Below are 72089 nucleotides of genomic sequence, written 5' to 3'. Positions count from 1 at the left end.
AACAAGTCAAATCTTGGTCAAACTTTTCAAATTTTAAGTTTCAAATTGGGAACTGTTCTTCCAAATTCATTCTGATTACCCTGAAAACCAAAACCAAAAATTTACATAAATCATAATACATCAGGCGGGGCTTTTCATTCCCGAGAACTGGCGAGCAAAGTGAAAAAGCTCAAAACGACTGGTCGGGTCGTTACATGATATTTGCTCTCACCGACTTGAGATAATTATTAACTAATGGATTATGAATCCGGAGACTTGAATAAAAAGGAACTTTTACATGTTCGTGGCTTATTTGAAATTACTGCCATTCTTAATAAATCCATGATTACTCGCATTAAAAATATATTATTATTGGACCACTAGTAAGTGTCGAAGTCGACCTCTCGTCTCTACTTCTTCGAGATTAGACGAGATACTCATGGATACACGTCGTTTTTGCACTCATACTACACTTGATGTGCATTTTTGTTGCACAAGTTCATACACTTTTATAGTACGAGACGTACTATGAGTATGATAGAACTTACAATTACTTGTCAACGAAGGGGGGAATCAGTTATCGACTTTATCAATTGTTGGAGGAATGCAAGCCTCAACTACAAAGACATGCTTAATGAAGCTTCAGGCATAGAGATGTGCATCCAAGGCATGCATTAGGTATTGCTCTACATCTTTCAAGGTATCAAGCCTGACACATTTGAAGAACTTTCAACTCGTGCCCATTACATGGAATTGAGCATGGCCTCCGCTGGAAATGAAAGGCTGCCCATCTATGAACCCCGCAAAGGGAATGACAAGCAAGAAATTAGTAAGTGGGGCAAGTTCGTACCCATGTCTGAAAGTAAAGAAGCTATGAATGTCGACACGTCACCTGTGAAGTTCACGATGAAGGTGAGCAAGAAGCAGAGTATGAAATCCACCTCTTTTCAAAATATTCCAAGTGGAAAGTTGACTCTAAAAAAATGAAAAAGAAGGAGTACCCATTTCTAGATTCTGATGTGCCAGCGATTTTTGAAGAACTCCTCGAGTTAAATCTTATTAAGCTTCCGGAGATGAAGCAACCAAATGAAGCTGGGAAAACAAATGACCCAAATTACTGCAAATATCACCGACTTGTAAGCCACCCTCTGGAGAAGTGCTTTGTCTTTAAGGATAAAGTCATGGACTTGGCTCGCGAAAAAAAAAATCGTGCTTGAAGATAAGAAAGCAAGCGCAAACCAAGTCTCTATAGACTTTGGCTCATTCAGTCCGGATGAATTATGTGGTTTTAAAGAAAGTAAAGATGAAAATTTACTGGAGAGCGAAAAAGCTGAAGTCAGTCAACCTGATGATGATGAAGGTTGGACATTGGTGACTCGTCGTAGGCACCACAAAAGGAGCCCACGAAAAGAATTAATAGAACAACCAACAAAGAAAATGATGGTGAAAAGACCAAGGAGATGGAATCTAGCTAAATATGTGAAGAAAGCAAAAGTGGAGGTGCACCATCCTCAAAAGCCACGACATCCAGTGACCTTGGAAGAGTTCTTACCAGGTTGGTTCCGCACGAAGATTTCCCATGAGGGCATTGATGCCTCTTGTTGCCATGCTGACAAAGGGGAAGACAAGAGTGATGACCTACCTTTGGCACCATCTTCGGAAAAGCCCATTGAGTCCATTCCTCAAGAAGTTAATGCTTGTGAGAAAAAGGTCACGTTCACAAATGACGATCTTTTGCATTGTACCTGGTTGGCTATATGCGCGATGAAAGGGTAAATCGAATTTTGGTTGATGGAGGATCCTTAGTGAACATTTTGCCAATCCACACTATGAAAGAATTTGGTATTACCATGAACGAACTCTCAGAAAGTCGTGTGATGATCCAAGGATTCAACCAAGGGGGCAAAGAGCCATAGGCGCGATCAGGCTGGGAATCACTATTGAAGATATGCAATCAAATGCATGGCTGCATATGATCGATGCGAAGACTTCATACAATGTCTTGCTTGGAAGGCCTTGGATACATGAGAATAAAGTAGTTCCATCTACCTACCATCAATGTTTAAAATACTACGAGGGTGAAGTCGAAAAGAAGATAGTTGCTGATGATGAATCATTCACTGAGGCAGAGTCACACTTCGTCGATGCAAAGTTCTACTTGAAGAACCGTATTGTGAAGGAGCTAAAAGTTGATGATGGCGTGAAAAGCAAGAATGACGAGCCCATAACTAAAGGAACTGAGGTGACTATTGGTAAAGCCAAAGTTGTTACTGAGGAGGTACAACCCGACGTGAATAAATCTCACAGAGGGGATATTGCAGCTTATAGCAAGAAAGTAAGTCCTAAGCTCCAATATGTCCCTAAAAGGAAGAAAGACGAGGGCAAATCATCTAATCTCCAAACCAACACGCTAAAGGAGTTAACTATTCCAGTAAAACGAATTGAGGCAGTAAAGTTGTCCTCGAAGTAGCTTGTAAGGTTTATAGCCCAAAATAGTTTGCAGAATGTGGCACTCCCTACAAAACGAACAGATGAAGGTTTTGATCCCAACACTTACAAGCTATTTGCGAAAGCTGGATACAATCCCGATGAGCCGTCAAAGTTAGGGAAGCTCCCATCAAAAGTTGCAACGAGGCAACCACGTGAAGGTTTGGGATACAAGCAACCATCACTAGTGCGCATCTCAATAAGGAGGGCGTTACATCTCGCGTTTTCGTACGTTAAAAGTTTCGTCTTCGGTTAATTGACGTAGACTCAGGGATGATATCATCTTAATGTTAACGCATTTATACTATTTATAGCAAGCAATAAAGAAGTGTCATGAAAGATAAAAGGATACATGAATTAAAGAAAATGAGTTTCGTTGAAAGTGGCCAATTTGAGATAAAATACGGGTCGAGCGATAATACTCGATGATTATGAACTAGTACCATGAAAGGTACCATATGACCACGGTAGTATAATGTATAAAGTATATTAAAAATAAGTAGAATTTTAAGTAATTTATGGCAATTTTTAAATTATGTGGGTAATTGATTAATTATCGGGTAACAAGACATTACCCAGCTAACCAATAAGTGGATTGAAAAAATTATAAATTATAACCCCCTCCCCTCCTCCCCAAACATGGCATAAAGCCATAATGGCTAAAAAATGACTCTTGGTCATTATTGCCATGTGGCTACTTGTGGAATATAACTAAAACAAGACTTAAATTTAATTCTTATCAAAATAAAACTTATAAGCATTATCCATGAGCCTTTGTAATCAATTCCTTAAAGATCAACAACATTCTATCTTTGGTTCAAACCAAAAATGTTAGAAGCAGAAACAATATCGTCCAAAATTTCAAGGAATCCATAGCCAAATTTCGTTTGTAAATTTCAAAGAAGCAAGAACAATTTCGTTTAAGGATTCAGAAAGCAGAAGCTTAATCCAATTTTTCTAAGTTCTAAGTTCAATCAATGAATGTTCTCCAACGGAATATTATACGGAGTTTTCCCTACTCCAGGTATGTTAAGGTTATCCCTTTTTCTCTTTTGGCGTGGTCCAAATTATGCCGAAGAAACGAGCAAACACACAGTTTTCATAAATTACTCCATTCATAGAAATATTAGGGGTGTCTATATTCTTGATTCCCCATGTGAATTATTACTATCTTCTGTTCATGGGTCTCAGAATAATACACAGTTGAAAAAGATTATCCGGAAGGAATATTGAGATTTCTTACGTATTTTTTATGCATTTCACCCATTTATATATGTGCATTGACCCATAACCAAATGGCGTTATACACGCGTATATATGTAAATATATGTATATGGGATATGGGAAAAGGTTACGGCGCTATAAACGCACCACCACCTGATCAACTGGTATATGTTGATGATGTTGCCCACATTGGCCGAGACTATATGATGGGATGACCTCAGTGGCTTGATGATATTATGTACACCCATACCTATGCATGGCACGACATTTATAAGCATGTGCATGACATTATAAATTTTTCAGAATTTACAAAGTTATTCATATTTAAAGATGTGTTTCTTTATTCCATGTTTCATCTATGTCTTTTAAGTACAAATTTTCATGTCTTACATACTCATTACATTTTTCGTACTGACGCCCTATTTCACGGGGCCTGCGTTTCATGCCCGCAGGTGCAGGTAGGCAAACTGACGGTCCCCCTTCTTAGGATTCTTGATCAGCGAGAGTTGGCGTGCTCCACTTGATCCGGAGCTGCTTTTGATTTTGGTACGATATATATATGGGTATGACGTGGCTCGGTCCCGTCTTTATACAGTTATATTTCTATCAGAGGTCTGTAGACAGTATGTCTAGTTGTGCTGTATGTGACCTTGTCGGCTTTCAGTTTTTGATGTATAGTTGTCTACAATAGCCTTGTCGGCTCGCCAACTGTATTCTGCATGTATACGTACATACGCCTTGTTGGCAAATTTCCTTCATGTATGTTACTTTCGTAATTCAGCAAATGTTATTCAGGTTCATATCTTAGACGCATGCTTAGGGGTGTTTGACCGGTATGACTTAGGCACCCGTCGTAGCCCATCGGTTTGGGTCGTGACAAAAGTGGTATCAGAGCAATTCTGTCCTAGGGTTGTCTACAGACCGTGTCTAGTAGAGTCTTGTTTATGGGTGTGTCATGCACTACATTATAGACAGGTGGCTACATGACATATAGGATGTTATCCTCTCTTTTTATCTCAGATCTTGCGATACAAGAATTCATGTTCCTAACAATATGCTATATTTTTAGCGATTCCTCCAAAGAGTACGGCCGCCCAGAAGGTAAAGTCCATGGCTGGTGAGACTACTAGTCGAGCGCCACGATTTACCAGGACTCGGGGAGAGTCTCATGGTGAGGTTCCATATAAGACTTCACATACCCCGCCATTTCCAGAAGAACTCTGAGGGGCACCAGCTCCAGCGCCCGCCCCTGTACATTCAGCACCTCAGCCGGATGCACCGGGTCAAAAGATGAGAGATGATATTCAGCTATTAACTCGATTAGTAGTCGCGCAGGCTCGGCATTAGGAAATAGGTATTGGTCATGCAGATAGGTCCGTCAGTGCGAGGGTTCGTGACTTCATTAATTTAGACCCTCCGGTGTTCACTGGGGCAGATCCGAATGAGGACCCTCAGGTATTTATTGATAGAGTGCAGAGGATGTTATGGGTAATGAAGGCCACTGCAATTGAGTCAGTTGAGATAGCTTCCTATAGACTCCGAGATGTTGCAGTTAATTGGTACGAGTCTTGGGAATTGTCCAGAGGTGAGGATTCCCCTTCAACGGTATGGCAGGAGTTTACAGAGGCTTTCTTCATTATTATCTGCCACTAGAGCTTAGACGGGCCAGAGTTGATAGGTTCTTGACCCTTCGGCAGGGTAACATGAGTGTTTGGGAGTACAGTCTTCAGTTTGATTCATTGGCTAGGTATGCTCGCACTATTGTATCTAAGATGGAGGACCAGCTTCACCGGTTCATGATGGGATTAGAGCCTAACTTGCTTAACAATTGTATGTCGGTCTCACTTCAGCCAAACATGGATATTTCTCGTATTCAAGCATACGCTCAGGGTATAGAAGAGCGTAAATAGAAACAGAGGGCCGATCGTGAGTATGATAGGGCCCAAAATTAGAGAGCGAGGTCTTCAGATCCTTATGGTGAGTTTCGAGGTGGTCAGAGGCAGTAGTACCCGAGGTATCCAGCCCAGCCATCGGCTAGCGCGCCCCCTCAGTTTGGAGGTAAGAGATTTGATCGTTCCTCATATTCAAGGTCTGGTCAGAACTTCAGGGCCTCAGGTTCTCAGTATAGGGGCGAGTCAAATCAGATGAGGCTACCCTTACCACGATGTGCTCAATGTGGTAAGCAGCATACCGGGCAGTGACGTATGGGGTTAGGTGTTTGTTACACTTGTAGTTATCTGGGCCACGTTATGAGGGATTGTCCGATGAGAGGTAATGCAAGCATAGCTCAGCCATCAGGATTTGTAGCGGGTTCGTCATCATCAGTACGCCCCCCGGGCAAGGTCCCCAAGCACCAATAAGTTGTGGTAGAGGCAGAGGCCTCATCTAGCTCGAGAAACCCTCAGAACCGCATTTTTGCATTGGCAGGACGACAGGACCACGAGTCATCACCTGATGGTGTTACACGTGTATTATCAAGCTCCTCATATGATGTTTATGCACTGATTGACCTAGGTTCCACCTTATCGTACGTTACTCTATTGGTTGCTAGTAAATTTGAAATAAAACCTGAATTGGTTAAACCTTTTGAGGCATCTACACCTGTTAGTGACTCAGTGATAGCTAAGCAGGTATATAAGGGTTGTATAATAGTAGTTCATGGTCGACCTACCGTAGCAGACTTAATCAAGTTAGATATGGTAGAATTTGATGTTATAATGGGTACGGATTAGTTTGCTTCTTGTCATGCCAACGTTGATTGTAGACCAAAGATAGTCCGATTTCAATTTCCAGGGGAGCCTGTTTTGGAGTGGAAAGGTAATACGGCTTCGCCGAGAGGAAGATTCATTTCCTATCTTAAGGCAAGGAAGATGATCAGAAAGGACTGTATTTATCACATAGTTCGGGTTCAGGATGTGGAAGTGGAGTCACCAACCATTCAGTCCATCCCGGTGGTGAATGAGTTTCCCGATATTTTTCCCGATGAGCTTCCAGGTCTTCCACCAGAGCGAGAAATTGAGTTTGCCATTGACCTACTACCAGATACTCATCCAATATCTATCCCCCCTATAGAATGGCCCCCGCAAAGCTGAAAGAGTTAAAGGAACAACTAAGGGACTTGCTTGAAAAAGGTTTTATCAGACCTAGTACGTCACCGTGGGGAGCACCTGTGTTGTTTGTGAGAAAGAAAGATGGTTCCTTACGAATGTGTATTAATTATAGGCAGCTGAATAAGGTGACGATCAAGAATAAGTACTCGCTCCCGAGAATTGATGATTTATTTTATCAGCTACAAGGTGCCAAGTCTTTTTCAAAAATAGACTTGAGGTCCGGGTACCATCAAGTAAGGTTTAAAGGAGAAAGATATTCCGAAGACAACATTTAGAACCAGATACGGGCACTTCAAGTTTCGTGTCATGTCGTTCGGTTTGACCAATGCCCCAGTAGTATTCATGGATTTGATGAACCGTGTGTTTAGGCCCATATTAGATCTGTTCGTAAGTGTATTTATCGACGATATATTGGTGTATTCTCATTCAGAGGCTGAGCATGTTGATCATCTCCATATTGTGCTCAGAGTTCTACAAGAAGGGAAGTTGTATGCAAAATTTTCTAAATGTGAATTCTGGTTGAACTCTGTAGCTTTCCTTGGGCATATCATTTCAGGTGAAGGCATACGGGTGGATACACAAAAGATTGAGGCAGTGAAGACTTGGTCTAGACCCACAACACCGCTAGAGGTTCGTAGCTTCCTTGGTTTGGTAGGTTATTACAGGAGATTTTTAAAGGGATTTTCTTCCCTTTCAGCACCTTTGATAAAGTTGACTCAGAAGGGAGCAAATTTTCAATGGACTGATGCTTGCAAACGGAGTTTCCAAACATTAAAGGACAGATTAACTTCAGCACCTATTCTAACTCTCCCAGAAGGGACCGATGGTTATGTTATCTATTGCGACGCTTCAGGCATTGGATTGGGTTGTGTGCTGATGCAGTATGGTAAGGTTGTGGCTTATGCTTCTAGACAACTAAGGAAGCTAGAGAAGAACTACCCGGCCCACGATTTAGAGTTAGTTGCGGTGATTCATGCACTAAAGATGTGGAGGAACTACTTGTATGGCATTCATGTTGATATCTGTACGAATCATAGGAGCCTCCAGTACATTTTCAAGCAAAAGGAATTGAATCTTCGTCAAAGGAGATGGTTGGAGCTACTTAAAGACTATGACGTTGATATTTTATACCATCCGGGGAAGGCGAACGTAGTAGCCGACGCCCTTAGCCATAGATCTTTGGGTAGTCTGTCATATTTACAGCCAGAAAAGAGAGGAATAGCCCATGAGGTTCATCAGCTAGCTAGTCTTGGAGTTCGGTTACTCGACTCAGGTGATATTGGAATTACTATTCAAGATACGACAACGTCCTATTTAGTAACTAAAGTAAAGGAATGCCAGTACGAAGATCCTGTGTTAGTTCATTATCAGGATACCACCCTTCAGAAGGAGAAGACACCATTTGAAATTACAGAAGATGGGGTCCTCAGATATCAAGGGCGAATATGTGTGCCTAATGTTGTAGGGCTGCATCGGCAGGTTTTGGGAGAAACTCACTATTCTCGTTATTCTATCTATCCAGGAGCGACAAAGATGTATCATGATATCAGGAAAATATATTGGTGGGACGGAATAAGAAAGGATATAGCAAAATTTGTTGCTCAGTGTCCTAACTGTCAGCAGGTTAAGATTGAGCATCAAAAACCCGATGGATTATTGCAGGCTATGGAGATTCCGACTTGGAAATGGGAAATAATCAATATGGATTTCATCGTAGGCTTACCTTGTACCCAGCATAAGTTTGATTCGATATGGGTGATTGTTGATAGGCTTAGAAAGTCAGTCCATTTTCTGCCCGTTAGAACTACATATTCCTCAGAGGATTATGCAAGGCTTTATATTAAGGAGATAGTATGAATGTATGGTGTCCCTGTATCTACTATCGCGGATAGAGGAGCTCAATTTATAGCTAACTTCTGGAGGTCCTTCCAAAAAGGATTGGGGACTCAAGTAAGTCATAGTACAACATTTCATCCCTAGACAGGCGGACAAGATGAGTGTACTATTCAGACACTGGAGGATATGCTACAAGCTTGTGTAATGGACTTCAAAGGTAGCTGGGATGATCATCTCCCACTTATTGAGTTCGCATATAATAATAGCTACCATTCCAGTATTCAAATGGCTTCATACGAAGCTTTTTACAGATGGAAGTGTAGGTCGCCTATAGGGTGGTTTGATATTGGAGAATCTGGATTTCATGGGCCAGACCTGGTTCAGTAAGCCATAGAAAAAGTAAAGCTTATTCGGGATCGACTAATGACAGCTCAGAGTCGTCAGAAGTCAAATTCTGACGTGCGGCGATGAGATTTAGAGTTCGAGGTTGATGACTGGGTATTCTTAAAGGTGTCACCTATGAAGGGTGTGATGAGGTTTGGCAAGAAAGGAAAACTTAGCCCACGGTATATTAGGCCTTATAGGATCACTCAGAGAGTGGTCCAAGTAGCTTATGAGTTAGAATTGCCCTCGGAATTAGAGTCTGTCCATCCGGTTTTTCACGTATCTATGCTACAAAAGTGCATTGGTGATCCTACCCGAGTGGTGCCCACGAATGATGTACAGATTACAGAAGACTTATCATACGAGGAAATTCCGATTGCAATCCTAGACCGACAAATCTGCAAGCTACGGAATAAGGAGGTAGTCTCCGTGAAAGTACTTTGGAGGAACAACAATATGGAAGAAATGACTTGGGAGGACGAGGAAACATGAAGTCTAGATATCGCTACTTATTTCCTCCTCCAGAGAAGGTTCCGATGGGGACATCATAACCATAAGGTACGTGTACAAATTCTTTTATTGGTTATTGTCGTTGGTCGTGTGAGGCCATTGTCGTTATTGATAATTGTGGTCCGGTGTGGCGTTGGATTATTAAGCTTCTACAGGAAGAGTTGGTAGTAGTGTTGATACAAAGGCGACCCTGCCAAAGTTATATAGATCACGGGGAGTTGAACATTCAAGGACGAATGTTTCTAAGGGGGGAAGGATATTACATCTCGCGTTTCGTACGTTAAAAGTTTCGTCTTCGGTTAATTGACGTAGACTCGGGGATGAGATCATCTTGACGTTAACGTATTTATGCTATTTATAGCAAACAATAAAGAAGTGTCATGAAGGATAAAGGGGTACACGAATTAAAGAAAACGAGTTTCATTGAAAGTGGCCAATTTGAGATAAAATACGGATCGCGATAATACCCAATGATTATGAACTAGTACCATGCAAGGTACCACATGACCATGGTAGTATAATGTATAAAGTATATATAAAGTATATTAAAAATAAATAGAATTTTAAGTAATTTATGATAATTTTTAAATTATGCGGGTAATTAATTAATTACCGAGTAACAGGACATTACCCAGTTAACTAACAAGTGAATTAAAAAAATTTATAAATTATACCCTCCCCCAATGTGGCATAAAGCCACAATGGCTAAAAATGACTCTTGGTCATTATTTCCATGTGACTACTTATGGAATATAACTAAAACAAGACTTAAATTTAAGTCTTATCAAAATAAGACTTATAAGCATTATCCATGAGCCTTTGTAATCAATTCCTTAAAGATCAACAACATTGTGTCTTTGGTTCAAACCAAAAATGTTAGAAGCACAAACAATATCGTCCAAAATTTCAAGGAATTCATAGCCAAATTTCGTTTGTAAATTTCAAAGAAGCAAGAACAATTTCGTTAAAGGATTCAGAAAGCAGAAGCTTAATCCGATTTTTTTGAGTTCTAAGTTCAATCAATGAAGGTTCTCCAACGAAATATTATATGGAGTTTTCCCTACTCCAGGTATGTTAAGGTTATCCCTTCTTTTTCTTTTGGCATGGTCCAAATTATACCGAAGAAACAAGCAAACGCACAGTTTCCATAAATTACTCCATTTATAAAAATATTAGGGGTGTCTATATTCTTAATTCCCCATGTGAATTATTACTATCTTCTGTTCATGGGTCTCAGAATAATACATAGTTGAAAATGTTTATCTGGAAGGAATATTGAGATTTATTACGTATTTTTCATGCATTTCACCCATTTATACATGTGCATTGACCCGTGACCAAATGGCATTATATACGCGTATATATGTAAATATATGTATATAGGATATGGGAAAAGGTTACGGCGTTATATATGCACCACCACCTAATTAGCTGGTATATGTTGATGATGTTGCCCACAGTGACCGAGACGATATGATAGGATGCTCTCAGTGGCTTGATGATATTATGTACACCCATACCTATGCATGGCACGACATTTATATGCATGTGCGTGACATTATAAATATTTCAGAATTTACAAAGTTATTCAGATTTAAAGATGTATTTCTTTATTCCATGTTTCATCTATGTCTTTTACATACAAATTTTCACGCCTTACATACTCAGTACATTTTTCGTACTGATGCCCTATTTCACGGGGCCTGCATTTCATGCCCGCAGGTGCAGTAGGCAAGCTGAGGGTCCCCCTTCTTTGGATCCTTGATCAGCGAGAGTTGGCGTGCTCCACTTGATCCGGAGCTGCTTTTGATTTTGGTACGATATATTTGTATGTGTGTGTGTGTATATATATATGGGTATGACATTGCTCAATCCCGTCTTTGTACAATTATATTTCTATTAGAGGTCTGTAGACAGTATGTCTAGTTGGGTTGTATGTGGCTTTGTCGGCTTTCAGTTTTGGATGTATAGTTGTCTACAACAGCCTTGCCGGCTCGCCCACTATATTCTGCATGTATACGTACATACGCCTTGTTAGTAGATTTCCTTCATGTATGTTACTTTCGTAATTCAGCAAATGTTATTCAGGTTCATATCTTAGATGAATGCTTAGGGGTGTTTGATGGGTAGGACTCAGGCACCCATCGCGGCCCATCGGTTTGGGTCGTGACAGAGGGCGAGTAGCGATTATATCACTGTAGAAGATGAATCTGCCGCTTCTAACAGGACTTCTGTCTTTGACAGACTTGGAAAATCAACTGTGAGAACTTCCGTACTTAAGAGATTGGGTCCATTAAAAAGGGGAATAAGTTCCAGAGAAATTATCGAAATACAAGAACACCCGCTTTGCCCAAAATTCAGAAGGTCTCTAAAGATTTCCATAGCTTGGTTTCTTCTAGAACGAGGCGACAAACAAAAGTCATGGTTTCTTATGATGAAGTACTGAAAGTGAAACCATACACTGTGATCTACACTAAAGAACATGATGACGACGAAGAAAGTATAGGTTCTTCGTATCATGTCTCTGTGCAAGGCAAGAACGGTGTTCCATCTTCAATGGAGGATAATGCAGAGTTGGAGGATGTTTCACTATGTTATCACATATCCTTCAATGATGGGGACCCTCGAGAAGACGAAGATGCAAAAGATGCTCCACCAGAACTTGAAGAAGGGGTGAATGCAACGATTGATGCCTTAAAAGAAGTTAACCTTGGCACTGATGAAGAACCAAGGACCACCTACCTAAGTGCTTTATTAGAAGTTGATGAATAGAGCACTTATATTGAGTTACTCAAGGAGTATAGGGATGTCTTTTCTTGGAGCTACAAAGAGATGCCTGGCTTGGACCCTAAAGTGGCAGTCCATCACCTCGTGGTCAAGAATGGCGTTCGTCCTGTTAAGCAAGCTCAAAGGTGTTTTAGGACGGACTTGGTTCCCTTGATTGAAATCGAAGTTAACATACTCATTGAAGCTGGCTTTATTCGTGATGTTAAATACCCAACATGGGTTTCAAGTATTGTCCCTGAAGGAAGAAGAATGGCCAAATTCGAGTGTGTATTGACTTTAGGGATCTCAACAATGCTTGTCCGAAAGATAAATTTTCGCTTCCTATTCCAGAGCTGATGATCGATGCTACTACTCGTTACGACGCAATGTCTTTCATGGATGGTTTGTCGGGCTATAACCAAATACGCATGGCACCAAAAGATGAAGAGCTTACTACATTCCGTACCCCAAGGGTATTTATTGCTACAAGGTAATGCCTTTTGGCTTGAAGAACGTTGGTGCTACTTACCAAAGGGCTATGCAAAATATTTTCGACAATCTTCTCCACAACAATGTTGAATGCTATGTTGACGACTTGGTGGTAAAATCAAAAGAGAAGGGAGACCATTTAAAAGACTTGAGGATGGTATTTGAATTGCTCCAGAGGTACCAACTTAGGATGAATCCATTGAAATCTGCCTTTAGAGTTACTTCTGGAAAGTTCCTTGGTTTCATTGTCCGACATCGAGGGATCGAAATTGATCAAGTCAAAGTAGATGCCACTTTGAAAATGCCTTAGCCTCGGGATATCCATGAATTGAAAAGTCTGCAAGAAAAGCTAGTATACCTTAGAAGATTCATATCAAACCTAGCTGGGAGGTACCAACCATTTAGTCGCCTCATGAAGAAAGGCGTTCCTTTCAAGTGGGACCAAGCTTGTAGCAATGCCTTCGAAAGTATCAAAACCTACTTGATGAAGCCTCCAGTTTTAGCAGCTCCTATACCTGGAAAGCCATTGATACTATACATTGCGACGCAAGAAAGGTCTGTTGGAGCACTGTCGGCCCAAGAAAATAGTGAGGGGAAAGAAAACCCTCTTCTCTACTTGAGCAGGATGATGACACCAAACAAGCTGAATTATTCTCCAATTGAAAAGTTGTGTTTGGCGCTAGTCTTCTCAATTCAAAAGTTGAAGAACTACTTTCAAGCTCATGTTGTTCGTCTTGTTTCTAAAGCAAATCCCATCAAGTTCGTGATGTCAAAACCTGTTCTTAGTATCGACTAGTGAGATGGTACCTCCAATTTCAACAATTCGAGATTTTGTACATCCCTCAAAAGGCTGTAAAGGACAAGCATTAGCAGACTTCTTGGCATATCATCCGATACTTGATGATTGGGAGCTAACTGATGAACTACCTGAAGAGGACGCAATGGTCGTTGAAGTTCAACCCCCATGGAAGATATACTTTGATGGTGGTGTGCACCGTAGGGGAGTTGGGGCTGGCGTAGTATTTGTCACTCCCCAAGGTGAAGTCTTGCCCTACTCTTTCACCTTGACACAACTCTGTTCCAACAATGTTGCTGAGTATCAAGCATTAATACTTGGACTTGAAATGGCCGTTGATATGAGGCAATTGCAATTGCAAGTCTTTGGTGACTCTTAGTTAGTGATCAATCAGCTTTTGGCTAGCTACAAGTTTAAGAAGCCTGAACTACGCCCATATCATGATTATGCTAAAAAATTAATGGGGTGGCTCGATGATGTGACTATTCAACATGTTCCAAGGAAAGAAAATAAGAAGGCTGATGTTTTAGCTGCCTTAGCTTCGTCATTAGCCCTGCCTGATCAAGCGCACGTTACTGTCTACCAAAAATGGGTAGTACCGCTGCCAAATGAGGCTGAAGGTGAAGAAAATGAACTCAAGCATCTTGTCACTGTTTCTGAAGTTGAGAAAGAAGAATGGCGACAACCCATTATCAACTACTTGTGCTATGGGATACTTCCAGAAAATCCGCGGAGAAGAACTGAAATTCGTCGTCGTGCACCTCGCTTCCTTTGCTACAAAGATACCTTATACAGAAGACCATTCGAGGGAGTACTCTTGCGATGCTTAGGGGAAGAGGAAGAACTCCAAGCTTTGCAAGAAGCGCATTCTGGGGTATGTAGGTCACACCAGTCTGGACCAAATCTCCACTTCCATATAAAAAGGATGGGATATTATTGGCCAACGATGGTAAAAGATTGTTTGGACTACGCTCGAAGATGCAAGGCTTGTCAATTCTATACGAATTTTATTCATCAACCTCCTGAAGTGTTGCACTCGATTGTTGCATCCTGGCCGTTTGACGCTTGGGGATTGGATGTTGTTGGACCACTGCCAAAGTCCTCTGGTGGGCACCTATACATCTTGGCTGCAACTGACTACTTCTCAAAATGGGCTAAAGTTGTTGCTCTCAAGGAAGTAAAGAAGGAAAATGTTGCAAGTTTCATCTGAGTAAACATTATTTATCGCTTTGGCATTCCTCGTTACATAATAATGGATAATGGAAAGCCATTCGATAATAGGTTGATGAACAAGATTTGTGATCTCTTTGGCTTCAAGCAACATAACTCTTCGATGTACAATGATGTCGCCAATGGTCTAGTTGAGGCATTCAACAAAACTCTATGCAACTTGTTAAAGAAAGTCGTCTCCAAATCCAAACGAGATTGGAATGACCGTATGGAAGAAGCTCTATGGGCATATAGGACAACTCACCGCACGCCAGCACAGGCAACTCCTTATTCATTCGTTTATGGACTCGAAGCCATCTTGCCACTTGAGCGTCAAATACCTTCGTTACGACTGGCTATTCAAGAAGGGATCACTAATGAAGAAAATGCTTGACTTTGATTAGCCGAGTTGGAGGCTCTTGATGAGAAGAGGTTGGAAGCTCAATAGAGTCTTGAATGTTATCAAGCTCGATTGTCTCGCGCCTTCAATAAAAAAGTTCGCCCGAGATCCTTTCAAGTAGGAGATCAAGTCCTTGTCGTACGAAGACCCATAATTACTTCCCATAAACCTATAGGGAGGTTCACTTCAAAATAGGATGGGCCATATGTCATACAAGAAGCTTGGGGCTTACAAGTTGGTTGATGCAGATGGCACGAGAATCGGCCCTATCAATGGCAAGTTTTTAAAGAAGTATTATCCTTGAAGCTATAATGCTCCTCGACGTACGAGCCTAAACTGCAAGTTATGATGCTCCTTGACGCATGAGCCTAAATTGCATGTTGCTACACTCCTGGCCCGCATTAGTCTAAACTGTGTACGGCCCCTACAAAAAAAAAGAGTCCTCTAGGTTGAAAACTTCGAAAGAGGCGGCCTAGGCAAAATTTAGGACATAAAAAAAATCACCCAGTCTGAACTACGGAATAACTTGATCCTCTTCACCGAGGTACGTAGGCAGCTTAGAGTTTCATTCTAAGTTCAATTGCATAAGTTCAAAAGATACATATTTCCCCAATTGTTGTTCGAATGAAGTATGAAGGAATGTAAGATCAAGCTGAAATGCCATCCTCCTATTGAACTTTGATCTCATTTGATTTAAAGGGGGCAATCCTCCATGGTAAATTGATATCTTCAATATGCCGATTTTAAGAGGATGTCAATTATTTGCGTTGAAGTCCAGGGATTCTCTATGTCTTCAAGTTCGCCAAACCTTCAAGTTTGTTGGTCTCCAAGTTCGTCCTTTGCCTTAAAAGAAAGGGAAGAGAAGAGAGGCGTCAAAAGGAAACACAAGTATAAGAAAAATATTGCTTGGCACAACGTTTCAAATTCAGTGAGACTTGAACCCAAGATATTTGTGAGAATATAGCTCTTAAATTTCGATTGATGGCAAGTAATACATCTTCCGATTTTAGGAGGATGTCAAATATTTGCGTTGAAGTCTAGGGATTCTCTGTGTCTTCAGGTTCGCCAAACCTTCAAGTTTGTTAGTCTCCCAGTCTGCCTTCTGCCTTAAAAAAAAAGGGAAGAGAAGAGAGGCGTCAAAAGGAAACACAAGTACAAGGAAAAGATTGCTTGGCATAACGTTTCAAATTCAGTAAGACTTTGTCACGACCCTAAACCCAACCCGGTCGTGATGGCGCCTCTCATGAAGACAAGGGCAGCTGACTCACTTCCAATTCACTTTAAGCAATTAAAATAATAACTACGAAGTTTTTAATCAGAAATAAAATTCCAAAATAAGCATTTAACAGTATAATTTGCAGAGATAAAAGCCAACACAGCCCGACATCATGGTGTCATCAGTCATGAGCATCTAAAACAATACTACCAGTCTGAAATTCTACTCCACTACTAAATAACTGAATCAGAAAAGAAATAAGATAGAGGGAGGTTGCACTGGGCTGCGAATCGCCAAGCAGCTACCTAGTAAACCTCTGAAGATCTGCTGGAACTGTCAACCCTCAGTAGCAGGACTTGTAGCACCCGAATCTGCACACAGAGGTGCAGGGAGTAAAGTGAGTACTTCCAACTCACTGAGTAATAAGAATAAATGAAGACTGAACGATATAAAATCACGTTAAACACAACATTTAGCTATCAGAGGCATAACAAAATCAGTAACACAATTTAACAATGAAATCTCATAAAAACACCTTTTTAAGCAGTCAACAATAGATAGGAAAAACAACTAGGAATGGTAAACACATAAGAACTGCCCCTCGGGCACAATAACATCAAATCAGCCTCTCAGCTAAAGCCGCAACTTGTGCAATCCGCACACCAATAAGCAAAAATCTGAACATACTCAAATTATGAAAATGACTCAAATGAAAGAGTCGTACCGCTAGCTCACCAGTACCACCACACCATGCTGAGAACCCGTCACACCTCGTAGAAACAGAACATACGAATTCAACCCAAAGGATCATACCTCCACATAACTTCGCTGCAATGCGCGACCCTATCCGAACACTGGTCCATATGAAACACTTCAAGTCACTATGCTCAAATTTGACCGCCACACAATTTGATGTCTAGAACCAAAGCAAATCATCATAACCACGGTGAAACAATTGACATAACATTACACAACTCGAAAGGACACAACCGATGCGCCATCCGCCAAGAAATATTCAATACTCCTCCCGCTCAAATTCCACTGAGAGACCCCCAATAACACCGCACCACATATGCCTATAACCAACGAATCCCAATGCCTCGCGACACGGAAAGGTAACTCATAGATTTTCCCAGATTACTAATAAGCTCAATAACAATCGAATCAACCCATCCTTCAACAAACAACTCGGAACCAACCAGGCCGACTCAAGTTAGAACACACATCCACATTTGCTTACCAACGAACCCCTATATCAAGGAACCCTGGATCTGCTCATTCAACTCCTTTAACCCTGCCAGTGTCATACGATACGGTGCCCAACACCAAATCAATACCGAAATCAACAACTCATAACATCATTCGAACTTAGTCGAGCCTTCGAAACACCAAAAACAACATCAAAACACCAAAATCACATCAAATTCAAGCCTATGAACTTTGAAATTCCTAAATTAGAAGTTATCGCTACAAGCGTTGAGTTATGTGGTATATCACGTAATTGCATCTGAGGTTGCAGGCATGGGTTATTATAGCTTGTTCGGGCTTATTCAGAGTATAAGTATGAGATTCTGATCTTATGGATGATTTCGGAAGTGGAAATGTGGTTCTAAGGTTTATGGGCTAGGTTGGATTGTGAAATTTTAGTTGCATTGTGTTATCGGACCTATATGAGATAGGGTGACGTGGGATCACCCCCGGGTATGTTCAAGTAAGGTTATTCAGCGATTGGTTGGCTTTTGGAACAACTCTGGGCACGTTCGAGGACGAACGTTTGTTTAAGTTGGGGAGGATATGATGACCCGGCCAGTCGTCCCATGAGTTACCACTCCATTTTTCCCCATTTTTGCTTCTTTATGCTTTGTTTATACGTGTTATATGGTATCAGGGTGGTCGAATCGAATCCGGAATGGTTTTGGTAAGGTTTGAGACACTTAGTCTCTAAAAGTAGCTTTAGAGTTAGAAAAGTCAACCGAGAGTTGACTTATTGGTAAATGACCTCAGAATACGGATTTTATGGATCAAATAGCTTCGTTAGGTGATTTGGGACTTAGGAGTGTATCCAAAATATTTTTGTGATTTCCGGTGTAGAATTAAGCTTCAATTGGCGAAACTTAGTTTTTGGCGATTTTCGGTCGGCATTGGAAAATAGGCTATCGGGGTCAGAATAGAATTCTGACAGTTTGAACAGGTTCGTAATGTCATCTTGGATATGTCTGAAAAATTTCAGGTCAATCGGAGTTGTTTTGGATAGTTTCGGCGTCGTTGGTGGAATTTAGGAATTTCAAAGTTCATAGGCTTGAATTTGATGTGATTTTGGTGTTTTGATGTTGTTTTTGGTGTTTCGAAGGCTCGACTAAGTTTGAGTGATGTTATGGGACGTGTTGGTATATTTGTTGAGATTTTCAAGGGTCTCGGGTGTATTTCGAAAGGTTAACGGATCAGTTTAGACTAGAAGAAAACTGTTGCATTTTTCACAGCAGCATGAACAGTAACTCGGGAGAAAAGTAACGCGGGTGAACAGTACTCAGGTGAACAGTAACTCGGGTGAACAGTACTCGGGTAAACAGTAAAATGCGTGAGCAGTATTTAAATAAACCCTCCGCGACCATTAAACCCTTTTACACCATTTTTGAATGGGAAAAGAGCTTTGAGGCGATTTTGAAGAGACGAAATCATTGTTCTTCATTGAGGTAAGGATTTTGGACCCTAAAACTCGATTATTTGTGATTAAGGAACAAAATATTAGTGTTTAATTCATGAAAATCAGTAGAAAAAGGTGGAGTTAGGGCTTGAGATTATGAGACCTTCTAGGGATGATTTGAGGGGCCAAACGAACTCCAATTTTCGAGTTCTTTATCGGACTCGTGAGATGGTGAAGAACATTTTGGTATAAAGTTTGTCTAGTTCCGGGATATGGGCCCGGGAGTCGGGTTTTGACTGATTTCAGGTTTTGTGCTTAAAATCGATATTTTTCAATTGGAATTCATTCGTTTAGCATAATTTGATGATAAAAATCTGAACTTGGTAGATTTGGAGCACTCGGAAGTTGGTTCGAGAGGCAAGCGTGTTGCAGAGTAGCTTTTCGGGCTAGTTCGAGGTGAGTAATGATTTTAAATGCTATTCTAAGGGTATGAAACCCCGGATTACACAACGTGCGGCTGTGTTGAGGTGACGCACACGCTAGATGACGAGCGTGGGGTCATGCACCGTTGGGGATTGTGACTTAGTCCATCCCGAATGACTATTTTTCTGTATATTTGGTAGCTAATTGTTTGATATATTACACTTTAGGCTAAATGCCATATTTGGGCTTTGTGCCAACTGTTTAAACCCTTAGGGTATCGTTAATGATATTTTCCTCACTGTTTGATTTCATACTTGTGCTCAGTCACGCCAGATCTTTCAATGTTTTCAAAACTCAGCTATGTTAATCTGTTTTAGAAACCTTAAATGATGTTTTAAATATATTTTGAGCTGAGCTGCATATTTTTACTATTGCCCGAAGGGCTTATGAGATTCTGACTGAGTAAGGCCGAGGGCCTATATTGTGAGGATACTTTTGGGTCGGGTTGCACGCCGCAGCAGTGATACACTAATTATGATAATGAGGCCGAGGGCCTGAGATTGTACGCTACGAGGTGGCTTGATATTGATATGAGGCCAAGAGCCTGTTTATGATGCCACGAGATGGCTTGATATTACGCTTGGGCCGTAAGGGGCCCCTCTAGGAGTCTGCATACCCCCAGTGAGCGCGGGTACCCATTGTGACATGAGATATAGCCCAAGGGGATGGTATTGTTCTGTGATATTGCCCGAGGGGCTAATGTGATGTTATTGTGCCCGAGGGGTAGTTCTTATGTGTTTACCATTCCTAGTTGTTTTTCTTATCCATTGTTGATGGCTTAAAAAGGTGTTTTATGAGATTTCATTGTTAAATTGTGTTAAGTTGTGTTTAACGTGATTTTATATCATTCAGTCTTCATTTATTCTTATTACTCACTGAGTTGGAAGTACTCACTTTACTCCTTGCACCTCTGTGTGCAGATTTGGGCGCTACAGGTCCTGGTACTGAGGGTTGACAGTTCCAGCAGATCTTCGAAGGTTTACTAGGTAGCTGCTTGGCGATTCGCAGCCCAGTGCAACCTCCCTCTATCTTATTTCTTTTCTGATTCAGTTATTTAGTAGTGGTGTAGACTTTCAGATTGGTAGTATTGTTTTAGCTGCTCATGACTGGTGATACCCCGATGTCGGGCTGTGTTGGCTTTTATCTCGACAAATTATACTTATTTTGGGATTTTAGTTCTGATTAAAGACTTAGTAGTTATTATTTTAATTGCTTAAAGTGAAGTAGAAGTGAGTTGGTTGGCCTTGTCTTCACGAGAGACGCCATCACGACCGGGTTGAGTTTAGGGTCGTGACAGACTTGAACCCAAGATATTTGTGAGAATATAGCTCTTAAATTTCGATTGATGGCAAGTAAGACATCTTCCGATCTCGAGGCTTCCATACCAAGATACAAAAGTTTTGGTGAAATCGCGCAATCTGAAATCGTCACCGTGTCAGAATTTTATGTTGATTTTGGAATATTATCTGAAACTATCCTTATGGTATTAAATTTTGCATTTTGGATATGATTTAAATTTCGAAGTTTGGTTTCCGAAAAATTAAACTGTTCATAATTTCGACTTTTCTACACCAAGATATGAATTTTTTGGTGAGGCTGCGCAAATCTGGAATTGATAGCATGGTGCAATATAAGGTTAATTTCAAAATATTATCTGGGGTGATTCTGAAGTTGTTTGATTTAAATTTTTGGATATGTTCTATATCTTGAAGTCTAGTTTTTAAAAAATCAAACGGTTTGTAATTTCGACGTTCCTACACTAAGATATGAATTTTTGTTGAGACTGCGCAAATTTGGAATTGGTAGCGTGGTGCAATATAAAGTTGATTTCAAAATATTATCTGGGACGATTCTGAAGTTGTTTGATTGAGAATTTTGGATATGTTCTAGATCTTGAAGTCTAGTTTTCAAGAAATCAAACAGTTTGTAATTTTGACGTTCCCACACCAAGATATGTATTTTTTGGTGAGACTTCACAAATCTAAAATTTTCAACGTGGTGGAATCTAAAGTTGGTTTCAAAATATCATCTGGGGCGATTCTGAAGGTGTTTGATTCTAAATTTTGGATATATTTTAATATTGAAGTCTAATTTTCGAGAAATCAAATGGTTCATTATTTCGACTCTCCCACGACAAAATATGAATCTTTTATTTCAAGCGTTTAAAGCTAAAAATTATGCGACTAATATAAAAGTCGGACAATGTAAAGCAAAAGAGAAGATGAAACATTTAAGCCCTTGAAGTGTCCAAGTTGAAATCTTCAAGTTCGTCGGTCTTCAAGTTGAAGTCTCCACATTCGCCACCCTTCAAGTTGAGATATCTAAGCCCTCCAGGTCTCCAAGTTGAAGTCTTCAAGTTGAGGTCCTCAAACTCGTCGGTCTTCAAGTGAAAGTATTTGAGCCCTCAAATTTTTTAGATTGAAATGTCAAAGTCCGTCAAATCTTCAAGTTTGCCGGTCTTCAAGTTGAAGTCTGCAAAGTCCGTCGAATCTTCAAAGTTTTCCAAATGTTCAAGTCGACGTCATCGAGTTCATGAAGTCTTCGAGTTGAAGCTTTATAACTTTCCAATCTTAAGGTGGACATATGAGTCCCTTTGCACCTTAAGTTGGCCTCTTCATGGGTTTGTCCTTAAAAGGAACTATAACTTTCCAATCTTAAGGTGGACATATGAGTCCCTTTGCACCTTAAGTTGGCATCTCCGATAGTCGGGTCATTCTGAGAGTAATCTCTCCAGTAGTCGAGCCACATTGAGAGTAACATCTCCGGTAGTCGGGCCGTTTTCGGGCCACATTGAGAGTAATCTCTCCGGTAATCGGGCCATTTTGAGAGTAATCTCTCCTGTAGTCGGGCCACATTGAGAGCAATCTCTCCGGTAGTCGGGCCACATTGAGAGTAATCTCTCCGATAATCGGACCGAGATAAGTACTCATCTCTTCACACCTTAAAACACTCTTTTTCATGCATGGATCATCTCATTAAACAAAAACACATCCTTCTTGTTTGACCTACAAAAAAATGACAAAAGAAGAAAAGTACGACAAAAAGAAAAAAAAAATTATTTTCGCGTCAATACTTCCAAGTCGTTAAAAGTAGACTCAAAGTGGTTTGCAAACGCTGAAAGTGACGGTAATAGAATGAAAAGTATACCGTATTTATAGATGTCAAAACGCGATAGTTGAAAAAGAAGTGCCGATGTGGGAACTACGACAATTCGTATCCGAAACGAATTCGGACTCGCTAAAAAGCCAATTCGAAACAGATTTGGAGCCCTTATCCAATTAGTGCGACGGTAAAGGCGGTAATTTAATGCTTTCTTTGATCAAGTAAAGGACGGCTTTGATCAGAATATCTTTGATCACCACTTTATAGATAAAGGACTCCTTATCTAAGTTTTAAGCTCTACTTAATTCTTTGGCAAGATTATTAAGACTAGGTGCATTTGTTTCTAGTCATACGTGGAGGGAATCTTTGGCAATATTGATTCAAGTGCCAAGAATTATATGCTTACATAGTTTTGGTATTCTTTCTATACGAATATGAACTGATGTCAAAAGTCTCAAGGAATAACTTGCACGGACAATTTTAATTTGAATCGAACTCCAAATTCAATGCGTCGTTAATACTTCAAGTCTAGTCTTTAAAAAGTTTTAATACTTCGACAAGTCTTGAAGTAGGGGACATTTGTAGGCAGTGAAAATTTTAATAGATTTAAATCCATAAGAAATTTGGATTTAATCTTAAATTAAATATTATATAGGTCCAAATAAATATTATGGACTAATATATAAATAAATTAATTATATAAGACCAATATATATAGATTAAATAAATAAATCTTAATCCATTGGGCTAGTCCACTTAATTGGGCTAAAGTGATGAGCCCAATTTATTAGGCCCAAGATTTCATCTTCCTAGAGGGCCAAATGGATGCCCACTTGTCAAATGACATGGCGCGCCAAATCAAACGGAAGAGCCAATAGGATCATGCCACGTGTTAAAATGACAAGGCATGCCAAGTCACATTAAAAGGCTAATGAAATTGCGCCACGTATGCAAATGACATGTTCTGGCCAATCAAATGCGATCATGTCACATTTTAATTTGATTGGTCGGAAAGAGTTTGTTCTGATCACAACTCCTCCCTTCCACAACTATAAATAGGGGTCTTCATAACTTAGAAAAAACACCAGAAGTTATAACAAGAAGCAAGAGAGAGCTCGTGGATCAAACGCAGCAAATTTCTCTACAAGTTTCAAGCTTTAAGCAATCAAGTTCAAGTTCAAGAAATCAAGTTCAAGCTCAAGGACGAAGAACGAATCAAGGTCAAGTTCAAGCAATCAAGCTCAAGAACAAGATCATCATTCGTGGAAACAAATATAGATTCAAGATCAAGCTCAAAGGCCCTTGAATTTATTTACTATTGAAAAGAAGAATCAGAGGACTCATAGAGTTTGTAACACTCAAATATTCAAAATAAAATACTACGATTGTTGCAATTTTTTTTGTCTTGATTTTATTTTTTCGACGCAAATTTATTGTCTACAACAATATAAATAAATGATCTTTTTGAAATTTGTTATTAGATGTCATACATTATATCGTATTGGAGCAGGGTGGATAAAATGGAGGCTCGTATCTGTTGTCTTTTGTGATAAAAATACACAGTAAAACTCAAAGGTAAGTTTTAAAAAGTAGTGATTAGACCGACTATGTTGTAAGGGATAAAGTGTTGGTTAGTCAAGATCTCTCATATCTAGAAGATGAAAGTAGCTGAAATGAGGATGTTGGGATGGATGTGCAGCATACCAGGTTAAATAGATTAGGAATAAAGATATTCGGGAAAAGCAAAAGCGGCCTATGTGGAGGATAAGATCCAGAAGGCAAGGTAGAGATGGTTCGGGCATGTGGAGAGGAGAAGCGTAGATGCCCCAATTAGGAGGTGTGAAAGGTTGACCTTAGTGGGTAGGAGATACGGTAGAGGTAGGCCTAAGAAGTATTGGGGAGATGTGATTGGGCAGCACATGACGCAACTTTAGCTTTCCGAGAACATGACCTTTAATAGAAGGGTGTGGAGGTCAAGGATTACGGTAGAAGGTTAGTAGGTAGTCGAGCGATTCTCCTTTTTGTCCCCATATCGGTAGTATTAGTGTTAGTATAATATACTTTGATTCTTAGATTGTTATAATTACTAATTATTGTTTGATTTTTATCTTTTGCTTTGGTCTTTTTAATATCTCGTTGTTGTTGCTTTGATTTTTAATTGCTTTGTTGCTTTGGTCTATTTTTATTAATTATTTTTGTAGTACCTGCATTGAAATATTTAAATTTTTAAAATGGATATTAGAGTTTTGATTGATGTTAATAAAATAATTTTTTCATCTACTCATTCATTTCATTATAGAACTTCACTAGCCTATATACTAACTTACTATTTTTCACATTTTTTCCCTCGGAAATAATATTTATTTTTTTCAGAAGTATATTACATAAATTAAAAAAAGATGTGTAAGGGTACATTTGAAAAAGAGAATTGACATATGAGGGGAGAGTGTCTATTATTTAAAATTTGAATGAGCGTTTAATTTTCTAAAGCAAAATTTGAAGTTGTAAATGATTTTCTCTCTAAACTAATATCATCAGTATCATGTTAGACTTGGGACCACTTTCCTACTCAAAGTCCTCTATGTCTCATCCACCGTAGTTCACGGTCTGGCATTTGGCAAAAACAAAAGAAAAAACTAAAACATCAATTCTAAAGAACTAGGGTTTACACTCCTAGGTATAACGTGATTCCAACTCTAGCCCCCAAAAGCACATGGCCTTCTGTAACCGAAAGCACATGGACTTCTTTCTATAACCAAAATAGGTTCTTAAAACAGCTGTCAAACCACGTGACGTACAATTCTTAAACTATTTTCCAACTCAAACTCCTAACTCTTTCCTCAAATAGTCCACTTCTTCAACACGTTACTAGACGACATTCTCCACCTCTCCCTAATCTCAACTCCGCAACTTCCTACTGCTTTCGATTTTTACAATCTTGTTAAGAAGCTTAATTTGTTAATAATAAGCTTAATTAACACTGTAAAGTTTTTATGGAAATAAATAAATTAATTAAAGAACATAAAGAGATTGCATATAAGAGTAAATCATAGTGCTTCATAAATAAACAAAGAATCCATAATAATAATAGTGGTAGTAACAATAAACAATAACCAGAGTAAAAATCAAATCAATAGCATGTACGCAGTCACCACCGCCCACGGGTAAAAGTAAAACAAAACGAATAAACATCAACGAGTAAGATGAACTAAATAAATCCTAAAATAATAAACATCTCGTGAAAATCCAAAATGCAAACTCTCCTCAGATCTAAAACATCAAAGATGCAGCGAAGATCGCTACAACGGCAGATCCGGCGACGGTGACTCTGTTCAAGGAGGCAACGTTAGGAGACGAGGTTGGAGAACCGGCGGGAGCAGCGCCGATGGATGGAGGAAGAGCAACGCCGCCGGAGGGAGCAAATGCTGGAGTGTCAGCAGTTGGTGGAGCTGGTGGAGATGCCAATGGAGATTCAGAAGGAGATGCGGCAGTAGTAGGAGATTGTGATGGAGCGGATACAGGTGTAACAACAGCAGTTGGAGGTGATGCTACTGGTGCAACTGGTGATGCCTTTGGTGTAGCTGCCGGAGAAGCTCCCGGAGCCTGAGCAAAAGCAGATCCGGCGACCAAAGCGAAAATGAAAGCGAACATCATCCTTGAGTAAGCCATTTCTTTCTCTCTCTAGAAGCTTTTCGAAAACTCTGATTTGAAGTGTTGAGCAGTTTTTAGAGAGCGAAAGTGTAAGTTTCTTCTGTATGTATTTGGTAGAAAGATAAAGACGAGGAACACCGCCACAGGGAACGGAGTATATATAGGAGAGATTGAAAGTTGAATTTAGTCTGATCACGTCTTTGTTTCCGTGTCAAGAGATCTAAAGCATTCACGTGTATAGTTGGATAATCGAACACATAAGGTTTTGCGAAACGGTAGGATTCTAAGGACCGTTGGATCATTTAATTATTACTCCATTAACATAAATTATGGTTACCGTTATGATTGGCACGTTCTAAGGGGAAATTAAAAGGTTTGTTTTTGTGTTGGCCACCTGATTGGTGGGACCACATACAGTGTGATACAGAGTTGGAGTACTAATAATTGTCAATAGTGTAAAGAACTTTAACACTAATCAAATTACTTAAAATTTTTATTAAGTATATTTGTCCCAAATAAGTGTAAATTTGTACCACTATTTTTGGTACTAATATAACAGGTTAAATTGTAGTTAGTGTAATTTTTTTTTGCATAAGTATAGGTTTAATAAAAGACTTAAAAAATGATACTTCCAACGGAAAATTACAGATCACAGATTCATGTGCAGTAGAGATTAGTGTTTGCTGATTAAAAGTTAATTATTAGCATTAGAGGCCGCCCGACGAATTTTGTGGCCTAAAGCCAAATTTTACGAGGGGCCTTAATTTTTTTTAAATATTTATATATTTATTTATTTGAAGTATATTTTTCTGACTTTTCTTAGATAAAAAGTTATTAATAATTTTCTTATAATCAATAACTCCTAACAAGTATTTCTCAATTGACAATATAACTAATTCACTTAACCTTTCTTGAGACATTGTTGATCTTTGGTAAGATTTTATCAATTTTAATTTTGAAAACTTCTTTCCACTGAAGCACCGATAACAGGAGTTATTAACATTATTCCATATGTAATATAGGCATTTGGAAAGGAATCAGATCTTTTTATTTGATTGAGTGTATCAATTAAATTGTTATCTTCTAACTGTACTATTTTTCTTAATACTTTTAATTCAGAAAATAAATCTAAATCATCAATAGCAAATTGATTATTATTCTTTAAGGAACATTTAAGATTAAGGCAATATTTTTTAAATTTTCATCATCTAGTGATCTTAATTTTTACTGCTAAATAGAAAATCAAAAATATTTTCATATGCTTCGAATTGCTCAAATCAATTTTGTAGTAAAAAAAATAGCCTTACCTATTATGTATAAAAGCAATCAATTGGGTAACATAGGAGACATCTCTAATTTTTTCCCGAGAAATCTTTTGAATTTTCATTGCTTAGCTTTTACTCCACTCCATCAAATAAAATGTGAATAACTCGTCCTCTAAAAGGCTCTTCGAAAGATTCTGAGATTTCATTATCAACATTCTCATCAAATTGTTACTTCATATATGTCACACGATTCTTATGAAATTTGGGTTCGATATTCTTTTCAAGTGCAAATTTCCTTGGCAAAAATCTTAGTAGTTGCAAATCCTTCTTCTCTATATTTGTTAAAGAAAGAAATTGATTTTTCAATTCACAGATTTTTTTTTTTAAACTTATACATAATCTATTAGATGTAACAAAAAATAAGCTTCCCACAAATATGGGGCCTAAAGCAGTTGCTTTACTTGCTTTATGGAAGAGCCGCTCCTGATTAGCATAAACTTTACGTGAAAATTAATTAAGCAGTTTAGATTTCGAAGATGGCCAGGGTGGGTAAGACTTTGAGAAAAGCTTTTCTTTTTTTCCGAATTCAAAGTATGCCGAAGAAGTATTGCGATGAGGCGATTAGACAAGATACAGCGATTCTCCAGCTTATCGAGGAAAATGACCTTAGATAGGAAGGTGTGAAGGTTGAGAATTAAGGTAGAAGGCTAGGTAGTCGAGCGTTGTTCTTGCTTGTTCCAGTAGTTTTAATGCGTTTCTCAGTATTAGTCTTTTATTTTCTTATTATTAGATTTATGGTATTACTTATTGTTTCTTTCACTAAGATTTTTTGTTTGATTTACTAGTGTTATTGCTTGTTGTTATTCCTCTCTATTTTTCTTGAGCCGGAGGTCTTTCGAAAATAACTTTTCTACCTTCTTAAAATAGGGTAAAATGTGTACAATCTATTCTCTTCAAACAACATAAATGGAATTATACTGAATTTGTTATTATTTTTGTTAATTAAGACTATCAGATAAAATTTGTGAAGTGTCAGAGAAGTAGATTAGAGCGTGGTGAATAAAAGGGGAAAAAAGGCAGGATAATGGGTTCGACAGCAAACAAAGTCATTATGAATAGACACACTAATTGGAAAAATAGTATATTGGGAAAAAAGTCATTACTATTTTTTATTCATTGGCAATAGTATTTAAATATACTATCTCATGTCCACAATAAATGATTATTTTACCTTTTTATTGTGGTCCAAAATAAATGTTCATTTACATAATTTAAAAGTAATTATTTTTATTTTTTAAAAAATTTACCCTTATTTATATATTACAATGTAATAAGATAATAATTAATTAAAATTAATTTACTGTATATATCTTTTTTTTCTTTAGGAGTTGATATTTCTTTAATAGGTATGCAAAAGGTAAAAATTATTTTCTCTCAATCACATCAAAGACCGAACCTTTTTGTAAAACAAGACAGGGGAGGGGACAGCTGTTATATATGGGAGTGAAGAGTCCGGAACCTTTTTATTGCCTTTTTGGATAAATATAACATTAATAAACGTAAAAAAAAGATATATTTTTATATATAACGCCAAAATTAAAAACGCAAACTTTTGTTGTTAGGGTATAGCGTAAAGAATAATCACGATATACCCCTTGACGATTTGACTGCAGGGTTTTCATACGCTATACTATAGCGTTAAAAATTAATATGTCTATACCCCTGAAACTGTTCTTATAAGCGTTAAAAATTAATACGCTATACCCCTGAAACTGTTCTTATAAGGTGAAATGATTTCACCTATACCTAAGCCGTATTTAAGGATTCATACACCAACACTTAAGAGGTGAAATGATTTGTATTGATTGGGTTGGTTTTTCTAGGTGTTATGAAACATATATATACAAATATAAATAACTCATTTTCTTCTCTCTTTTTTTCAAAAAAATAGATCTCATATTATTAGGTTTTTTTACTTTTAACCCGCATCAGAAACTATTTATATATGATAGTTGAAAAAGTATATAGAATTTATATAAATTTTGTATATAACATACATAATTTATATATATAAAAATATATATATTTTTCGACTATTATTTTAAAAACGGCTATACAATAATATTTTACTTCTCGAAATTTAAATTACTGTGAACTTTGATCAATATTTTAAAATATATTTAATGTTTCATGTAAATTTGCTTTGCAGATTAATCAAATTGATTCTCAAGAAGCAAAAAATATTGCATAAACTAGGACAGAGGAAATATAAAATTTAGGTCCTAACTAATTATATATTCTTTTTTTCTCATCAGATTATAGAGTCAAAATTATTCAAATGCCTAGAAGAAATGCATGGTGAAGCGTACAAGTCATTCATACTAAGCAAATTAATTCCTATTGCCGGAAATGTTCATGAAACAAATATTATTGTAATATAGACAAATATTACTCTAAAGAAATAATATTATTGTATATTAATTATAGATAAAATGTTATTGTATAGCCGTTCTTAAAATAATAGTCGAAAAATTATTATATAAATTCTATATACTTTTTCAACTATCATATATAAATAGTTTCTGATGCGGGTTAAAAGTAAAAAAACCTAATAATATGAGATCTATTTTTTTGAAAAAAAGAGAGAAGAAAATGAGTTATTTATATTTGTATATATATGTTTCATAACACCTAGAAAAACCAACCCAATCAATACAAATCATTTCACCTCTTAAGTGTTGGTGTATGAATCCTTAAATACGGCTTAGGTATAGGTGAAATCATTTCACCTTATAAGAACAGTTTCAGGGGTATAGCGTATTAATTTTTAACGCTATAGTATAGCGTATGAATTTTGCACGCTGAACCCTGCAGTCAAATCGTCAGCGGGTATCTCGTGATTATTCTTTACGTTATACCCTAAAGGCGAAAGTTTTTAATTTCGACGTTATATATGAAAATATATCCTTTATTTTTTATACTTATTAATGTTACATTTATCCAAAAAGACAAGGTTCCGGACTCCGGGAGCAAAGGAAGAGAAAATTAAAGTACCAGTTGTCTTTGTATACCATACTAAACTAAAATTTGTGACCTAGAGGCTGAACGTGCACCGCCCCAGGTCCTTTCACATCTCAGATTCCTTTTTAATTTCCTATTCGCATTTCGGTACACTTTCGCCGGAAAAAACGGCTTGATTTTTACTTTTAATCTTGTTTCATTTTATTTTTCTAAAATATTTTCGTGGAAATGGTACCTGTATTGGAAAAAATTATATTTAAATATAAAGGTAACGTGTCAAGACACGTAAACTGGTCAAATGATCAAAGAATTACAACTAGCCAAGAGGTACGAGTTGCAACAGATACGAACAAATGGCAGAGGAAGAGGCACGGGCAGTTATTCAAATAACTTAGCGCTCGTACCTATCTAAGTCATTTATTTCCGAGAATCAAAATGAATGAATCTGACAATAGAAAAGAGTACATATACGACATTTAATAGGCATTAAATGTGGAATACGTTAGAGAATTTGTATTGAATGTACTGATTATGTAACGTAGCATTCAATGTCTTTAATTACTCATAATAACTTCATTATGATTTGGGCAAAACATATATCTCCAAGATGTCTATAAAAGGGAGATATCTGATCAATTATAAGGACACGAAACACTATTGGAATAAACTTTGATTTACTTGTTTTTCTCTTGATTACTCTCTTGCTACCTAAATTACTTCCTTTTATACATTCTTTTGATTATCAGTAACCCGTGTTCTTCTAAATTCTAGCTTTGACTAAAATTTTATTTTTTGGTTAAACAAATTGGTTCCGTTACCGAAAAACTGATAATCTATTTTCTTTTCACTTAACTTTCCTTGTTGCATCAATTATGTCGAACAACAATGACAACACTCAAGAAAACCAAGAGAACCAACAAAATCAAGGAGATCCATAGAATATTAACACTCAAGTTCCTACTCCACGAGACTCTCCACGGCAATCTCGTGAGGGTACTCCTGGTGGGTCTCAAATAAACGAGCATGCTCAATTTGAAAATGCTGAAGCTATTGATGAAGCTTTGCAAAAATTAATTGCTGCTCAGGTCAACAAAGCTGTTGAGGCACTTGTTAACCAGTTACCTGTTGCAACACCCACACCTACTCCAAATAATAATACTTTGAAAAACCCTCGTTCCGGGCTAGTTAACTTAGGTAGCGGTGGAACTCCCAGTGAATCACAGGAGAGAGAACCAGGTAATGTAATTAATTCTGATTTACAAAATTTAGTACTAACCTTGCAGAAACAGCTCAAGGAGCAAAGTGAGCGCATAGAGCAGATACCCGGTGTGCCGCCCATAATCAAAGGGGTAGATATGGATAGATATTTGCAACAACCCTGGAAGCCAAGTGATGCTCCACTCCCAATTCTAAAAAAGTTCAAAATGTCTGATATTCCAAAATATGATGGAACAACAGACCCACGAGATCACGTGACTGCATTCACAACGGGCGTAAAAGGCAACAATTTGACTAAGCAGGAGATTGAATCAGTATTAGTCAAAAAATTGGTGAAACGCTCACCAAAGGAGCGCTAACATGGTATTCTCTTTTACCCGAAAATTCTATAAATTCTTTTGCTGAGCTTGCAGATTCTTTCATCAAAGCACACTCGGGAGCTCAAAAAGTAGAGAAAAGAATGGAGGATATTTTCAAAATCAAGCAAGGGGACTCAGAACTGCTTAGAGAATTCGTGGACAGATTTCAACGTGAAAGAATGACATTGCCACGTGTACCTAACAACTGGGCAGCTATAGCTTTCATAAGTAATTTGAATGAAAAAACTCAGAAGCTACGAGGAGACTCAAGGAAAGCCTTCGAGAATTTCCAGCTACAACATGAATGATGTTTATAACAGGTATAACACGAAGCTGAGGATTGAGGAAGATACTGTTCCACGCTTTCAAAAAGAAGAAAAGGTAAGTTCGAGACGTGCGGAGACCAAAAAAAGATCCGGTAAAAACAAGTACGAGCCTTAATGGGACCTGCGAGAAAGGACTCACGGTCAAAGCAGGATAATCAAAGGTACGATCACAGATCAAGAAATAGAGAATCAGGTTCTTTATCAAGATTCAGGAACGAGCGAAACAACTATGAGTCACGAGATGATGATAGAAATTTAAAAGCGAGATTCGATGGTTACAACTTCAACGTCAGCACCTCCGAGCTCGTAGCTGTTTTCAAAAGCATGGGAGATAAGGTTCGATGGCCAAAGGAAATGAGATCGAATCCAAACAGGCGCAACCCTGACCATTGGTGCGAGTTTCATAATGACCACGGACATAAAACAGCAGATTGCAGATTTTTACAAAGTGAAGTTGATCATTTATTAAAACAAGGATATCTTACTGAGTTGGTCAGTGAGAAAGGCAAGCAAACTTACATGAAGAACAGGCAGGAGCCTCCAAAACCACCTTCTCCCAAAAGAACTGTCAACATTATAAGTGGGGGTGAAGACGTCAATGGTATATCATATACTGCAGCTAACAAAATTTCCAAAGTAACAATTACCCAAGGGAAACAGGTGCAACATGTTTTAGAGGAAAACAACATTACATTCAATGACGCAAATGCAGATGGCGTATTAACCCCTCATAACGATGCACTGGTAATATCTTTAATTGTATATGATACTAATGTAAAACGAGTTTTGATTGATCCAGGTAGTTCCGTGAACATTATTTTGCTAAGAGTATTACGTGAGATGCAAGCTGAAGATAAAGTGATACCAAAGGTGCATACTCTATCTGGATTTGATAATTCTAGTGTCCTCACGAAAGGAGAGGTAACACTCACCACATTCGCTGAAGGAGTCGTCAAAGATACAAAATTCCAGGTGGTAGATATGGAGATGGCTTACAACATGATTCTTGGGAAACCATGGATCCACGAAATGGATGTTGTTCCTTCAACCTTGCACCAAGTTATTAAATTTCCATCGCCATGGGAAATCTGTCAAATTCGTGGAGATCAACATGCAGCCAGGGCTATCAACTCTGTTGTAGATACAAGCACGAGAAATGAAGGTAAATAGCAATCACAGGAGGCAGTTGAGGACACCACAACACAAACCTCAACTAAACAATGGCAAACAGATGTAGATTCAAGGCCTGATACCATTCAAGAATCAGAAGAAAATGAAAATATCAAAACAACAATAGAGGAATTAGAGCATGTCATGTTATTTGCTCAATGGCCTGATAAAAAAGTCTATGTTGGAGCCAATCTTAGCCAAGGTATGAGAGGTAAGTTAATTGAATTTTTGAAAACTAACTTGGACTGCTTTGCTTGGTCCCACTCTGACATGACAGGAATACCACCGGAGGTGATGACTCATAAACTAAATGAAGATCCATCATACCCTCCTGTCAAGCAAAAGAAAAGAAAGCAAGGAACTTTTAAGAATCAGGTGATTCAAGAAGAAGTCCAAAAATTGCTAAAAATTGGTTCCATTCGTGAGGAAAAGTATCCTAACTGGTTAGCTAACACTGGTGTAGTTCCAAAAAAGAACGGTAAGTGGCGGGTTTGTGTAGATTACACAGATCTTAATAAAGCCTGGCCCTAAAGATTCTTTTCCACTACCACACATAAATCAATTTATTGATGCAACTGCAGATCACGAACTATTAAGTTTTTTAGATGCATATTCAGGTTATAATCAGATTAAAATGGATCCGGGAGATGAAGAAAAAACTTCATTCATAACAGACAAGGGGACTTACTGTTATAAAGTAATGCCCTTTGGTCTAAAGAATGCAGGTGCAACGTATCAGAGGTTAGTTACCAAAATGTTTCAAGAGCATTTAGGAAAGACTATGGAGGTATATATAGATGATATGCTTATTAAAACCCAGTATTCAAAAGATCACATATCATACTTATCTTCAAAAGATCACATATCACACTTATCTGACACATTTTCAAATTTGCGCAAATTTAATATGAAGTTAAATCCCAACAAATGTGCATTTGGCGTTGCATCAGGTAAGTTTTTGGGTTTTCTTGTTTCTAACCGTGGTATTGAAGTGAATCCTGCACAGATTAAGGCCATAGAAGAAATCCCTGATATACTTTCAAACAAGAAAGAAGTTTAAAGATTAACAGGGAGAATTGTAGCCTTGGGAAGATTCATTTCTAAATCATCAGAGAAGTATTTTAAATTCTTGTCAGCCTTAAAGAAGCAGGATCATTTTGAATGGAATGAGGAATGTCAACAGGCACTCAGGAATTTGAAAATGTACTTATCAAATCCACCTTTGCTGGCAAAACCAAAGGCTGGGGAAAGACTACTCATTTACCTTATTGTTTCAGAAGTTGCGGTAAGCATTGTTTTGGTCCGAGAAGAACAAGGTAAACAATCCCCTATCTATTATGTTAGTAAATCTTTGTTAGATGCGGAGACGCGTTATCCTCAATTAGAAAAACTTGCACTCACATTAATCATGGCATCTAGAAAGTTAAGACCTTACTTTCAGTGTCATCCTATCGATGTAGTAACTCCATATCCTTTACGTAATATATTACATAAGCATGAGTTATCAGGTAGGTTAGCTAAGTGGGCAATAGAGTTAAGTGAATATGAAATCACATACCAACCTAGAACTGCTATAAAATCACAAGTGTTAGCTGATTTCGTGGCTGATTTTAGCCAAGGGATGCAATTAGAAGCAGAAAAAGAATTACAGGTATTCAATGGAGCTAACTCGGGAACTTGGACTTTATTCACTGATGGCTCATCTAATGTAAAAGGTGCAGGTTTAGGGATTGTCTTGGTACCACATACGGGTGAAACCATTCAACAAGCTATTAAATGTCACTCCATAACTAACAATGAAGAGGAGTATGAGGCTGTGATTGCAGGTCTAGAATTGGCACGAGAGCTTGGCATAAATCAGATTATAATCAAGAGTGATTCGCAACTCGTGGTTAATCAAATGCTGGGGACTTATACAGCCAGGGAAGCAAAGATGCAATAATACTTAGAAAAGGTACAGGAATTGATAAAGCAATTTCAAACCTGGAAAGTTATACAAATACCAAGGGATGAAAATGTTGAAGCGGACGCCCCTAGCTAATCTCACATCTGCAATTGATGTGGCAAGTGATGCAAACTCCTCAGTCATACATTTATTTTATTCAATTCTCGATCCTGATAAGAATGAGGTAAATTTTAATAATTTAACTTGGGATTTGAGGAACGAGATTGTTGCTTTTTTGCAGTATGGTACCATCCCTGATGATAAGAAAAAAGCTTATGCGCTTCGAAAGAAGGATGCTCGGTACTGCTTAAAGCAAGGCAATTTATATCGTATAATGTTCGGTGGTCCCTTAGCAAGATGCCTTGGACCTTTGCAAACAGAGTATGTAATGAAAGAAATACACGAGGGACATTGTGGGAATCACGCAGGATGAAGGTCATTGGTAAGAACCTTAATTAGGGCAGGTTATTACTGGCCTAAAATGGAAGAAGAAGCAGAAAGTTTCGTAGCCAAATGTGATAAATGTCAAAGGTACGGTAACAATATGCATAGACCTACGGAGTTATTACATCCGGTCATTGCGCCATGGCCATTTATGAAATAGGGAATGGATATCGTGGGTCCATTACCACAAGCAAAAGGACAGGTAAAGTTTCTGCTCGTACTCACTGATTTTACTAAAGGGGTGGAGGCAGGAGTATTTAAACAGGTGCGAGAAAAGGAAGTCAAAGATTTTATTTGGCAGAATATCATATGCCAATTCGTTGTACCAAAGGAGATCGTGTGTGATAATGGCCCTCAATTTATTGGAGCTCAAATCACGGAATTCTTTCAAAGTTAGCAAATTAAAAGGATTATGTCTACACCTTATCATCCGGTGGGTAATGGGCAAGCAGAATCAACGAACAAGGTTATTATCAATAATTTAAAGAAACGATTAGAGGAATCAAAAGGTAACTGGCCTGAAGTGTTACCTGGAGTTTTATGGGCATATCACACAACTGCAAAAACAAGTACAGGAGAAACACCGTTTTTATTGGTTTATGGAGCTGAGGCTTTAATTTCAATTGAGATAAGGGAACCAAGTACGTGGTTCACACAGGCGACACAGGAATCTAATGACGAGAAGATGCAGGTCAATCTAGATTTACTCGAGGGGAGGAGAGAAACTGCATTAATAAGAATGACAGCACAAAAGCAAGTCATAGAACAATATTACAACCGAAAAGCACGCCTCAGATTCTTTAAAGTGGGGGACTTCGTGCTTAAAAAGGTTTTTCAATCTACAAAGGCAGCTAACGCGGGTAAATTAAGTCCAACATGGGAAGGACCCTATAAAGTTCGTGATATTGCAGGAAAGGGAGCATATGAACTGGAGACAATGGATAGTAAGATACTACCTTCACATTGGAATGTTGTTCATTTGAAGAGATACTATTTCTAAGGAATACCCATGGTCAGGTATCACCATTTTAAATTTAATTTTTGAATTGTTAAAATTTTACTATCAATGTTAGATAATCGGCAAAAAGCTAACCTGTACTAAATGATGAGTCACGACCTGTAAGGCACACGGAATAACCTAAAATTCCTGGCCTAGGGTTACAATTATTCTGATAGAAATTCAAACGGGTTAAGCAGTCTTCATCTATAATCGCACCTCCGAGTCTCGTATGTTTTTCCTTTTCTGGAAAAGGACCAAATGAGAGAAACTATCAAGTGCTCGAGGCTTCATACTTCAACACTCAAATACTTGGGGGACTACATAATATACACAGACATGTGTATAAAGAAGGCAAAGAAGATTGAGGAAAAATCAAGCCTAAAAGAGTCAAGTGCAGAGTAAAAGTCACAAAGTCACGAGATGGAGCCACGAGCTAAGGCCAAAGAAAAACCTCACTATAGTTAGGGTAAAGGCTATGTACTAAAACGGGTTATAAGGAAAAACCCCGTGTCTATTATTCTTCTTTTGTAAAAATCTGTTACAAGAAAAACAGTTACGAGAAAGTTATAGATGTAATTCAAATACATGTAAAGTATTATTCAAAACTTGTCAAAGTTATTTCAAAGAAACATGTGTGTTCCCATTTCTTTTATCGTATGATAACACTATTATGAAGTTGAGACATCTTCTACATTAAGTGTTGAAATATAAAAGGGCCTTCTTTTATAAAACTCATGTTTAAATTAGTTAGTCATGAGATTAACAGAAGCATTTTCGAAGAACAAAAATGCAAATTATTCTATAAGTCCTTAAAAATAAAGGCAAGAATAAAACAAACAGAAGTTTAAGATAATAACATGAAAACTTCTTAATACTTAAAAACTGAAGACTAAGTATGAACTTAGTCATAAAACTATGAAATTGTTTATACAAATTGCCCCATAAAAGACTTGGGGACTTGCGTTTCCAAAACCAACCCTCAAATGAAGCTAAGGGTTTGATTATAATTTTCCAAAACAAAAACAAAAACAAAATCATTCAAATGATTAAAACTGGTCACTGAGAAGTTTGTGGAACTGAAGCAGGAGCATCAATAGTAGCGGGCTCAATTTTGGGCAGGTGCATCAACAGATGCGGTTTCAACTTGGCTTGCAGCAACAAGCTCGATTGGGCTTGAAAGAGTTGGGGTACCCGTATCAGCTTCAACATTCACGGGAGCTTCAACCACGGGAGAAGGGAAGTCCTGAGTTTGCTGAGATTTTTCAATGGTTTCATTGATCTTAGATAACTCCGACTCCAGGTTGAAGTTTTCTTGACCAGCTTCAATTAGGGTATCACGACGTGAATTCAAAAATGCCCAACTTACCTCAACAACAGATTTTTCTTCAAGGATCTCATAATCTTTTTCCCAATCAGCAATCTCATTCTTTAGCTCTTCATTTTCAGCCAAGGCGGAGTTATAAGAAGCTTGAAGAGAGGCATGGGAGCTCACTAAAGCACACGCTTTATCAACAGAGACTCGAAGGTCTTCTTGTGCTTGAGTTAAGCTTTGCACGAGCTCCCCAGCGTAAACTTCTTTTTGACTCAAAAGAGCCTTCAACTCTCTGTTCTCTTTACTGGCCTTAGATAGTTGCTCTGAGAAGGAGGATTCGAGATGTTCTTTTTCTTTTTCTGCTTGGCTTGAGGAAGCTTTTACAACTGGTAACTCTAAAGTTAAAGCCCGCACCTGCTGCTCTAAGGTACTCTTGCTCTCTTGTAAATCTTTCATATCAATTTGTGCACTCTCAAATTGTTCCTTCCAATTGATCGCCTCTAACTGAGAATCACGTGCTACCTTCTCCAAGAGGGGGATTTCTATTCATTATTTCTGTGCCGATAAGATTGGCCTAAAAAAGGAAGGGAAATAAGAATCCTAGAGATAAAAAAAATTTACAAAGTAAAGAAGGGAGAGAAGGAAAATACCTTTAAAGTGGCATGCACGATATCATTCATTAGAGTCAGGGAACTATGGCTCTCCAACTTTGCTTTTTCAATTGGGCCAATTAAAGGCTCCAGCCATACATCTGCCTGACCTGACTTCCTCAAAAGGCTGCTATCAGCAGGAACTTCAGTAGTTACCCTCCTCATAGCTGCACTTCTACTTGAAGAGCCCACTTCCGTATGATGAACGATAGGAGGGGGAATTGTCAAAGGAGGAGCGGTAGAAGAAGTGAAAACAGTAGAAGAAGGAACAGAAACAACTGGGGTAGAAGAAGGAACAAAAACAACTGGGGCTGGTAAGAAAGGAATCACAGGCACGAGAGTTGAAAAAGAAGATAAGGGTATTTCATCTAAAACAGGCCCTAAACTTCCACTACCAAAACTACTGATGAAAAGTTGATCAATAGACTCACGGGTATCATGAGGAGTGACGTCATCGTCAGAAATTATTACTGGGGTTTCAACAGGTTCGGTAAGAGAAACAGAAAGACAGGGGAAACTTTAGCTTCGTCATCAGAGACGATGCGTCTCCTAGCTTGTGGCCTCGTCACCAAGGAGCCCCCATCTTCCTCTTCTTCAGAGTCTTCCTCTTCAACTTCTTTCCTTTTCGCAGAAGAAGAACCCAAGACTATTTCTCGGGCTCTTTCTAAAGAGATATAGGTCCCCGAAAGAGTATGGGTTCCCGAAGAGACACGAGAGGCTGCAACTGCTTCAGCAGTAACTCCTCGAATAGCTAATCCTGATAAAAAGAAGGATGTGAGTTAGAGCAATAAAGAAAAATATATATATGCGTGAAAGATGAAATAAAAACTCTTACCATGAGTCTTTACTTTCCAACCATAACGGTTAGAAAGTGTTCTCCAAGACCTACCATCTATTGGTACGGTCTTCAGCAATTTATCTACCCAACCACGAAAATTGGGAATACCCTCCACAACTCTCATGGTTGCTAAAAAAAAGAGCAAAATTAGAGAAGTTAATAAACTTTAAGAAAAAAGGCACGAGAAGGATAAAAGACTTACGTGCAAAATTCCACTTCTCAGGGAAGGGAACGTTATCCTCACCCACTAAGCCAATAGTGGGGGCAGCAACAAACCGGGCATACCAGCCACTGTCCTTGTCATCTTTAGGGCTCACCAAAACCCTCTTACTCCTGGCCACTAGGGTAAAAACGCCATTATAGAAAAGCCTAGGGGAGTAAAGATGAATCAGGTGAGGGAAAGTAAAGGAAACGTCAGCCATATTGGTTAAAATGCCTAAAACAGGCAACAACCCTCCATATGATTGGGCCAATTTGACCCAAACAGACATTAAAGAAACGGCAAAATTCAAGAATGACTGGGTCAATAGCTGGTTTGAACCCTAAAGTAAAAGAGTATGCATAAACAAAAGAGAACCCAGTCAAGTAAGAAGTAATTCTCTGATTTAGATTAGGGATAATAATGGGAAAATCATTACTCTAATGGCAATCTTTGCGAACTACAGGAGTCAAAACTTCTGTAATTTGAGTGGGGTAAGCATCAACACGATCTAAAGCGGAAACCTGGTTTTTAAGAAATTCCCTATCATGGTAAAAAGATAGTTCTGTAGGGACTATCTCATCTACTAAAGGCTCACGTAATGGTTCAGTACCCCTAGAAGAAGATTTATGAGAAAGGGAACCTCTGGTTCTAGAAGAAGGACCAGAACTAGGAGAAGGTATAGACGAACCACCACCACGAGTAGACCCTAAGCTACGAAGCCTACCTCCCCTTCTATGCCTAATGGGGGCATTGGGGAAGGTATCAACAATGGGAACTCTCCTAGGGTTAAGGTTTGGTGAAGACATGGCGAAGAAGAATAATGTGAGGAAGAAGTGAACTGAGATTTGAGGAATTAAGTGTTCAATAAGCTTTATGTGGTAAAAGAAAAGGAAAGAAGTTATATTTATATTAATAAGCAACCGCCAAAGGTAAAAGTGCAATAATGGAAGGACCATAATAATGATAACTAGCACTTCGTGAATATTAGAGCCGTAAAAAAGTCTTGAAAAGGGCTGCAAAACTGCATAACCAATGGAAAAATAACACGTGTACGGAGCATTAAATGGAAGCGACAATTGAAGCGTCAATTTTGTCATAGCATTAATGGTGACAAAAATTCTCTTTTAATGAAATCCACTTCCCAAATATTCAACTGATGAATAAATGAAAAGTGGGGGGACTATTTGTATTGGAAAAATTGTATTTAAATATAAAGGTGACGTGTCAAGACACATAGACTGATCAAATGATCAAAGAATTACAACTAGCCAAGAGGCACGAGTTGCAACAGATACGAACAAATGGCAGAGGAAGAGGCACGGGCAGTTATTCAAATAACTCAGCGCCCGTACCTATCTAAGTCATTTATGTCCGAGAATTAAAAGGAATGAATATGACAATAGAAAAGAGTGCAGATACGACATTTAATAGGCACTAAATGTGGAATACGTTAGAGAATTTGTATTGAATGTAATGATTATGTAATGTAGCATTCAATGTCTTTAATTACTCATAATAACCTCATTATGATTTGGGCAAAACGTATATCTCCAAGATATCTATAAAAGGGAGATATCTGATCAATTGTAAGGACACGAAACACTATTGGAATAAACTTTGGTTTACTTGTTTTTCTCTTGATTATTCTCTTGCTACATAAATTACTTCCTTTTATACATTCTTTTGATTATCAGTAACCTGTGTTCTTCTAAATTCTAGCTTTGACTAAAATTTTATTTTTTGGTTAAACAATACCAGTATCCACTTTTAACCATGTTATTTAAAATATATTCACAGTTTACAATGTATTTAAAGATTAGTCAATTCATTCAAATTTTAGGAAATAACGTCCTGAAGTTTTAACCTCAAAGTTCAAACTTCAGGACATCGTGTCCTAAAGTTTGAAAATTGTGTTTGTGTCCTGAATTGTAAATTAGTAGTTCAGAAATTCAGGACTATTAAAGAATTTTTTTAAGATTAAGACGTCTGAATCTGAATACACATCTAAATATTACAATGTGTATTAAGATTAAGACATTGGAATCTAAATATACATTTGAATATTATATGTGTATTAAGATCTGAATACTAAATTATTAAGACTGTTTGATTTTTAACATGTGAATGTATAAAATTTATCTTTATTTGAAAATTAATAAACATAAAATTCAAATGAAATACTAATTAATCTAATATTATATCAATAAAATATATAATTTTTTTAAAGATATAGTAGTTACTGGTGGTGATGGCTAACAGTGGTGCTTGTGAATGCTGACTAGAGACGATGGTTAGTGGTAGGTTTCGTTGATGGTGGTGGTTCAGGGTAGTAGCTAGTGGTGGCAATTATGATTGAGGATGGTGGTGGTGGGTGGTGGTAGTTTATAATGATGGGCAGTGCCGGTTATGGTTGTTGATGGTGATGGGGTGGTTAGTTGTGGTAGTTGAAGTGGATCCGGATGAGTGTTGTTTGTGGTTGAGAATGATGGTGGTGTGAGTGGTGCGGATGGCAGGTGGTGGTAGTCGATTATGGTGGCGGCTATGATTGAGGATGATGGTGGTGGTGGTGGCGGCATGGTGGTAGTTGATAATGGTAGGCGATGACGACAATTAATAATGAATATGGATGATAATATCTTAGTGAAATTAAGTCTCTGTTATAGATCTTAATCATGCAGACCTATTCAGACCCATTAAGTGGTTGTGAAATAAAAAAACAAACACACTTAATGATTAAGATCTGAATAACTAAGATTCAGACTTTAAAAACAAAACGCACTTAATGTCTGAGATCTGAATGATTAAGATTCAGACATTCATTAAGTATGCAAACAAATAAAGCCTTCGTCCTGAATTTCAAATTAGCACCTCAAAAATTAAGGACACTAAATCCTGAATTCCAAATTAAGGATACTTAATACTAAAGTTTGGATTAATTGACTTATATCATAAATTATGAATAAATTTTAAACAGCGGGATTAAAAAGTGGTTATTGGTGCACAACGCCCAATATTTTCTGCTTCTAATTTTTTTTTTTTTCTAATATTAGTTTGTGTTTACAAGAAAGTTGGACGCGTTGACTGTTGTCCTTCCTATTCCAAGTCATGCCAAGAAGAGTTATCTCGATCTTGCACGACACATAATACGAAAATAACGATGTGCTTCCAACTTTGGGAAAACGCGGATTAAGAAAAGTTCAATGTGGTGATTGAGAAATGTGATTTTATCATTTAACCAAGTTTCCTCCAGTCTTGGTCAACAACGTCGTACACCGCGTATGATCGATCCTAAAAAAATGTTTTGTTTTCATTTCTTTCCTTTTGGTTTTATACAATACACAAAGATTGCTTGTTTGAGAGGAGAAGAGGCTACGCATCTCCAGAAAATTGTTCCTCTTCCATCACGAGAGTACTAGTTCTTTTTTAAAATTATAAATTCAAGCATTCGAAATGTAATAATCCAAAACATATTTGTATAAACTCTTTAAGGGATAAAACTTTAAAGGGTTTTATTTGGGAAGGGATCCAAATCATTTTTTTTAAGTTTCACATTAGGCGTCAGGTATCAATATTGGGGCCCGACTAAATTCGGATTTGCATAAGAAAATCTTACATTGAGGTTTAAAAAGATCTCTTACAAAGATAATTTTATACCCAGAGTTTGAACCGAGACCTCTGGTTAAAGATAAAGAAGTACTTATTGTCACACCTCCTTTTTACCTACACCCCCGGAAGGGATGTATAAGGGAGTTTTTTCAATTAAAGGACAATCGAAACGGGATTATTTTATTAAAAATCAGAGTTGCCACTTGGGATAATTTTACGGTGTCCCAAGTCATCGGTTCAAATCCCGAATTGAGGAAAAGATTGACCCTGTATTACAGTCCGCGAACATAGAAATTCGGGTAAGGAATTTTGTTAACCCGGGAGAAGGTATTAGGCATTCCCGAGTTCCGTGGTTCTAGCACGGTCGCTCAACTGTTATTATTGGCCTATTACTTGATTTTAGTACATGTTTTAACCTATGGTGTAATTTTAACTTTATAACCGCTTTTATTAATTATTTTTTAGGAAAAATTAAACGTCATCTAAAACACGTCTTGAACCACGTCACATAAATGCACCCGCGGTCTGCGACACATTTTGTTTAACGTTGTTGGGATTTGGATTTGGGCCACATAAATGCGCACCCGAGTTTAGGAAGGTAAATTATTAAAAGAACGCGACTAAAGCAACTACGCATCTTCAACTTTGCGAGGGCCATGGAAATTCGACTAAATAGCACACCTCGATTTCTAAGGATTTTAAAAGAAATAATTAAGCGAGGGCCATTGCGTTTGAAGATTTTATTCGGCATGACACACCTCGATTCTACTTTTTTTAAAAGGAAAAACTTAAACTAAGCTTTTGAGGGCCATAAACTATATCTTACTTTATGGCACGCCTCGAATCTAATTGTCTAAATCTTCACGGCCCAAGACAATTTCACAAAAAAAATCAATCACATGGCCACAACATTTAATTTTAAGCTTAATCAACTAACCTAAATAGATTTCTTAACAATCACGTGATCAATTCAGCTTATGCCTCAAAAACGTTGAATCAAATAAGCAAATCAAAATAAGAAAAAAAAAACTACTTAACATATATAGAACGAAGAAGCCTACTAATATACTACTAGTGTCTAATCAAGAGATGCTTCAAATTTAAAATTCAGTGAAGTTTCACTAACTAAACATTCAACTATAGTATGAAGTCTTCCCCTATATATATCCACTCATATCCCCAGGATAAGAATATGAAACCTTGGGAAGAAGAAACTGCATTAGAGGAGTACATCGTCGAAGTGAAGATATATGTTGAATTGAGTTGTGTTACATGTCATATACATATGGAACTTCTTATATTTTAGTGATTTTGATCTGTTCAAACAACCACCAAATTCATTTAAAAACATATCATTTAACTGGAGAAAGAAAAAAAAATCAGATCAATCATAATATCGAACAATAGATAAACATGGACCTTTTATTAACTTGCAAAATTTTGCGGCAGCTCCGAACGATATACAACGACAAGCACGCCATGAGTGAAAATGAGCAGGCGTTAACTGAGGCTCTACACTTCACTCGATCGCAAAACTATGCCGGCGACCTTGACAGAACTCGAACCCGAATGGTATCAATTTTGAGTTGTTGTTTTGAGCGTTTTTAGTTGATTTTGGGGCTGGATTGGACTGGTTTTCAGAATTTTTTTAGAGTGCGTTCAATGGTGATTAGCGGCTGGATTTTGGCGGTGAAGCTAAGAGGAGATGAGAGGAAAACGACTGGGAATGGGGCTTTGCCGTTCTCTCTATTTTTTTCAATTCTCTTTTTGCTTTTTTTTTTGTTACTTTTCGTTCCCCATCTCTTAGAATGCCTAGGTCCTAGCTCCAGATTCTTTTTGATTGGGAAGTTTTGCTGGTTTTTTTTACGATGGAGGAGAATTGGAAATAGCAGCTTCCGTTTTCTTTTAGCGTAGGTCTTACTGTCCTCCTCTCTTTTGGCTGATTAGCCTTAGCTTTTATGGGTGTAGGGTCTAGGGTTATATTTTTGTGTTTTTTTGCTCATTAGTCCCTAGGTCTTTTGTGTGTTAGGTCCTTAGGGTCTTCTTTATTTGTTTTTATTCCAAAGAAGAGTCTAGAAGGGTCCCTAGGCTTAATGGACTAATCCGAATTGGGCCAAGAACTGCTCTAAAACTCTTAAAATTGTGATCCAACTCCTTAATCGACTCCTTTTAAAATAAGATAAAAATACTACATAATGCAAAAGCTGACATGAAACTATTATATATTTCTTGTATTTTCAAGATAATGTAAAGATAAAAATAAGGTACTATTTTTTGTATATTTTTTATTTAAATTTATGAAAGATACGCAAGCTAACATATTTTTGTAATTTTCCATTTTTATGACGAAAATAAAGTAAAGAAGTCAAAAATAGTTGAAATAGCTATATTAGGCCTAAATTAAATATTTACGTGCTAAAATATGAAAAATCTTGGGGAGGGTCAAAAATCACATGTCTACAGCTGCCCCTTTTTGACTGGGAATGCGAAACATTTTCAGACAAAGAACGACTAGACAGGTATTTTGACCCGACCCTTATTTAAAGAGACCAAAACTAAGAGAAAATGGAAATGTGACCGAGCCCTGGTATCTGAGCTGCCTACATATCCTTGGCTATAAAGGAATCAGGCTACGTGTAGTTCAGAGGTGAGTGAGATGATGGAGTATGTCGAGGTGGTCAGCCGGTCGAGGTGCCGTTCCGCCGAGGTTCTGGTCCGCGATCCTGTTATTACATCAAAAATCAAAACATGAAAAAGACTAGCTAAGCCTATCAACTACGAGTTACAAGATTCCTATCTATAAGTCTCCTGAAGCTTAATCTTGAGTCTTGAATGGTTCTTCATGCAGACTTTAGATTTGAACCTTCACGCTTGCTAGTTGTAGGTGCTAGTTCATCCTTCTTCAGCTTTTCGGATCAAGACCAGGTATGCAATGCTTGTGACCCCAGCCATATCTTCAGCAACCCACATCTTTCATCAACTTCTGCATCTGGATTAATTTCTTGCCTTTCTCTTTGTTGTTTTTTTTCTTTATTGTGACTAACTTCTGTTGATCGCCTCAGACTGTTGACTCGCATTCTTTCCGCGAGCTTCTTTTGTTGCTGACTTAAATTGCATTCTGAAGTGAATTCCCTTGTTTTTCAGGTGGGTGTCTGATTGCCAAATCTTGAACTGTCTTCCTTCGGAACTACTTTCCCTTGAAACTTGAAATGTCTTCCCTTGTTCTCCAGGTGGGCGCCTAGTTACTGAAACTTTCTGTGTTCCCTTATTCTCCAGGTGGGCTCCTGATTGTTGAACTTGAAATGTATTCCCTTGTTCTTCAGGTGGGCGCCTGATTGCTGAACTTGAAATGTATTCTCTTGTTCTTCAGGTGGGCGCCGGATTGCTGAACTTGAAATGTATTCCCTTGTTCTCCAGGTGGGCGCCTGATTTCCACAAAATAAACAAAACAAAGAAAACTTCTACCCGAGTTTGACATATTACCAAATATCACTAAGAACTTGAAACCTGAAACTTGGACTATACTCTCTTGTTCTCCAGGTGGGCGCCTGATTTCCACAAAATAAACAAAACAAAGAAAACTTCTACCCGAGTTTGACATATTACCAAATATCACTAAGAACTTGAAACCTGAAACTTGGACTATACTCCCTTGTTCTCCAGGTGGGCGCATGATTGCTGAACTTGAAATGTATTCCCTTGTTCTCCAGGTGGGCGCCTGATTGCCAAAACTTGAAATGTATTCCCTTGTTCTTCAGGTGGGCGCCTGATTGCTGAACTTGAAATATATTCCCTTGTTCTTCAGGTGGGCGCCTGATTGCTGAAACTTGAAAATATATTCCCTTATTTTCCAGGTGGGTGCCTGATTGCCAAAACTCGAACTGCATTCCCTTGTTCTCCAGGTGGGCGCCTGATTGCCAAAAACTTGAACTGTATTTCCTTGTTCTCCAGGTGGGCGCCTGATTGCCAAAAACTTGAACTGTATTCCCTTATTCTCCAGGTGGGCGCCTGATTTCCACAAAATAAACAAAACAAAGAAAACTTTTGCCCCGGTTTGATGCTGGGCGCATTGAATCATGTTACCAAATATCTCTATGAATTTGAAAGCTAAATCCCATTATCAAGGAGAGTCCTGTAAACTCCTAGTTAAATGACGGCTTTAAAAATCTAAATCATATCTTCTAAAGGTGTTACTCCTACTACATCTTGTAATCTAAGAAAGTTTTAAACTACATTCCATTATCCAGGAGGGTCCTGACAACAAAAAATTAAATCTCATTATCCAGGAAGGCCCTGAAACCTTAAAACTAAATTCCATTATCCAAGCGGGTCCTGAACACCTAAAACTAAATCCCATTATCCAGGCGGGTCCTGAACACCTAAAACTAAATCCCGTTATCCTGGAGGGTCCTGAAATTTAAAATCTAAATCCCATTATCCATGAGGGTCCTGAAAATTTAAAATTAAATCTCATTATCCGTGAGGGCCCTGAAAACTTAAAACTAAATCCCATTATTCAGGCGGGTCCTGAAATTTTAAAATTAAATCTCATTATCCAAGAGAGTCCTGAAAATTTAAAAACTAAATCCCATTATCCAGGAGGGTCCTGAAAACTTAAAAACTAAATCACATTATCCATGAGGGTCCTGAACACCTAAAACTAAATTCCATTATCCAGGCGGGTCCTAAACACTTAAAACTAAATCCCGTTATCCAGGAGGGTCCTGAAATTTAAAATCTAAATTTCATTATCCAGGAGGGTCCTGAAAATTTAAAATTAAATCTCATTATCCAGGAGGGCCCTGAAAACTTAAAACTAAATCCCATTATCCAGGCGGGTCCTGAAATTTTAAAATTAAATCTCATTATCCAAGAGGGTCCTGAAAATCAAACATCAAGTCTTATCTTAAGAGTGACAACTTTTATGGCTGAATTATACTACCTTAAAATAGAATTTACGCTAAATGTTGTTATCTAATCGAAATCTTAAAGCTAAGTCCCATTATTCAGGAGGGTCATGAAAACTCCTAATTGAATCCTATCTCGAACATGCAAACTTCTAAGCCAACTTATATTCATTTGGGATACATTTATGCTAGATTATGCTATTTCTGAACTTTAAACTAGGTCCCATTTTTTAGGAGGGTCCTGAAAACTTTAAATTAAATCTCATTATCCAGGTGGGTCCTGAGAGTGGTCAAACCTGTCTGGTGCTTGCCTTTCCTTGCGGTGGGTTTCTCCGAAACAAATAAAATTTCCTGCCCCTGTTTCAAATCAAAGAAAAATCTTGTCAGTTTAAAATATGGTGGTTGGATTGTGGCCTTGACTTTGCTCCTTCACTTCACATGATAACCGATTTCCACTCGAAGACCTTGCTTGTTCCTTGACTAATCACTTTCTCTATCATCCTTATCACAGAAAATACCTCTTCTCCGTTCAGACCCAATACCCTCTATCTGTTGCATTACTCATGAACTGACATTTACCAACCTTTGTGTCTCCCATGAATCCCAAAGCACGTCAATTACCGTCCACTCAATGTGCATGTTGTTCTTTCCCGATTTAACCCACTGGCATTGGCCTTGAGGTCTATTGCTCCTTCACTTGCCATGATAACTTTGATTTCCACTTGGAAGACCTTGCTTGTTATTGGTTAACCACTTTCTCTGTCAATCTTATCACAGAAAATACCCTTAATTTATTCACCTAACACCCTCCATCTGTTGCATTGTTCATGAATTGATATATACCAAACCTTTGTATTTCACATGAATCCCAAAGCATGTTGATTATTACCAACTCAATGCGCACGTCGTTCTTTCCTAACTTATGCCACTTTGATGTGCTGACAAATCCCGTTTTGTGAAATTAGAAAGCTGGTGAAAAATTTTGAAGTCATTTCTCACTTATTTTGATCGAACAAACTCAAGAAGAGGAAGTAAACAAGACAAAAGGAATAGAGTAAAGGACAAAGGAAAGAGATGATCTCTAACAAGAAAACTACAAAGTAGAAACCTATCAGATGTGGATAACAACTCTAATGACCATGACATACACATGTGGCCTATTCTGTTAAGAAAGTCTGATGTTCAACTCCTGTTATACCCCCTAAACCGTGAAACTGAGCTTCAATGCTCCGACTATTCAATCTGATTCACAATCCTTATTCGACTTGTAGTACCCGGAGAGTTTTCACCATCAAGCCTCTTTAATTTGTTCTTTCTCTCAACTTACCGTCGCCTCAAGGTGCCCGTGAAGGTTTTCACCAATAAGACTCTCTAATTTTTTATTTCTCTCAGCTTTCATCGTCTTACGATGCCCATGAGGGTTTTCACCAATAAGACTCTCTCATTTTCATTTTTCCTTGCTTGGACCAGAGTGCTACCCCTGATAAGATTCACCTCTACCCGCTTGACTTGGCATCTCTCAAAGACTGAATGGAAGGTCTTTCTTTGGACCGTAATGCGGGCTTTTGGACAGGGTTAGAAAGAAAGGGTATCAAAGGCTCGAAATAATTTAAATGGGTTCAAAATTACAACTTTCAGAATCAGATTTCCTATAGCAACCACAACTTCTGCCCCAGTTTCTTGCTTGGGGACTTTTGGATTTTTATTTCGATGAGACCAAACCGTGATGCTGCCTACATATCCTTAAAAGGAATCAGGTCGAACGTAGTTCATGTTATAAGAATTACTTTGTTTGTTGTGATTTTTCTTTTCTTTTTCTTTTTGTTGTTGTTTTTCTTCTTCTTTTCTTTTCTTTTCTTTTTTCCTTTTCTCTTTCTTCTTCTTTTTCTTCTCTCTCTTTTCATTCTTTTTCTTTTCTCTTTTTCCTTTACTCATCTTTCACGCTTGCATTTCTGATCTTTGCTACTGATTCCGAAAGAGGGGTATGAAAGAAAATAGATAAGGCTCAAAGGGGTAATGAAGGATAAAGTGTTAAGATAGCAGAACAAAATGCCTTCGTCATTCCAATCTCCAAAACATGTCAAGTGCAATCTACACAATTAAACAAACCAAGAAAAACCTTTGTAACATCTTTTGATTGCACTAGACTTGATAATCATATCCACACATTTGCCTTCTACATCTGTTAGTTACCAAGCCTCATTGGTCAACACCCTCACACTCATTACCACGAACGGCCCCCCTACAAATTTGGGGCAAACTTGCCATTATCTTCACCTGATGCAGCATGATGCATTTCAATAATGTATTTTTATGTTCTACCTGCCCCGGTTTCCCACAATTCGGGCTTGAAGTGATCTCAAAATGCCTTTACTTATTTTCCTCAAATGTCCTTACATCTTCAACATTATTTCATTGCTTCGTGATTAAACTGACTTTTAAAACCAGGCTGAGAGTTACGCATGCATGTCATGTCACTACAGTCAACGGGAAAAGAACAATAAAAAGAAAAGAGAACTAAACGAAAATGACTAGAAATCATAGAAAACAGAAAATTGCATTAGACAGATGGTGAAAGGGTTTGGACAACAAAACAAACAAACCAAACTGGGGTTACAAACCTAGAACAAACCTAGCCAACACTAAACGGGCTATTATGACTAAACAAACTAAGCAAAATAAAAGGATAGAAGGGTTTGAGTCACAAGACAATATCCGATTATAACTCTGAAATAACCCGGATAGCAGAAATGACAAAAAAATAAACCACCAAAACTCCTCCCTGGCTAACTGAGAAAAGAACGTCTTTCCAATCATCAAACTCAACATCTTAGCCATTGACTTCTGCATCAACAATACTACGACCTTCACAAGTCTCCATCACATTGTTCTTAACAGATTGCCTTTGGGTTCCCTTTTCCTGCTCGTTCTTAGGATCAACCTCTGATAGCACTGAAAGCTTCGTAGCACGTGGACTTCCCAGGATCCCAGAAAAATTCTCACATTCATTTTTAAAATAAATCATACCCACCATATGCGTCTCATTATGCACAGGTGATGGACTTTGGCTAGTGTCTGCTGCATCTGGATTTTGCACGACAATGTCGCCTGCATCAATAAGCTTCTGAATCGCATTCTTCATGTTCCAACACTTCTCTATGTCATGCCCCAGGGCATCTGAGCAATATGCGCACCTTAAGAAAACCCAAACTTCTTTGGAAGAGGGTTTGACATTTTTATCTGGATCGGCTTCAACATGTCCAATTCCCTTAGCCTCTGGAATAGACTGACATATGACTCTCCCAATGGAGTGAAGGTTTTCTTCTTCCGCAACCTCTCGTTATAATGCTTGATTGGGCCGGAAACCTGATCCTGGGGGTTTTAGTAGACTCGTGGGGGTAAATAGGCATTTTGTAGAGCTGGGTACTGGGAGAGTGATGTACGACTTTGGGAGTTCTGTGGAGAGAAGTGGCATTGGGGAGGATCATCTGGTGCATAAGGATATCCACGGGGACGATGTCGAGGCTGGAAGTGTTGATCGGGAAAGCGCATTGGATCATCTTTTCTGTTTCTTTTCCACCCAAGCTTACTGGGATGTTCTGAATGTTTTTCGAACAACTCATGATTTAGCCTGACTTGATTCCCTCTTCTATTAGTTCCCCCATTCTTAACACATCATTGAAAGGCTTCCCCAGGGTCAGGATCAAATGACTGATGTAGGTGGGCCCCTGGGCTTGTAGGAAAAGCTCAACCATTTCTTCTTCACTAATCGGGGTATTGACTCGAGCAGCCTGCTCCCTCCATCTGAGCCCAAACTCTCTAGATATGGAAGAGCGGTCTGGGGTAACGCCTGATTTGTATTGAAAGTATTGAACAAAATCTTGAGTCATGTCACCCAATGTAGGCCACTTACCAACATCTTGACGAGCATTCCAGTCCAAAGCTGCCTCAGTCAGGCTCTCACTGAAATACGCCATCATCAAGTCATCTTTATCTCCAACACCTCTCATTTCACTACAATAAACCTTCAGGTGGGTTACCGGATCCCCACACCCATCATACAAGTTAAATTTTGGCACTTTAAACCCCGCGGGCAAGCGAACGTCAGGGGACACAGACAGTTCCTTGTAAGCCATGCTTCCTTGGTCTCCCGTTCCTTGCTTGTTCTTTAAGGACTGTTCTATGCCTTTCAGCCTCTTGGGTGCCCCATCTTTCCCTTTTCTTCCTGTGAACCTTTCATTTTCAACATGAGGCTCATCCCTTGGGCCCTGTTTGTATGAGTGGGGAACTTTGTGGGTAACCTCTGAGGGGTAATATTGGGCATCATGAGCTTGGAGATAAGCGGGTGGATCTGGAGAGTATGGAGGATCATCTGGCATTGTGTCCGGAGTTTGGGTAAGGGCAACATCTAGGAAGCCAGGTGGTGGCGGGGGTAGTGCCTTCCCAGTCATCCAAGCCTGATACATGTCAGCCATGTGTTGTATTAACATCTTTACCTCTTCAACCAACCCATTGTCCTGTTCAACCAACTGCTTTCGAGCGTTGGTATCAACCAACTCAGTTCTGTTGTTGTCTGCCATTGCCTTTGACTTTATGTTGTAGAGAAGAGTTACCACTTTAAAACTACAAACCAACCACCCTTCTGCTATGAATATAACAAAATGAAGCCATCACGTTAGCGTTAGAGCATTTAACATAAGATAATCTCACTTTATGTGCAATGCACCTAGCCACAGTTATCGGTTCTAAAATGACTTCGAGGGTACAAAGGTCAGTTGGCATCATCCCAATTTGTTCATTTCAACCTTTCTTTTCTTTGCTTTTCTAGCATTTGCTGGCTTGCCCATTTTCCTTCATTTCGCTTTTTTTAATCAGCACCCTTTCTTTCTCTCATGTCTCACATCCCACAATTCCACCTCTTTTTTTCTTTTCTGTTTTTTTTCCTTTTTTTTTTAATAATAATAAAAAAATAATTCGATCGAACCCTATGTACGCCGCATGAATCAGATGTTTGCGTAGTTCGGGAAGATCGAGAATAAAGTAAACAAACTAATGTTCTCAATTTCTTTTTTCTTTTTTTTTTTCCTTTTTTTACCTTAATGACTACTGATAACTGTGATTTCTACATGTTTTATACCCATTCTTACCTAAGCTTTGTGCATTAACTATCATAAATTAGTCTCAAAATGCTTACAAGTTGCGCTTGATTGCAGGTTTGAGCGATAAGATGACAAATACCAAAGATCGGCTCAAAAAGGAGTGAAATCTGCCAAGTGTCAAAAGACAACTGAAGTGGGGAACAAAATGACCTGTGCGGTCCGCACTAATTTGTCACGCGGCCGTATAGGAGAGTTCAGAGGCTGGGCAATTTCCAGGTCAACCTGCGCGGTCCACACTGCTTTGCCACGCGGCCGCGCAGGATAGTTCAGACACCATGCAATTTTCAAGTCAAGATGTGCGGTCCGCGCTCCTTTCCACGCGGTCCGCGCCCAAGAGTGTCAGAGATTCGGTCATTCAAGGTAAAAGCCCACGCGGCCGCACACCTAATCAGTGTGGTCCGCGTGGAAACGCCCTATGCGGCCGCGCGTCGCATTTGCGCGGTCCGCGTCCCCAAGTGTCAGAAGCAAGATATGAAGACCTAAACCCTTACGCGGTCGCGCGTCATTTGTGCGCGGTTCGCGCCAGACCCTCAGGGCTATTTTTGTCTGGTTTTTCCTGTGTAATATAAATAGAACATTTTACTTTTTAGGTGTTAGTTTTCAGTTTTGGTTTTTTATCAGATAGTAGCTGAACTCGAGACTTCATAGTTTTAGTCCATTTTGGGCAGTTTCTTCTAGTATTAACGTGGATTTGAGTAGATTAACATTGTAGTTAATTATTATGTCAATTTCATCTACTATTTCTTCTATTTCTGTTTCTATTATGGCTAGCTAAACCCATTAGCTAGGGTTGTGGCTCAACCTTAGTGTGGGTAATTAATGGGTGTGATTGTTTAGTACATGAATGATGTTGGATATTTGTTATTTGGATTAATCTTAGGTTTTCATTAAGATTTGGTGGTTGCAAACACTAAGTCTAGCTTAGTGAGTTTTGACTCTTCTTGAGAAAGAGGGTCTATGACCCAAGATTAATTCCAACAAGGAATTGGGATGGACCCATGAGAATGGTAGTCCCAATTAACGGGTTATACCTCGAGAGAGTAATTACCCAACTTGAACCATAAGTTGCTTGGGCAAATTGGCCTACCCAATTGGTCTCGAGAGAGGCAATTGGGCAAAATCACTCTCTCTACCGAGAGGTGTGAGAGTGGGTTCAAAAGTGCAACGGTTATAGTATAAGTCACATATTCATCATTCTTGCATTAGGAATCTCTACCCGTTAGTTGACCACCTAGGTACATGCCACGACCCTAGTGCCTTTTTCTATATTGCATACAACTTAGAATCTATATCTTAGCCTAACTTAGCTTTAAACTTGTAGTTGATAAATTGTAGTTGATAATCAAAAGAAAACCAAAAATGTTAGAAGATCAATTAGGAGCTAAAACATAGTCCTAGACCATACAAACACTCAACTCCAAATTGAAGCTCCCTGTGGAAAATTGACCCCGATACCGCTATTGGGTAAAAGTATTAGCGCCCACTCTTCCTTAGGTTGAGTCTGCTGCGATCACTTTTTGGCGCCGTTGCCGGGGAGCTTTACAGTGTTGACTATTTATGTAGCTAGTATTGTGTTTTGCTTCTCTTTCCTTCTTATTTACTGACTTTGTTTATGTCGATCAATCAGGTACAATGGCTCTTAATGCAAATGACCCTCTCGGCAATGTGATAGCGGGGGAGGAGGTAGAGGATCTAGAACAAGATGAGGTCTTACCTCAACTTCCAAGGAGAGGCCGACATGTCAATATAAATGCAAATAAGAACAACAACATTCCAGACCCTCCTCCGGCACTGCCGAGAGTGGCTCCCAGAGTTCTACCAAATCAAGGATACGCCAGTGCTATTGTTCCTCCCCGAATCTGGGCGGGGAACTTTCAAATCACAAATGTTATGCTGACCTTGCTCGAGAAAAGAGGTTATTTCACGGGTGCCTCCGATCAAAATGTCTACAAGCACTTGAAGGGGTTCGTGGATACATGTTGGCGTAGCAAGCAGACAAATGTGTCCGAGGATGCGTTGAGATTGAGGCTTTTCTCGTTTTCTCTTCGGGGTAAAGCATTGGATTGGTTAGAAAGGCTCCCAAATCATTCTATTACAACATGGGATGAATTGGCGGACAAATTTATTGCCAAGTTCTTCTCTCCAAGTCATATGGAAGCTCTTCGGGATGAAATTCTAGCTTTCAAGCAAGAGCCAACGGAACCTTTGCATGAGATATGGGAAAGATATAGAACAATGGTGAAAGAGTGCCCTAATAATGACATAACCGAGGCTATGATTCAACAAACCTTTTATTGGGGCATCAACACCACAAATCAATGCATCGTGAACCAATTGGCCGGAGGGAACTTTATGAAACTTTCTTACCAAGAGGCATGTGATGTACTTGATGAAATGGCCGACACCTCTTCGGCATGGCAAAGCCGAGCAAACGTGCCCCAAGGTGACCCCACGGTCATCCATTTGCACAAGGAATTGCACGATCATGGCCAAGCTATAGCCGAGCTTACAACAACTATGAATCAATTGGCAAAGGCGCAATTGCAACAAGTCCAAAACCCGCGCCAAGTCAACGCAGTGGAAGATGTTTCTATGTTGAAAAGGAGGCAAAGAGGGCAACAACCTCAAGGTAATTGTGAACAATATGACAACAACAATGATGGTGGTGGTTATTCAAATGAGTGCTATGAGGATCAAAGCGAAGAGGTCCAATATGTCAACAACTATCAAGGGAATAGAGGTAACTCCTCAAACCAACAATGGCGTCCTCAAGGTAATTGGGGAAATCAACAACAAGGCGGAGGTAATTGGAATAACAACAACCAAAACAACAATTGGGGTAATCAAGGCAACCAAGGAAATTGGCATGGTAATAACAATAATTGGGGCAACAACAACAATCAAGGAGGGTGGAACAATGGCGGGAACCAAGGCAACCGGGGGCAAGGTTTTCAAAGGGGCCCCATGTACCAACAACCGAACAATCCACCCCCTTTCCTTCTCAAGGTCCGAGTTCGTCCGGAAGCGAGATGGGGAGAATTGAAAGCACAGATGATGAAAAAGAACCAAGATTCCGAGGTACAATTAGTTTCGCATAACACATCTATCCGGAACTTGGAAGTGCAATTAGGCCAAATCTCTCAGCCTTTAAATACTCGCCCAAAGGGTGCTCTACCAAGTGATATGGTAGTAAACCCCAAGGGTAGGAACAATAATCATGTGATGGCAGTGACAACGCGAAGTGGAAGAGGCGGTGATGTGCATGCCTCACGAGGAAACCAAGTTACGGTAGATGAAAATGAGTTACGAAATGATGAGATCCCGTTGGTAGTTGAGGATGTTGTTGAACAAAGTGCAAGTGATGATGTGAGAATTGAAATTGATGAGGGTGAGGAGGAGACTCAAGAGGCCGTGAACCCGTCTAGGGAACACGTCATTGATATGCCCGAACCGGTGGTGCCAAAAGCTAAGGCACCCTTGCCTAGACCTCCTCCACCATATCCTCAAAGGTTGGCCAAGCAAAAGGGTGACAACCAATTTAAGAAATTCATTGAAATGATGAAGAGTTTGACTATCAACGTGCCTTTGGTGGAGGCACTCGAGCAAATGCCGGAATACGCAAAGTTCATGAAAGATTTGGTTACAAAAAAGAGATCAATGGAGTGTGAGACAATCAAGATGACCCATCAAGTGAGCGCAATTGTGCATTCTATGGCTCCGAAACTTGAGGATTCCGAAGCATTCACAATACCATGTGTCACACCTCCTTTTTACATACCCGCGAGGGCGCAAGGGAGTTTTTTCCAATTAAAGGACAATCGAGACGGGATTGGTTTATTTATTTCAGAGTCGCCACTTGGGAGATTTAGGGTGTCCCAAGTCACCAATTTTAATCCCGAATCGAGGAAAAGAATGACTCCATATTACAGTCTGCGTACCAGAAATCCGGATGAGGAATTCTGTTAACCCGGGAGAAGGTGTTAGGCATTCCTGAGTTCCGTGATTCTAGCACGGTCGCTCAACTGTTATATCCGGCTTGATTATCTGATTTTATACAAGTGTGAACTTATGTGCAAAATTTAACTTTTAACCGCTTTTATCATTTATTTTAAGGAATGTGAACATCGCTTAAAACATGTCTTTGGACTGCGTCACATGAAATGCACCCGCAATCCGGAACATATTTTATTTGACGTTTTGGGATTTGGATTTGGGTCGCATGAAATGCACACCCAAGTTTAAGAAAGTAGATTATTAAACACGCGCCTAAAGAGACTATCGTGTTATTATTTTGGGAAGGCCACGAAATTCGCTAAGCGGCCCTCCTGAATTCTGAGTAAATTTAAAACAAGTATTTACTGAGGGCCCCGCAAGTTACATTTTTTTTTGTTTGTCGAGGCTCGTCCCATTTATTATTTTAAAAAAAATGAATTTGCAACGTCATGAAAATGCATCTCAGACCACGTCACAGTCAATGTACCCGTGATTAGAGACACATTTCGATTTCGTTGAGATTTGGATTTGGGTCACATAAATGTGCACCCGAGTTTAGGGAGATAACATTATTAAGGCGCGCCTAAAGCAACTAGCGCATTATTTTTTTTTTGTAGGGCCGTGAAATTTGCTAAACGGCCTGTCCCGAGTTCTAAGCATTTAATACATATATTTTGTGAGGGCTCCGCAATCTGTACATTTTTATTTTTGGCGAAGCTAGTCTCGTTTTATTTATTATTTTTTTTTCTTTTTCTTTTAGAAAAAGGACAAGGCTAAAATGACTACATTTCTTTGTTACTTCGCGAGGTCATGGATCATAGATTAAACTTATTTGATGAAACGAGTATTTTTTCTGCGGGATTAAATTACTACTATGATTTTAACATTATTACTACATGTATAAACAACTATTAAGACAAACATTGAGATAACAATAATCTGAGCATGAAGAAACAAAATGCCGAATAACTACTTAACATGACGAAACAAAGGAAATACATTCACGACCAAATTTCAATATCATACGGAGTTAATTAACAAGAAATAGCAACTTACAAACATCATATGAATATGTCTCGCTCATTTGCATACTATTCGCATGAGCTAGGATTGTATTTCAACAAACACATGTACATGTTACTAAACAACAAATATGAAGGACACGGACAGGGATGACCTACTTGATATTATCGTCCGATGCGTTGGACCTGCGACGAAACCTCGGACAACAACCTCGACGTACCGGACCTCGACGAACCAAAGACGACCTCAACGGACCTCACCCCGGACAGAACTTCTGGGCTACCTTTTCGTACGTTTTCAGTTAAGCTTCAGCTGGTGTGTGTGTGTGTATTTTTCGGTCAGCCATGGCAAGGGGGGAAGGGTCGTTCATGGCTGGACGTTGCAGGCAGTCGTTTGGACGTAGGGGTGCGACTGGATGGTCACCTTGGGTAGTGACGACGGGAGGGGCTGCTCATGGTAGCTTTTGGACTGGTGGTCGATGGTGAGGCTGGTAGCTGGGGCGTGGCTGAATGGGTCGTTTGGTGGTGGCGATGCAGCTGGTTGTTTGACGGGTGGTTTTTGGAGGCAGAAGCAGCTGCGGTGGTGGCGACAGTAAAGTCGAGGATGGAGGAGGCTATGGAGGTTCGGAGTAGGGGAAGTTCGGAGGGGTGACGATGGTTACGGGTTATCTGGTTTCGTTTCCGGTTAGTTATGGGGGGTTCGACGTTGGTTTGGTTTTTCCACAGTAGGGTTTTGCTTTCCCGTTCTTTCAAAGGATAAAGCAGATGAATAGTCTCTTCCTCCAAAAATTTTAAAATCCGTCGTCCTTTCAAAATGTTTCATCCGTGTTTTGTAATGGGTTTGCCCAAAAAAAGGAGCCCACGCGTGGTGGGGTTCGAGATTTGTGTCCCCCACGCGTGGTGGGGTTCTCCATGTGTCCTGGACTCGGTTTATTATGGGCTAGGTCCGAAATTAGGCCTAAAACCGGGTAGTTTGAACCCGAATATTATTCTTTTGCCCGGACCCGAGAAATAGGAAAACGTTGCTTAACTAGTCCTATGTAAGCAAAATAACTACCAAAAATAAGACTAGTATTTAAACAAAACTATATCTTTTTTTTTGAATATTTTTCAAGATTTAAAATAGCTACAAAATATTAATAAAACTATTTTTTGTAATTTTCGTAAATATTAAGATAAAATATGAAGTAATATTTTTTGTATTTTTCAAAGTTAAAATGACTATAAAATATTAATAAAACTATTTTTTGTAATTTTCGTTTTTTAATAAAGACAAAATATAAAGTAATATTTTTTGTATTTTTCCAAAATTAAAACGACTACAAAACATTAATAGAATTATATTTTTTGTAATTTTCGAATTTATATAAAGTACCAAAATAAAGTACAATTTTTTGTATTTTTCAAGTTTATGAGAAATACATAAACTAAAATTTATATATATATTTTTGTGATTTTTCTTTTTGCAACGAAATAAAGTAAAATAGTTAAAATGACTATATTAGACCCAATTACATATTTATGCTAAAAAATGTGAAAATCCTCGGGGAGGGTCAAAAATCACGTGCTTACAGCTGCCCCTCTTTGACTGGAAACACGAAGAGTTTTCCGACAAAGAACGACTAGACGTGTTTTTGACCCAACCATTATTTGGAGGGGACTACACTACGGAAAGGAAAGGAATGTGACCGAGCCCTGGTATCTGAGCTGCCTACATATCCTTGGTTATACAGGAATCAGGCCCCGTGTAGTTCGGAAATGAGAGAGATGGTAGAGTGTACCGAGGTGAGGAGCCGATCGAGGTGCCGTTCCGTTGAGGTTCCGGTCAGCGGTCCTATCGTTACAACAAAAAATGAAGACTGAAAAAGACTAACTAAGCCTATCAGCTACTAGTTACAGGGATTTCTATCTGTAAGTCTTCTGAAACTTGGTCTTGAGTCTTGAATGATGCTTCATACAGACTTCAGATTTGAACCTTGATACTGCTAGTTGTAGTTGCTAGTTCTTGAGCGGACCACATCTGTTCTCCACTTCCGTACCTTGGGTTCTTTTCCCCTCTTGTTTTCTTGTTGTCTTTTTTGACCAGCCTTTTGTGAATGCTGGGGATTTTTATTGCTTCCTGCTGGGGATTCCTGTTGTATTCCTCTGCTTCATTGATTCTAAGTGTGCTCCTTTCTCATATGAGCGGGCTTTTGACTTCAATACTTCAATTGTATTCCCTTATTCTCCAGGTTTGTGCCTGATTTCTATTTCTTTTATCCTTGTTCTCCATGTGGACGCCTGATTTCTTCCTTCTTTTGTCCTTATTCTCCCGGTGGACGCCTGATTACTTCTTTTCTTTGTCCTTGTTCTCCAGGTGGACGCCTGATTTCTATTTTTCTTTGTCCTTGTTCTCCAGGTGGACGCCTGATTTCTTCTTTTCTTTGTCCTTGTTCTCCAGGTGGACGCCTGATTTCTTCCTTCCTTTGTCCTTATTCTCCAGGTGGACGCCTGATTACTTCTTTTCTTTGTCCTTGTTCTCCAGGTGGACGCCTGATTTCTATTTTTCTTTGTCCTTGTTCTCCAGGTGGACGCCTGATTTCTTCTTTTCTTTGTCCTTGTTCTCCAGGTGGACGCCTGATTTCTTCCTTCCTTTGTCCTTATTCTCCAGGTGGACGCCTGATTACTTCTTTTCTTTGTCCCTGTTCTCCAGGTGGACGCCTGATTTCTATTTTTCTTTGTCCTTGTTCTCCAGGTGGACGCCTAATTTCTTCTTTTCTTTGTCCTTATTCTCCCGGTGGACGCCTGATTACTTCTTTTCTTTGTCCTACAACAAACTTCGTTCTACAGGCGGGTCTCCTATTGGTAAGATTAAACTTAGGAAGTGCGTCTCCTATGGTGAAACTAAACTGAGGAAGTGCGTCTCCTATTGGTAATGACATGCATGCATTTATACTTGTGGGCGACCTAGAATATGGAATGAACAGACAAAATGTATTCCCGTATTATACTGGTGGGCGACCTAGAACTTAAAAGTATTCCCGCATTATACTGGTGGGTGACCTAGAACTTAAATGTATTCCCGCATTTTACTGGTGGGCGACCTAGAACTTAAATGTATTCCCGCATTTTACTGGTGGGCGACCTAGAACTTAAATGTATTCCCGCATTTTACTGGTGGGCGACCTAGAACTTAAAAGTATTCCCGCATTATACTGGTGGGCGACCTAGAACTTAAAAGTATTCCCGCATTATACTGGTGGGCGACCTAGAACTTAAAAGTATTCCCGCATTATACTGGTGGGCGACCTAGAACTTAAAAGTATTCCCGCATTATACTGGTGGGCGACCTAGAACTTAAATGTATTCCCGCATTATACTGGTGGGCGACCTAGAACTTAAAAGTATTCCCGCATTTTACTGGTGGGCGACCTAGAACTTAAATGTATTCCCGCATTTTACTGGTGGGCGACCTAGAACTTAAATGTATTCCCGCATTTTACTGGTGGGCGACCTAGAACTTAAATGTATTCCCGCATTATACTGGTGGGCGACCTAGAACTTAAAAGTATTCCCGCATTATACTGGTGGGCGACCTAGAACTTAAAAGTATTCCCGCATTATACTGGTGGGCGACCTAGAATATGGAATGAACAGACAAAATGTATTCCCGCATTATACTGGTGGGCGACCTAGAACTTAAAAGTATTCCCGCATTATACTGGTGGGCGACCTAGAACTTAAATGTATTCCCGCATTTTACTGGTGGGCGACCTAGAACTTAAATGTATTCCCGCATTTTACTGGTGGGCGACCTAGAACTTAAATGTATTCCCGCATTTTACTGGTGGGCGACCTAGAACTTAAAAGTATTCCCGCATTATACTGGTGGACGACCTAGAACTTAAAAGTATTCCTGCATTATATTGGTGGGCGACCTAGAACTTAAAAGTATTTGAAATTGTTTCCCCGTTCTTCCGAGAAAATTTTGACAATCGGTAGAAAATTTTCTGCCCCGGTTTTTGGTGACTTCCCTGGCGTTGCCTCTCGCTGCCATCATCAATCCTTTGTTTTCCTGCAGCAGACAAAAGAATTTAATTAGTTTTAATCGTGGTGGTAGAGGGTGCCTTTCCGGCGGATGATTTTTCCTCTCTTCCCCTTTTCTTGCTCTATGTCCCCATAATTGGTTAGTGGACAAAATTGCCTGCTGGGGGTCTCTAGCCTGCTGGGGCTGGTTTTCAATTTGTTCCTTTTTCTGCTTTTCTTTAAGCACATGCTGTGGGAATCTGCTTTTACTCCTGAAACCATTCCCTTTGGAGCTTACTTCCTCCAAAACTGCGAGGCACGATTATTGCATTGCCTAGGGCCGGCTTTTAAGACTGTTTGTGTTATCCTGCATTGGATGAACTCCCCTTCGGTCTCTGGTAGTAAGCTTTGAAAAATCCTTTTCAAGACAAATTTTTAGGAAGAGGAAATAAAAGATAGAAAAGGAGCAAATCTTTTTGAACCAATATTTGGTGGGAGAAGAAACTCAGAAGAACTTATCTGGAGGACATGACTGGTCCTCGTGATCATGTCGTGCACCATAGATTCCCGACCCAGTCTATTTGTATCAATCGATTTGCCTGATGGTCTAACTTGCTGGGGATGATAAATGAGTGTCCATTTCGTTGCGAATGTGGTAGCTTTTGTTGATTTGTCTTGTCGCCTCATAATGCCCTTCGAGGGGTTTTCACTAATGAGACTCTCTCTTTTCTCTCATCTCCCGGCGCCTTATGGTGCCTGTGAAGGTTTTCACCAATAAGACTCTCTCTTTTCTCTCATCTCCCGGCGCCTTATGGTGCCTGTGAAGGTTTTCACCAATAAGACTCTCTCATTTCATATTCCTCATCTTACATCGCCTCTCGGTGCCTGTGAAGGTTTTCATCGATAAGACTCTCTCCTTTTATTTATTTCGAGGAATCGGGGTGTTGTAGATACGACCCTCTCTTCTGGAGATTCCTTTGATCATCGATTCATTCCCAATCTTACGATCCTCTTCTTTGCTGGGGATCGGTGTATTATTCTCGGTCTTATTTGCCTGACTTGGCATCTCTTGGACATTGATCGGGAGGTCTTTTGGACGTTGATGTTGGCACTGGTGTGGGGTTAAAGAAAGGCTATAAAAATGAAAATAATTTGATGGGTGATGTGCTACAACTTTTGGAATCAAACCTTTGTTGGAACTTAAAACATAACCTCTGCCCCAGTTTTCTTGCTTGGGGAATTTATTTTTTACACTTATGTTGCGCTATGTGCGTTACGCACACTGTGCCTATTATGCACACTATGTACATTATGCATCCTATATTCGCTATGATGCATAATATGACTGAGCCGTGAGGCGCCTACGTATCCTCTTTGAGAAATCAGGTCAAACGTAGTTCCCACGGTTTTGCATTTCTTATGATTTTATCTTCTTTTTCTTTTTCCTTCTTTTCATCATCATTTTTTTTTTCATTAGTGATTCCAAAAGAGGGGTATGAAAGAATAACTTAAGGCTCAAAGGGGGAAGCAAGGGTTAAAAAGTGTTTGGTTAGAAGAAAGAATTGCCTCCGTCATCCCATTATCCAATAAATGCCAAATACAAACAAACGAACCAATAATTGCTATAATTAAAGAAATTACGCATAATATCTCTTGACTGCATCAAAATTGATAGCTATGTCGACACATCTCCCCTCGACATCTGTCAAACACAAAGCACCGTTGGACAATACTCTGGTCACGATATAAGGCCCTTGCCAATTTGGGGCGAATTTGCCTTTTGCCTCGACCTGATGTGGGAGGATCTTCTTCAATACCTGCTGCCCTACATCAAACTTCCTGGGGCGCACCTTCTTATTATATGTTCTTGCCATTCTCTTCTGGTACAGCTGACCATGGCACACTGCTGCCAATCTTTTCTCATCTATCAGGCTCAACTGTTCCAATCGAGTTTTGACCCATTCATCATCATTAATCCCGGCTTCAGCGACAATTCGGAGGGAGGGAATTTCGACTTCCGCTGGTATTACGGCCTCAGTTCCGTACACCAACAAATAAGGAGTCGTGCCTATGGAAGTTCGGACGGTAGTGCGGTAACCCAACAAAGCAAAGGGTAATCTCTCGTGCCATTGTCTGGACCCTTCCACCATTTTTCGCAGTATCTTCTTGATATTCTTATTGGCTGCTTCGACTGCTCCATTCGCCTTGGGACGATATGGGGTGGAATTGCGGTGTGTAATCTTGAATTGTTGGCATACCTCTCTCATCAAGCTGCTATTAAGATTCGCACCGTTATCGGTGATGATCACTTTTGGGATCCCAAATCTGCAGATGATATGGGAATGAACAAAGTCCACCACTGCCTTTTTGGTTACCGATTTGAAGGTTTTAGCCTCAACCCATTTGGTGAAGTAATCAATGGTCACTAGAATGAACCTATGACCGTTGGATGCTGACGGCTCGATGGGCCCAATGACATCCATGCCCCATGCCACAAACGGCCAGGGTGCTGACATCGTATGTAACTCTGTTGGCGAAGAATGAATCAAATCTCCATGTATCTGGCACTGATGGCATTTCCTCACAAAAGTGATACAGTCGTGTTCCATGGTGAGCCAATAACATCCTGTTCGAAGGATCTTTCTTGCCAATACATATCCGCTCATGTGTGGCCCACAAACTCCAGCATGTACCTCTGCCATAACCGTCGTTGCTTGACTGGCATCTATGCATCTCAACAATCCCAAATCCGGGGTTCTTTTGTACAATACTCCTCCGCTGAGGAAGAAACCATTCGACAAACGCCAAAGGGCTTTTTTTTTTTGGTCTCCAGAGGCATGTTCTGGATATATCCCCATTCTGAGGTATTCCTTGATATCATGAAACCAGGGTTCGCCATCTGCTTCTTCTATGGCATTGCAGTAGGCGTGCTGATCGCGGACCTGGATGTGCAGGGGATCAACATACATTTTGTCAGGGTGGTGCAGCATTGATGCTAAGGTGGCCAAGGCATCCGCAACCTCGTTGTGAACTCTCGGGATGTGTTTGAACTTTACCGATCGAATTGCTTGCTCAGATCATGCAAGCATTGTCGGTATGGTATGAGTTTTAGATCTCGTGTTTCCCATTCACCCTGAATTTGATGTACCAAGAGGTCCGAGTCTCCCAAGACCAAGACGTCTTGGACATCCATGTCAGCAGCCAAGCGCAGACCCAGAATGCAAGCCTCATACTCGGCCATATTGTTGGTGCAATAGAAGCGTACTTGAGCCGTAACAGGATAATGTCGTCCTGTTTCAGAAATGAGTACTGCTCCTATTCCAACCCCTTTCGCGTTTGCAGCTCCATCGAAGAAAAGTTTCCAACCCGGTTCCTCAGGCAATTCCAACTCATTTGTATGCATTACCTCTTCGTCAGGAAAATACGTTCTTAAGGGCTCGTATTTTTCATCAACGGGATTCTCTGCCAAATGGTCTGCCAGCGCCTGGGCTTTCATGGCCGTCCTCGTTACATAGACGATATCAAACTCTGTGAGCAGAATTTGCCATTTTGCCAACCTTCCCGTGGGCATAGGTTTCTGAAAGATATACTTCAATGGGTCCAAACGGGATATGAGATAAGTAGTATACGAAGACAGGTAGTGTTTCAACTTCTGAGCTACCCAAGTTAGGGCGCAACATGTTTTCTCAAGTTGAGTGTACTTGATCTCATGTACTGTGAATTTCTTGCTAAGATAGTAGATGGCTTGCTCCTTCCTTCCTGTGTCATCATGTTGCCCCAACACACAACCAAATGAATTTTACAAGCCCGTCAGGTAAAGGATTAGAGGCTTCCCGGGCTTAGGCGAGACCAATACGAGTGGATTAGACAGATACCCTTTGATTTGGTCGAAGCCTCCTGACACTCTGTCGTCCAACCTACCGCAGCATCCTTTCTCAGCAGCCGAAATATGGGCTCACAAGTTGCTGTGAGTTGAGCGATGAACCTGCTGATGTAATTGAGTCTACCCAGCAAACTCATTACCTCTGTTTTGTTCCTTGGCGGTGGCAAATCTCGGATGGATTCAATTTTGGATGGGTCTAACTCAATCCCCCGTCGACTGACGATGAATCCTAGCAACTTTCTTGATGGAACCCCGAATGCGCATTTGGCCGGGTTAAGCTTGATATCATACCTTCGGAGTCTTTGGAAAAATCTCCTTAGGTCTGCCACATGGTCCTCCTGACGCCAAGATTTGATGATCACATCATCGACGTACACCTCGATTTCTTTGTGTATCATGTCATGAAACACGGCAGTCATTGCTCGCATGTACGTTGCCCCGACGTTCTTTAACCCGAACGGCATTACCCGATAGCAGTAGGTTCCCCATGGCGTGATAAACGCTGTCTTCTCAGCATCCTCCTCGTCCATTAGGATCTGATGATAACCCGCATAGCAATCCACAAAGGATCCGATCTCGCGCCCAGCGCAATTATCGATCGGGATATGAATGTTGGGTAACGGAAAATTGTCCTTGGGACTTGCTTTGTTGAGGTTGCGGTAGTCGACGCACACCCTGATTTTTCCATCCTTCTTTGGGACTGGTACCACATTGGCCAACCACTCGGGATATCGAGTGACCCGAATGACCTTCGCTTGCAACTGCTTAATCACTTCTTCTTTGATCTTTACACTCATTTCTGTTTTAAATTTCCTTAGTTTTTGCTTGACCGGAGGGTATGCCGGGTCAGTGGGCAATTTGTGAACCACTATATTGGTGCTTAATCCAGGCATATCATCATATGACCATGCAAAAACATCTTTGAATTTCATGAGGGTTTTGATCAATTCTTCTCTGTCATTCGGCTCAATGTGGATGCTAATTTTGGTCTCTTGGACGTTATCAGCTTCTCCTAGATTCACAGCCTCAGTGTCATTTAGGTTAGGCTTGGGTTTCTCTTCAAATTGGCACAGTTCTCGGTTTATCTCTTCGAAGGCTCCCCCTTCGTCACATTCAGATTCATCGTCACAAACGACCTCTTGCATCATTGAGTCGGATTCAGATTGATTTATTAGACTAGGTCGAATATCCGCTGTGCATGCCATGTCATTAGAACCAGTAAAAAGAGAACTGTTCAGAAAGAAAAAGAACAAAACAAAATTAAAATGGGACAAAAGAAAAGAACTTTATTAAACTTGCAGGATAAAAGGGTTCACACTTTTACAAAAACGAAAGTAAAATTTGGATTACACCCTTGAATAATCCGGACAAAACAAAACACACAAAACATAAATCAAAGCCTACTACCAAGACTCCCCTCGGACAGGAAGAGGAGTAACTGTCCAATTGTTGGTCTCGGCCTCAGGCCCCACAAACTGTATCTCTGCTCTGCTGGAACCTTCTCCAGCTTCCACCATACTGACATCCGCGAATAGCTTCTCAAAACTCTGATTCAGGTCTTCATTTATACCGATCAAAGGTCCTAGAATCTTTGGGACCGGTGACCCCTTGGCACTTGCTTTGACAAAAGACCTTGAGAGGCGTGGCACTGGTTTAGGCAGAAACCAGACCCTCTTCTTCATTTTTCGTGCTTGCTTCCTATCTGCGGTGGTTGGTTTGAACCTCAATCCGAAAGTTTCCAGATTTTTAGGAAGGGAGACAGGTTGGACAATCCCTTGAAGCTCGACTCCCAGGCCTTTTCCCGGCACAAATCCATTACCCAGCATTTCTGAGACCATCATGACCGTTGCGGCAGCTACCCTAGGGTGCGGGATGATTTCTCCTTCAGAAATTTTGTTGGCCGACCCTGTATCGAAAATCTGGTAGACCCAAGGACCTTTGTCATCAGCGGTCTCTATGAAAGGTACAATGGTTCCGCCCATGGTGCACGTTGTATCCTCGCCGTGTAACACGACCTCTTGTCTTTCCCACTCGAACTTCACCATCTGATGTAGGGTGGAAGGCACCGCTTTGGCTGCATGAATCCAGGGTCGTCCCAACAGCAGGTTATAAGATACTGTGGCGTCCAACACCTGGAATTCCATGGTAAACAGGACCGGACCAATGGTCAGTTCAAGTACAACATCCCCTACAATAGCTGTTCCGTTTCCGTCAAACCCTCGGACACAGATACTGTTCTTGTGGATCCTTCCGTGGTCGATCTTTAACTGGTTCAAGGTAGATAGTGGGAAAATATTGGCGCTTGAGCCGTTATCCACCAATACTCGAGTTACCACCGAGCCTTCACATTTAACAGCTAGGTATAGAGCTTTATTATGCTCCGTACCTTCCACCGGCAGGTCATCATCTGAGAATGTTACCCTGTTCACCTCTAAAATCTTGCTGGCAATGGTTTCCAGGTGGTTTACAGAAATCTCACTGGGTACATGAGCTTCGTTCAATATCTTCAACAGGGCCCGACGATGCTCCTCAGAATGGATTAGTAATGACAACAGTGAGATCTGGGCCGGTGTTTTTCTCAGCTGTTCGACCACAGAATAGTCTTGTACTTTCATCTTCCTCAGGAACTCTTCAGCCTCTTCTTCGGACACAGGTTTCTTGGTTGCAACTGGGTTGGTTCTTCTTAGCTCCACCGGAGCAAAACATCGACCTGATCGAGTCAGCCCTTGCGCTTCACAACTGACTTCTTCCACCTGTTTTCCTTTGTACATCACCACCGCCTTTTCATATTTCCAAGGCACAGCCCTGCTGTCAATCATCGGCAGCTGGACCACAGGCTTTATGGTCACCAGTTCTCTACATACCCCTTTTAACAGGACTGCCGGTGTGGGCGGGATTCCTGATATTACCAACTTGCTTGGCTCGGGTTTGCTTGTTATGGCGGACGGGCTCTTTCCCAATATCACTAACGGCTTGACGCCTTCTCCCTGCGACTGTACACTCGTCCTCCCACTGGTCGAGACTTCTTTCGGGGCGGCTTGGATCATCATCACTGTTTGTGAGGGTTTTCTCAACTCTCCTCCCTCACACACCAACTCAATCATGTGAGTTTCGTGGTGCGCTGGCAGTGGGTTTTGGTTGATGTTAGGAGCTTCTGGTGTCTGGACCTCGATCTTATTGGTGTCGATAAGATCCTGTATGGCATGCCTTAACTTCCAACACTTCTCGGTGTCATGCCCGAGCATCCCTGAGCAGTATTCACAACTTATTGATCGATCCAAATTCTGAGGTGGGGGATTTGGTTCTCGAGTCTGGACAGGACTAACCAAACCCAATTGCCTCAGCTTGTGGAACAAAGCGGTGTAGGTTTCTCCCAACTCCGTGAAAGTTCTCTGCTTCCGCAACCTGTCATTCCTAGCATCTGGATTTCCCCGGAAGCCTACCCCTGAAGGGTTTCTATACGCCCTCGGTGGAGGATAGGTGTTTTGTGGTGGGTAGTTATTATGTGGGGCGCCGGCGCGCGCCATTGTGGGCGAACCGGAGGCTGAGTGTATGCTTGGGCCTGGTGTACGGAACAATGTGGTTCTCGAGGTGGATAGAAATTTTGTGGTGGGTTGTATGGGTAGTTTGACCTGTGAGGTCTGGGTTGGTTGTAGTGCGGCCTGCCAGCCCTGGACCAACTGCCTGCCTCGATCGTGGCAACCTCTTCTTTCTTTCTTCTCAGCGCACCTCCCGTGCCGCTTTGAATAGCCTGGGTTGTGGCTTTGAGTGCCGAATAGTTCAAGATTTTGTCAGACCTCAGACCCTCTTCTATCATGACCCCTATCTTGACCACCTCGTTGAAAGATTTTCCAACTGTTGTCACCAAGTGACCAAAGTAGGTTGGATCCAGTGTCTGCAAGAAATAGTCCACCATCTCTCCCTCTCTCATGGGAGGATCGACTCTAGCTGCTTGTTCTCTCCAGCGGAACCCGAACTCGCGAAAACTTTCCCCGGGTTTCTTCCCAGTTCTCAATAATATGAGACGGTCAGGGACTATCTCGAGATTGTACTGGAAATGACCTGCAAAAGCCTGCGCCAGATCATCCCATGTGTACCACCTGCTGGAATCCTGCCTGGTATACCATTCTAGTGCAGATCCGCTCAGACTTTGGCCGAAATAAGCTATCAGCAGCTCATCCTTGCCGCCTGCCCCTCTCATTTTGCTACAGAATCCCCGCAAATGTGCCATGGGATCACCGTGCCCTTCATATAAATCAAACTTAGGCATCTTGAACCCAGCCGGGAGTTGGACGTCTGGGAAAGGGCACAGATCTTTGTATGCTACGCTGACTTGATTGCCCAGCCCGTGCAAGTTCCTGAAGGACTGCTCCAGGCTTTTGAACTTTCTCAATACTTCATCCTGTTCAGGGGCCTTAGCCGGCTTCTCAATCTCTGCCGGCACTTCCAAATGTGGATTGTAAGCCTGTGGTTCGGGGGCATGAAACGTAGGCTCGGGGGGTAGTATTGTGTATCGTGAGCCTGAAACAATGGCTCACTGGTCGTTCTTTGCAAAGGGGCTGATGTTGGTCCCACAAAAATGGGAATATTGGGTGTTGGGAGAGGTTGATGGGGTGGTGGAGCTTGGGAATCATGAGGGCTTCTTTCTTGATGATAAAGGGGATTTGGGCGGCTTGTGGAAGGGCCAGAGTGAGGGTATTCCGGCATGTGTCCCAGTGTTTCAGGGCTCTTTTGTGTTTTGGCTATGGCTAGCTGCATTGCATTCATCTCTAGTCCCATCCTTTCAATCTTTTCCATCGCTTCTTTTAGCAACTGGCTCATCGGCCTCTCTTCCTCATTACTATTCTCTGAAGTAGTCATGCTGGTTGCTATCGGTCCTTTGGATCTGGTTTGATAGGAGTGTGTTGCCAGAGTTTTTTAACAACTTTTTTGTTTGATTCAGACAACAACAAACTTTGTTAGCGTTAGAATTTAACAGATTTGATCATAACACATAGAGGATGCAATGCACCTAGGCAGTTAACCGTTTCTACATGCTTTGCTTCAAACAACATGCGTCATCCCGGTTTGCTCATTCGTCCCCTTTTAAAGTACTTTGGGAAACCCTGTGTTTTATTTTATTTTGTATCTTCTTTTCTTTCTTTATTAAAAGCGGTCGAATCTTATGGGGATTGCCTACGTATCACGTCCCCGCGTGAATCAGACCAGGCGTAGTTCTGCCTCAAAGTAAAGACACATAGAAATTCTACTGGAGTCACTTAATTTCATTATCAAAATTTACTATTACACATTATTTCAAACAAAAATAGCAACAGCACAGACTCCACGGTTTTAAACTTGGTTTGAAGAAAAGAAAACAACATATGGGAAAACAACAAAAGCCAAATAAACAGGACTTGACCAAAAACTAATTTTCCAACTTAAGGGCCCGCGAGGCATCATTCGGCCTCTCCGCGGCTCTAGGTGTGAGGTCTCTTT

At 39.8% G+C, this 72089-nt stretch overlaps 2 protein-coding genes across 2 annotated transcripts; both read right to left on the bottom strand.

Annotated features, from left to right (window-relative positions):
* Positions 1-25672: 25672 nt before the first annotated feature.
* On the bottom strand, positions 25673-26426 carry LOC107779981 (uncharacterized). Its single transcript, XM_016600485.2, has one exon. The coding sequence runs from the start codon at positions 26302-26304 to the stop codon at positions 25906-25908; it is 399 nt and encodes a 132-aa protein (XP_016455971.1). The 5' UTR covers positions 26305-26426; the 3' UTR covers positions 25673-25905.
* An 11567-nt stretch (positions 26427-37993) lies between these two features.
* LOC142170540 (uncharacterized) lies at positions 37994-40637 on the bottom strand. Its single transcript, XM_075232463.1, has 2 exons — positions 38997-40637; positions 37994-38920 (listed from the first exon to the last, which is right to left on the bottom strand). Exon 2 carries the CDS (start codon positions 38800-38802, stop codon positions 38140-38142), a length of 663 nt encoding a protein of 220 aa, XP_075088564.1. The 5' UTR covers positions 38803-38920; positions 38997-40637; the 3' UTR covers positions 37994-38139.
* Positions 40638-72089: the final 31452 nt, after the last annotated feature.

This window comes from Nicotiana tabacum, chromosome 16 (assembly GCF_000715075.1).
Source record: "Nicotiana tabacum cultivar K326 chromosome 16, ASM71507v2, whole genome shotgun sequence".
NCBI lineage: Eukaryota > Viridiplantae > Streptophyta > Magnoliopsida > Solanales > Solanaceae > Nicotiana > Nicotiana tabacum.
The sequence above is the reverse complement of the archived record's forward strand: the minus strand, read 5'-3'. Positions and strand labels throughout refer to the sequence as shown.

Excerpts from the sequence above, each read along its gene's own strand:
- LOC142170540 (XM_075232463.1), bottom strand. The coding sequence starts at position 38,802 with ATGAAAGATTTACAAGAGAGCAAGAGTACCTTAGAGCAGCAGGTGCGG.
- LOC107779981 (XM_016600485.2), bottom strand. The coding sequence starts at position 26,304 with ATGGCTTACTCAAGGATGATGTTCGCTTTCATTTTCGCTTTGGTCGCC.